General features: G+C 44.8%; 1 protein-coding gene across 3 annotated transcripts; it reads right to left on the bottom strand.

The window, feature by feature from the left end:
- Nucleotides 1-41411: 41411 nt before the first annotated feature.
- EXOG (exo/endonuclease G) lies at nucleotides 41412-71664 on the bottom strand. 3 transcript variants are annotated; one of them, XM_054815834.1, is made up of 8 exons: nucleotides 71480-71664; nucleotides 70111-70260; nucleotides 66449-66588; nucleotides 64612-64688; nucleotides 61577-61691; nucleotides 47425-49632; nucleotides 45163-47316; nucleotides 41412-44656 (listed from the first exon to the last, which is right to left on the bottom strand). In XM_054815834.1, exons 1-6 carry the CDS (start codon nucleotides 71625-71627, stop codon nucleotides 49171-49173), a joined length of 1092 nt encoding a protein of 363 aa, XP_054671809.1. In that variant the 5' UTR covers nucleotides 71628-71664; the 3' UTR covers nucleotides 41412-44656; nucleotides 45163-47316; nucleotides 47425-49170. The 3 variants fall into 3 exon arrangements, with proteins under 3 accessions (XP_054671809.1, XP_054671810.1, XP_054671808.1); XM_054815835.1 differs by having other exon boundaries at nucleotides 41412-42789; XM_054815833.1 differs by having other exon boundaries at nucleotides 41412-47316.
- Nucleotides 71665-72089: the final 425 nt, after the last annotated feature.

The following is a 72089-nucleotide window of genomic DNA, read 5'->3' as shown; positions in this document are numbered from 1 at the left end:
GGTCACACTTCTGCATCTTCAGGGCTGTTTAATGTCCTCAAAAGCCAGGGCTTGGTCCACATCCCCTGTGCTGGTTGTTCTGGCATAGAACTATTTAATGGATTAACCGGTAATTCCTCTCTTGCTTTTGGCCAAAACTTTCCACAGGAAATTTTCATTTAGCTGACTTTTTTTTTTTTTTTTTTTTTTTTTTTACAAAATGCTGGAAAACACAGTTTTTGAAAACTGGAAAAAAATGGTGCCTTTGTAGTGGGGGAGATTGGCTGGGGGAGGTTGGGAGAAGGACAAATCTACTTTTTTGTTTAGCTGTCAATAAAAGTTAACCAAGCAGTTTAATTCACAAATTCCATCAAAAGCAATGATATTTTAACATTTTTCGTCATTTTTTCCTTCACTGTCCTCTTGCTTACAGCCCTGCACTCCATAGAGGAATGAGCGTCTGTGTAGGACACGTAAAGAAACCTGTTGCAAGGTGGAGGGGAGAGGCGGAAAGGCAGAACAAGCTTACTTTTTTTGCTCTACACTTTACACTGCAGTGAAGAACATCCTAGACTTTGATCACTACCTCCGCATTGGGTCAAAGTAAAAAAATGACCTTAGAAATAGTGTAACTTGAGATTGCAAGGCTTTGGTTCAGGGGTTTTTACCTTTTGTGTTTCCATTGCACTCCTGTTTAACACTCTTCCTTCTGCAGGTGAACTTTTCACGCATGCTTTCAAACCATTATTTGCTGGTGTTAAGCACTTACAAAGCAAGAGCTGCCGGTGCTGGTCTAGATGACACGTTGCAAGGATCCAGCTGAAGGGAGAAGGAAGGAGGGAGCACATAAGTATGTGAGTTAGAGCTGTCTCAAGTCTCACCACAGACCATAAGTTTGGACAGCTAGAAAGGGGTGACCAGAGCCAAAAACCAGTGAGAGTTATAGCTTAAATAGACAAATAAATAAAACAACTTTTCTGACCTGTTGTCCTGTTTTCCCTTGCCAGATCTCATTGCTCATTGAAAACAGTCAGTAATGTTAAGTATTTGCTATATGTCCGTCAATTTATGAGCCTTCCTCCACCCAGGCTGCTGTGCCAGATATGTTTTTAAAACTTTTGCTTACAGGGGAAATTTGTCCTGCAAGGTAATTTGTGAGCTGCTCAACAGATGCTCTAGGACTGACCTCCCATAACTTGGTTGCCATATTATTGCAGGAGTATAATGCAATAATGCAACTCCTCTTCTGCCAATGCAAAAAAAATAGTGCAATATTGTGCTGGCACAAGAGGAGGTCAGACTGTCCTCATCTGGCTCCCTGCTTCGGCAAAGAAGTCTGGCTCAGCCCTGTAGCAAGCATGGAAGATGACTCAAGTTATTCCAGTCTGTTCTTTAGGGACCTACCACATCTCGACACTCTCTCTACCCACTCTTCTTCTAATTCAGCAAGACGAAAGAAATAATCCCCCAGGAGCAGAGGTTTGGCTTGAGCACAAACAGTGTGATCTTTTTGTCAATACAGTCCTGTGTAATTTGGGGGGGAAAAAAAAAAAAGTTGCATCTGGCAAGCCAAGGGGTGTGCACTAGCCCTGTTCCTGCAATTAGTACTCTTCTTTTACCATATTTGCCCTTTTCAATGATTATGCTGAGCCCCACAATGCTGCTTTAAGCAGTCTCTAGTTCAGTTGTGGGTCATGTGTGGGTCAACACAGATGGCCCCGAGCCTCAGCCATGCATCCTGCGTCAGAGGTAAAATTGGGGGAAGGTGGGCACCAACTGGAATTGTCATTATTGTAACCGAGTGAGCAGGCACAGCCCTCTGAAGAGATTGGAAAGCATTGATTTTTACCTGAATTATTGTTATTTATGCACATGCCTAGCCTGTCTCCCAGAAATGGATGCACAGGCTTCAGCTGATCTACTCATGTGAGTAAAGTTAAGTACTTCAGAGCTTGCAGGCTTTGGGCCTAAATCCGTAAAAGCAAAGCATTTTTCTGCATTCCCTGAATTTATCCAGACCAGAAACCCTTATTTCAGCTTGAAGCTTCCCAGACCCTCTGCCTGTGCTTTCATAAGAGGATGACCTTAAACCCTCGACATATTCTGTTGAAATGTGATTTAAATTTCTGGCAGAAAGGCAAAACTTTTTTTTTTTTCCCAAAGAAAACCACAATAAACAAACATAAGCTGCTGCCTTTCTCTGGCTCTTCACTTCTTCTAGTAGATGGATTCCTCGGGCAGACAGGTAAGACACAATTGAATTTGTGAGCCTAATGCCTATCAGTTCATGCACCCTAGACTAGCTCCCAAAACTGCACATCGCACCATCTGTCATGCATAGGTGGAGGGTAAATGGTAAAAAAAATCTGCTTTGGTACACAGAAGAAAATCATTAGCACTGGAAAGGGTGCCTGAAAAAAAGGCAAAAATGTGCCTCAGGGAATGAAAGCTCATTAGAGCGCTAGTCTCTGTTTCCTTTATTGTTAACCATCCTGGGTAAACATAAGCCAAAATGTCTATTTAAAGGATTGCAATGCTCAGTCACACATCATTTTCAAGCACTTTATAGATGTCTCTTCTTGCCAAGAGCTGTTCTTTCTTTCCTTCGCAACATTTGGGCTTTCCCTCTATATTTCTCTACATCTCAACCTATGGAACTCTGTAACAACGTCTTTATCTTTCCTACTTCAGTTCTCAGTCCGCCTCCTCAGAAACCATCACCAAAAGCCATCAGCTTCCTCCCAGAGCCGGTGTCCACTGTGGTGCAGCCGGACCCTGCGCTGCCGATGCAGTGCAAGGAACAGCCCAGGCTTTACCAAGCAGATTTTGGGGCAGTCGATATTACTGCAGGTCCAAATTATGCCAGTCATGCATTTATTAGAGATCACCATATTCCACAGTATTTCCACTAATTCCAGGTTGATTCAAACAATTGTGTGATGCATTGTGCATCCAGATATTCAGTGAGGTTTGGACTACACTCCTTCCATACGGGAGAGGGGTGCTGCCGTACCAAAATCTCCAGCTGCTTTCCGAATGAGACATCTCCAGTGGGGATTACGTGTTTTGCATTTTGTTTTCACTCATCAGACCAGAGGACGACAGCATCTCCTTTTCATTTAAATTATTTATTTACGAATTTCTCCAGCACTCGCCTTGTAATGAATGCACTGATCAGAAATACTTGAGAACTTGCTAGTCCTAGATATAATTGAATCTTTGTTCTATAACTTGAAACTGCTATCAATACTTATTGAAGCACAGAACATACACTTGTCCAGTGAGTGCTTAAAAGTGACTTAGGTTATTATGTTGTGGTTGATTTACAACAAAACCGTCTGAATTATGAACTCTGTGAAGAAGAGGCAATTAAATTTGAGACGTTAAGACTGACAGTGCTTCAGATTTTGATAAATGCAAAGTCAAAAATGTCTTTCCCAGGGACGCTCGCATCAAGAGATACTCAGCTGCTCCATGGGCATATGCTTTATAGAGGGACAAGTCTTTTATTGGCAAAATTGTCACCGAGGGGAGCAGCTCTGGTGGTGGCACAATCTGCAACGCAGCACTCTAGCATGGTGCACAGAGGGGGGTTCCTCAGGGGGGGACCTCATGGGGAGCTGAGAGACGCCAGGAGCCCACAGCTCGGTGTGACATTGGCTGACGAGACCTGGGCAGGGCCAGGAGCAATGGCAGCCAAGCCCCCCAACATATAAAAGAAGCCCGTAGGGAGTGCGAGCGACCAGGAGCACCACCGACAGGGCGGACAAACGGGGCGTGATGCATCACCAAGGGCGTGACGCATCACCAAGGGCATGACACAGCAGTTTGCATGGCAGTTCATGTGGAGCAGACTAGAGCTACCCCATAGCTACTCCTCTCTTCTGTAAAGTATCAACTTTATGTCCTCAGCACCAACTGTTTCATTCTACAGGTCTGCTCCTATTGTGCTGCAGCACTTGCTAATGGAAACACGGCTTACGTTATCCTGCTCAGGAACCAGTCGTTGCTTCGAAGTTGCATTGCTGTGAGACCGGGAGGGATACTAACTGCAACTACAGGCTTTACGATTCAGAAAGCGGAAGGGTGGAAATAGCGGGTGCTAAAAATCCGATTGTTGCGTGATGTCTGTTTGCCCTGTCAAGGGGTCACTGTTGAGCTCATGCGGAAGGACGTGCAGGAAGGGTGCTGTAACTCCACCGGCTTGGCCAGGGAGCGATGGTATCCACCCAGCAGAAACCACGGCCTCTCTAAGCTCTGCACCCACCACTGATGCAGCTTCCCGGACAGAGCTCCGGTGGGAGCACACAGCCACCCACGTGCCAGGCTGCAGGCTGTGCCCCGCTCTTACGGCGGGACGGGTGGCAGCAGGGAGCACACCCGTGGGACGTGTGCCCACGTGGGGAGCTGGTCCGCTCAGTGGCAGAGCTCTGGGAGGAGGTGAGCAGGTTGAGGAGTATCAGGGACTGCGAGAGAGAGATGGACGGATGGAATGGCACCCGGCCTTCCCTGGGACAGGCCCGACAGACAGGACACATGACATGCAGGATTCCCTCTCCTCTCTCTGCCTAGCTGAACACAGTGATTTAAGGGACAGGGGGCAATGGTGACAAGTTCCTGCCCGGAGGAGCAGACACATCTGCCCTGTGACTACCCCACCTTCCCAGGTGCCCTGGCATTACAGGTATGAGGCTCTGCAAGTGGAACCAAACAACAGCAAGGACAACGGTTCATCTAGCTTGGAGGTGTCACCGAGCTTAAGTCAGCCTACATCCTGTGTCAAAACTGCCTCTGTAAAGAAGCAAGGCCCTACAGACTGCCGTCTCGGTGGAGGTAGGGGACGGAGATCCACGCAGCAGCAAAGACACAAAAATTATTGATCTATTAGAAACCACGGAAGCACCTGAGAATGGTCATGTAGGATTTAGGGCTTCCTCCCCAGAAAAAGAGGGTGGGGTCCAACTGAATTTCATCTACACCAACGCACGCAGCATGTGCAACAAAAAGGAGGAGTTGGAAGCCATTGTGCAGTGGGAAAACTATGATATAGTTGCCATCATGGAAACATGGTGGGATGACTCACACAAGTGGAATGCTGCAATGGCTATACGTTCATCAGGAGGGATAAGCAAGCAAGGAAGGAGAGGCAGTGAGATAGCTCTATGTGTTAGGGAGTGCTTTGATTGTCTAAGCTTGATGGTGCATATAGGCTTGAGTGTTTATGGGTAAGAATCAGAGGGGAGGCCAACAAGGCAGATATCATGGTGGGACTCTGTTATAGACCACCCAACCAGGATGAAGAGGCAGACAAAATGTCCTAGAAGCAGCCGGGAGAAGTCTCACAATCGCTAGCCTTTGTTCTCGTGGAGGACTTCACCTTACCAGACATCTGCTGGAAATACAGTACAGCAGAGAGGAAACAGTCAAAGCCTTAGATGACAAGTGGTCCTTTGTAGCAATTTTGCTGCCATTGTTACTGCTCAGCAAAGGCTAAACTTTCAAACTACATTATTAATTGAACCTAATAAAGGAAAGGGATAAATTCCTCTAGTCTGATTCATCCCACTTATCTGAGATACCTAATTTAAGAGGGGATGAATTGTCCTTTGTGAGGCACCTGTCTCATCACAGATTGCAAATGGACCTTTTAGCACCTAACTTCACGAGAAATAATTTTAAAGGAAATCCCACCTGGAAAGACTAACTGAGACAAGAGATAACCTCTTGTTCAGTTTGTGTGACTGGTCTTTGCTCCTGTCTTCCATGCTGTACACGTCTATTTTTCTCCTAGTGATAAGACCTGGGTGTATATTGTCTGGTCCATCAATACAGATAGCAGAAAAGATACAGAGGCACATGATGTGCAAGATTAATATCCTTCCAGCTTCAGACATTTGTGATGCAGGCTCCTGCATCTCAGCTGGCACAGCTCTCATTATGCTCAGTGCAGAGAAATACGTACTTTGAGGACACGATTCATCTGACCGGCTTTAGAGGACAAGGTGAATTGTGCCTCCAAAACCATGGATTCTTCCAACTCCTAAACACCATGGTCTATAAGAAAAGCAGATGAATAGTTCAGAAATGGGTGTTTTCAGTGGTGTAAGATGTTTAATCAGGTGTAACCCACTTTTATAGTCATTGCGAATGGTGACTAGGATAGATCCAAATCACAGACCAGAGCAGGAAAGCTTTGGGCTGCTACTCCTTGAGCAAGAGAGCTATTGAAATATCCAGAATGAGGTTGCTTTGGAATCAGTACACTTCAGTCCCTTCTCGAACAGATGATGGATGAGATATTTTCTTTCACTCATTTTTTGTGTGCCTCTTACTCTAAAAACAAGACAGCTTTTAGGGGCACGGGAACAAGCGTGCAGCTGTAATGATTATTATCCTAGGGAGGGGAGGCTTTTGCTCTGATTCTGGCTCCCAGAAGCTCCCAGAAGCCCTATGCTTGGGAAAGATGAATTTTCAAGGTTTCTTTCAGCTCCAGTTTTTTATGAATAGTTGATTTCTAATTTCTATGAAAAGGCACATTTGTCATGCACTGTCATGCACAGTTGTCAAGATTACAAGATCTGTTCCTACTGCGTTTGGTCTTAGCAAAAATAATTCGTAACTCCAGAGGAGTCATTGTTATTTGTGGACAGCTTTAAAGGATGCTTTTTTATTTCTTCCTGAATTAAAAGCTGAAGATGTGGAAGCACAGCAAAATTTGAGTCCTTAAAAAAACTTACTTCTGCAAATACATAAACCAGATGTTCTTGTGATTTCTAAGCTGACATATATTCACTTCAGCGGAGTTAAAGGGATTTCCTGGATGGATAAGGATTTAAGCCATTAACCCTGGTCATTCCCTCCTTCCAGCTTCCCACAGTATCAGTTGTCCTCAATGCCTGTCTCCTCAAACCCCTCTGTGTTGCATCCTCTTCACCTCTGATCTAGCAATCAATTTTTCCAGCTAGATATTTTGATGACTCTTACCGTAATACTTGTGCAGATGACAAAATATATCATAAATAATTTATTCTCCAAGAATGCCATCATAAGAGTATTATCGTGTGCCTGGGGATGGGTTCATCATGCAGTGTTTCTGCCTTGCCTAGCAATAAAAAAAAAAAAAAACCACAAAAAAACCAACCAACAAACAAACTACTGAGCTTGCTGTACACGGGATGACAGATGCTTTTTTCTTTTGAAACACCAATACTACACTTCTGACTCAGGATCCCCTTTGACTGTGAACCAATTCAGGAGCATGTGCCCACATCTGCAGCCTTAATTTTCTAGCTTAAAATGCATTTGTACTCTTTGGATACTCCTACAAACTCAATCTCCCCCTTCTTCTCCCTCCGCAAGTTGCTAGCTCCTGTCTAAATCAACTGCACAAATGGAGGTTTCTCTCTACTGTGCGCCCATGTGCAGCTTGGAGCCAAGTTTTGCAATAAGGCTGACAGGAGAGTAGACCTCTATTAAGAGAGGTGGCAGCAAAGAACAACACAGTGATTAAATGCAAAATTGAAATCATAATGAAAATTGGGGCACTGAAAAGAAATTTTAATTAAGTAAGCAACTGCAAATCAAACAAATGTATTCATTATTTAATCAACTAGTGAGTGCAAAAATCTCAACTAATCAGGAAAGTCTCAGGGAGCAGATAAAGAAACAAATCAAGGAACCAATTTAAAAGCCATAAGAAAATAGCACACATCCGCACTATAAAAGAGCGTTTGTCTGAGAAACAGAAGGTGAGCTTCTTTTTTTTCCACAGACATCATGTTTCTCATCTTTGCAAGGCTGTGTGTTTTTTTCACAAAAACAAAATAAATAAATTTATGCTGGGATTTGGGATGTTGTGTCTTCTTGCATATTTGCTTTTAATCTGTTCAGTCGTAGGAAGAGTGACTGCAAAGTGATGTTTTTCTTTGCCTACTTCCACCCGTTTTTCGCCTGCTACACAGACCCCCTTGAGGTATCACGATAACCAATTTGTTTTATAAGGAGATAAAACTTTTTGTGCTCCCAACTACTGCTCAGCTCCGTGTACGACATGGCACATCGGCAGTGCAGAGCGTTTGGGAGAGGTGGCTGAATCCACCTGGGCCCTCTCACGCACACGAGTAGGGCCAGCAGCGGAATATGATTGATTATTAACTAGAGCTTTGCCACAAATCTGCCAACCTGCTGCTGCTTGCAGGAAAGAAGGGATACCGAGCGCCTCATCTGTATGATGAAGAACTGCATAAGACTGTGCCCTTAGGCATGTTTTCACCTCAAATCTTTTCTGCCCGACACGCGTGAGTACGGGAGCGAGTATGCACCGTTCACTTCAATGAACTCCTTGCAAAGTCAGCAAACAGCTCAGCCCTTTCAAGCCTCTGAGCTACTTCAGGGTAACCAAATGAGTCACAAGCAGCCCAGTAATTACTTTTCCAGGCTTTCTTACTTATGACTTTGGATCTGTGTACAAAAGCATGAATCCAGAGAGAATTGGCCGTCATACCTTGCGAGCGTAGACTTGTTTGCACTCGAAGCAGCTGGAGAGGGGCAGGAGATAAGTTAAAGAATAGTACAAACAAGTCATTTACTGCACAGTCTTGTAAGTATAGCCTGTCTAGAGCCTAATAAAACTCACATATTTAATTAGTGGCTTCATTCAGCATTGTGTGAACAGTGATTCACTATGCCAAGCAAGAGGAGATGTGTAGCAAATAGACTTTGTACAAGGTATGGGAGGAAAAAGAGATACTTTATGCAAGGAGTAAAGATAAGCTGCATAACAGACCTGTGTGAAAACATGGTGGTGTTTTAAAATGCAAGTGTAGCAAACTCTTCTGTAGAACCAGTGGAAACTGAGTACATCTCTGCACCACAGGGAAAGAAGTCTGATTATATATCCGGAGTAGAGAACTGGGACACCAGATATCTGGTTTCTTATTCATTCTCTGCCACTGGAACACGGCGCAAACACTTTTCCTTTTCTGTTTCTGCTTGTCTGTTATTTGGTTGCTCCTACTGCCACAGCGGCCAAGAGCTTCATGCCCTTAGCACTTTTCACCTCATCACACCTGTTTTGCAGATGGAAATGCACAGCCCTGCCGCCACACAGGGGCCCCGATTGCCTGAACGCTGCTTGGAGCTCCGAGGTGAAAACCTCTTGTTCTGCAGAGGGGCAGGGCTCAAGAGGCCCTTGAAGTTCAGAGCTGCTAATGTCTTTTTACATCAATGTTTCCAGGTAGTTAAAGGTCTGGCACTTCCCAACGTGCACCAGTCTTTGGAGGACCAAGGATCCCAGCACCAACTCATTCCTCACTCAGCCCTGTTGCACTGCACAAATTAGGAGCTCCCTGGTGGGGTGTGGGCTGCAAACATACTCCGAGCATGCTTGCAAGACCAGGCTTTGCCTCCTCCAAAATTAGACAGTTCCCTGCTCTTCTCCTCTAGGTCCACAGCTGAGGAAGCTGGTTCACTTACAGAAGACTAAAATATGGTTCTGTCTCCAACAATGGGAGTTGAACCCATTTTCTGGGTGCAATGACTAGAAAATCATAGGTGATGGTAAAGCGGTGATGTGTGCTTTGTTCCCTGATGTTGGTCTCTTGAAATAATTAAATTATAATTGGGCTGGGCTGGGAAGCAGAGAGAAGTGCAATTCTATAGCTTCATGATTAGGGTGCTCCCCTAGGAGGAAGAGTAGCTGGCTTCCAGTCCACTTAGTATTTTGCTGCTCCATATTAAAGAAAAGGCTTTCCTCTGTGCTATTCCCCGAGTGCCTCCAGAGATACTCAGATCTGCCACCTCAACCCTTTTGTCCAACTTTGCTGTCAGTTTGGTGTTCCAGCGTGGAAGAGCAGAAGTGGTGTAAGCCCAGCTGGGTGCAGACTTGCACAGTGCCAACCCTTCCCGTCTCTGGGGGGTGCATGGAGGCATCTGCCCATCACCACTCCCTGGGCAGCCCCAGGGAAGCTCAGCTCAAGTTTCACCAGTTATTTTGCTGAATCAGGGTTTTGTCTTAAACTGCGGAAACTGCAACTCAAAGGTAAGTTTAGATGGGCATCCTGCTGCTGACTACTGCTGCTCAAAGCAGGCTCAACGTAGGATATTTTATGCTTCAATGATCCAATTCAAACATTGTTCCAATTTCGCAATCAGGACATAGCATCCCTCTGCCTTGCAAGTAGCAATTGCCCCCAAAGCTCACGTGCTCTGGTGCTGGCTTCACTACCACCAGCCAACATCCCAGAACATCTCCTGCTCCCTCCTAACCACATTAGCGGGAGATAATGATGTTGTTCAGATCGAAAGGAAACAGTAAATTCGATTGCGACTTACTAGCAGGATTGGCGTGCTGTCAGCAAGCACACGCACACGTATACATGCGAAGCCCACAGAGTGACCTATCCTTACATACGCACCAGGGTTTGTCTCTGGAAACCCACTTTCTATTAATCAGCAGAGATCAGAAACAAGCCTCTTAGTCTACTATGGGAGATAATGTCATTCTAGGCTACGAATAAATCTATCAGCTGGAAACTGGATGAATAAGACTGATTTTAAGGAGGATGAGGTCATTTTTAGATTACATCATGCAGCCATGTTGCATCCCAATTTATATACTATGAGAACATATAGCAATTTCAGCTTTGCTACAAGAGCATGTTTGAGTAAGCAATCTCAAGAAAGAGGCTAGGAAAAAAAAAAAAAGCTGCTTTATGATCTTCTCCATCCTATAGCGAAGGAAGCATTATTATCTCCAGAAAATCCATCTCCCCAAAATCCCTGGTTATATCTGGAGCTGGAGGTCAGAATTGTGCTTGCTAAAGGAAAATCCCATTCAGTGCACATCTAATTATTTTTCTGTATTCCAGATCCTGATAAAAGGATAGACAGGGAAGATGAATCAGTTGCAGTCCAGTTTATGATTTTACATTATTAAGCCATTAGGGACTGCCAGACAATCTGAGAGCTTAGTGAACTGAACTCTCTAAGACCTGTTAAGTACTCAGGAGGCACTATGCAAACCCACAAAATAGGAGCATTAATCGTCAGGCAGACTTGTCAGGATACTCAATACATGAGTGACAGATGAGAACGGAGTGGAAAAGAGAATAGGGAAGTGCGGAAAATAAGAATTAGGAGGTTTCCACAAACCTCTTCTCGAAGTCTTACAATCAATCTTCAAAACTTTTTTCTTTTTTTTTTTTTTTTTTGAGTGAGACTTAGCTTTTCATTTCATAGGGGCAAATCCACGCTTTAGCACTGATTTCACTGGAATTACTCCAGATTTACTGCAGTGTAGCTGTACAGCATTGGCTTTTTATAATAATATGCCTCATTAGTGGCTACTTACAGTGTAACTGAATTATAGGACGTCTAGTTCTGGGCAGTTGCTGCAAAATGAAGCACTGACGTGACACCTAATAAAGTACTTGTAAATGCCTTCTGGGAGCTATAATGCTATATTATTTATGAAGTGCCATTGTGTTTTAAAGACAGAAGACCAGATGTTAAAAATCTGTTTTATTTACACAATATCACCGAGGATTAAATCTATTGTCTTTACCGAGCATATCCCAATATATACAATGCGCATGTTGGCATGGAGCATCCCTGGAGGCATGGAGGTCAGATACACCAGGGCACACCAACACCATCTATGGAGACGGACTGTTTCAAAGTGGACGTGTCCTGGTTTGAGCACCGAGCCAGATGTTAAAAACTTGTGCAAAAATAAGTAGGGAATGATATTCTTCCGAGAACTTCCCACGAAGCTAGAATAGGTAGGCTTGTTTGTGATTACTTATGCAGCACTTCTGCTAGGTGAAGAGTGCTCAGGGAGAGTGGGACACCTCCTAAACAAACAATAACCCCCCATTGTGACTTTTGGGAACAAGCGGGTTCCTACCAGGAGTTTTTCCTAAGAAGCAAATCTTTGTACACTAGCTCTGAATGTGTAGTAAAGACACTTCTGATGTAAGAAAAGAAATGCAGCGTAAACTTGAACCCCTACAGCAGTAACATGCCATGACCTCACTTGCTGCGTTTGCTGTTCGGTGCCTGAGGGCAGCATGCTGCCCGAGTCCTGGAGCACGTAGGCAGAGGTGTCTCCTGCCACGTAGGAAATTTAGTTTGGTCCTACCCTGAGGCGCTGCCACCAGGCGACTGCAGCTCCAAACCGTCTGTCACATCAGAAGTGTTCACTGGGGTCGGTGTGCTGCTTTGCAGCGCTGCAAAGACCTCTCTCTGTCCAGCGTCCCATGAAGGAGAGCCATGCGGAGCTTACTTCAGAGCCCTGGCAGTGGAGCAGAAGCCTCTCTTGGGGAAAAAAAATAAAATAAAATTTTAAAAAAAAGGAGTTTTGGGAGCTTTGAGGACATTATCCTCCTTGAACCAGAGAGGAACCAGCTCATCTCTGAAACCCACGCATTGCCTAACCAACTCTCTTGCCAGGCTGATGCCCAAAGTGCTGCTGAGGCATTGCTGGGCAGGCAGCTCTTGCAGGCTCCCACGCACTCAGCAGCAACGGGTGCATTACTCCCTTGGGCTTCTCTCCAGCTCTGAATATCAGATCAGGTGAAGTCATTCTAGTGAAGATCTTTTCCCTTTTTTTCACTTACAGATAGGAGCAAAAAACATCTTACCCCCTAAAACGATACGTTTCTCAAAGCACTTCCCTTAGGTGATTTGAGCGTTCATGGTACCCTCCCAATGGGTATGTCCAGTTGTTGCAAACACGGTGAGATGCTGTAAGCAAGCATGGCAGCCCCAGCACCACTGACACTACGCAAGGATGTCGTATTACAAAGCTTAGGGCTTCAGTCCCCTGGATTACCCTGTCTGAAGCTTTACTGAAATTTTGAAGAACACCTAAAAGGAAAAGTATGACTGACCACAAATGTCGACCTACTTTAAGCAAGCACGTCTCTAGGGAGATAAACTGCTTGTTTTGGGCATATCTGAGGAGTCTGGCATGAGTGGTCTTGTTCTTTGTTTGCTTCCTGCCTGGATGGTCCTCTACTGGCTTCAAGGGACAGGAAAGGGGTGTAAGGCAGCATGGGCAGCCCTGTTCACCACCATCATCTTCTGTCCTCTTCTACTTCTTTTTGGGGGGACCTATAATGCCATTGGAGAGGGACCAATAAGTCCCTGTCTGCTCTCAACTCTCCCAAAGCCTCAAAGATCTCCAATCTCCATTCCCACCTCCCTTCTTCCCACACCAATCTCACACCTCCCACTGGTGTGGTGCTTTCCCAAATTCTGCTTTTGCCCCATGAAAATACCACTGATCCCTTCACCAACCTGCTGCAAAGCCCTCCAATGCTCCCTGCCATGACCGCTCTCTGAAATCCCTCTGAGGTCTCCAGGGATTTTAAAAGCTAGAAGTTTTGCTAAAATAATTCTATAGGTGGAAGATTTTAGTTCATTTTCTATAGGGAGCTAGTTTAAATTGTGAAATGTTTAAAACCCAAGACTGCTTTTGCTTCCACAATCCTGGAAGAAGGAAAAATAGAAATCCTAAGGTGGATGAACTGCCAGTGCTGCCTGAGAAAGTTAATTTCTGTACAGGGGTTGCATGGTTCAGGTCTGCCTTCCAAGTTATCCCTACAGATCACCCAAAGAGGTGTGAAGGGGACAGGGTTTTGGACAGGATTTCACAGTGGAAACCTCCCAAACTGAGAATACAATTATGATAGCAAAGGCTGGGGCAGGTGTGAGGGCAATGAGGTTCCTCTCCAACAAAAAGGCCGGAGCTCCAGGCAACCATCACCCCGCAGGATGCAGCAGTGGGCTTGTGCAGAGACTTCCTGGGATGGACATGGAGCTCTGAGGAGCTTTGGATAGGACTAAAATCAGTCTGTGTTGTCAAAATATCCCAACAGAAACACACTATAAAAATAATTGCTTTTCTATGATTTTTTAAATCTTTAACAAAACAAATCCCATCTGGAGTGTATCTAAGAGTGCATTGCCCTCCCACCAGGGACCCGCCTGGGAGTTTAACAGGTCTGGGACCTGGTCCCAACTCTGTGCCATGTAGGTGGTATGGTCATTCATTTTTCAGGATAGATGGAGGTGGCAAATAAGCTTTTTGCAATGAAAATAGCCAAAGTTGCAAGGCTGATCAGAAGAACATTTGAGGCTGATCAGAATTAAACTGTGTAAGAAGAGTCTGGCTTTGGGACTGAATGCCAGAGCAGAAACCTGTGCACTGGTGCTGGCAGAGTGCTCTGTGTGTGTGTTTGGATAGATGTTGGCTGGCAGAAAAGGAGCAAGCAGAGCAAGAAAACATTTACAGGATGTCCCTTAGAAAAAATAATAGAGAAAGGTTGAGTTGCTGACTGAAAGAGAGAGCCTGGAAGAGGAAATATGTGCTCTTGTTGGTTCCTGCAGCACTGAGGGACTGAACATGTGCATCTGAGAGTGCATTGAAGAAATACCTGATTATAATCAGTTCCCATCCCTACTGGAAACAACCTGGGGATCCCTCAGCATTCAATAGCTGCTTGGCTCAAAATGGGGAACAGTAATTCCCACGCTTCAATGGGAGCAGCGTCTCTGATGGGTAAGAAATTCTATCTCAGAGCTAACTTTGCATTTTTCAGGCATACGGTTTAACAACTAGTTAGACATGGCTGTGTTATAATCTCTTTAAATACCACCTGTTGCAGCAGTCTCCTTCTAGAGCCTGCTCAGGTCAGAGCCGGGACTTTCAAATAGCTGTTTGGGTGTACTGCTGGCACGTAGCGTATTTCTTTTCTGCCATAAACTCATGAGGACCTCGTAAACTATGTGGGACAAATTAATCCTTGACTCAGCTCCAGTGGCACAACGAAGCTAACGTAAGGATTAATTTAATCATGGGACGGTTAGTATCAAGTGGCAGAAGAATCTCCCTTCTCCATCTTTACCATGATGTGAAATGCAGCTGCTGCTGGAGAGGGGAAGCTGCCTCTTGCAATGCAGGTTGCAGGTGACATCAAAGAGATGCTAAGGAAAATGTTATGTGCTCCTCGTTCAAATGGATGCAAACAATGGGCCCCATAGGCACACGCTGACTGTTTCTGCGGGAACAGGGCTTCAGAGCTGCGACATTTTTCCCCTGAGGGTACTGGCAGGAAAGTGTGAAATTTAATAGTTTTCTAAAGCAGCCCCATTTGTAAGCGCAAACCGAGTTTGGCTTGGAAAAAGTTTTTGTTCCATTTTTCAATGTGTTTACCTTTAGAGACTGTTTTGCCATGGGGGGCATCCGGATGAGGCAGATCTTTTCCGAGCTGAGCTATGACCCTGGGAAAGCTCATCCCTGGAGGGGACAGCAGGAGCAGGGGGGCACGGGAAGGGGAGCGGGTATTGATTTCAGACTTCTGCCAAAGGGTCGGCTCCAAGGCTGCGAGCGCCCTGTGTCGTGCTATTAGCCGGTGTCATTTCCCAGAAGCGAGACTCCCCGTAGTCTCCCCTTGCTAATCCGCGAGGCACGTTGCAGCGCTGTAGGTTTGTTTTGAGGTGGTGCGGGGGGAGAGGGAGGAGATCGAAATGGCCTCCTAAGCATGTACACAGGGAAGAGGTGCACATGGGCACAGTGCCTCTCTCCTGCCCATCAGGGAGGGGTGTAAGACCAGCCCCCCCCATACAGCTCATATAAGAGAGCCATAGTACGTGCAACGAGCAGGATAGGGTAGTGGGCACCTTCTCCCTCTCTCCAGACCCATGGGAGCCCCAGGGACAGGACCAAAGAGATGAACCTGAGAGTAGCTGCCTCCTGTGAAGCCTATAACATTTGTGACCTGGCTTCTGACCTTGCTTGGTGCAGGGCAATTCCTCCGGCTCGCGAGAAAACCCATGGGGGGGTCCCTGCCGCAGGTGTCCCCCCAGGGAGGGGCTGTGCTCCCCCTCTCTCAAGGGGCTTGCACGGGGACCTGTGGCGGTTTTTCAGAAGAGGGGAGCACCACAACCACACCCACGAGGTTCTCCAAATGTATCTGAGCCCAAACGCTTCCAGGCATAAATCTGTCTCTCATCTCGCCAAAACTCAGTGGGCACTGCCATCACCCCAAAGGGGACAGCAGGGAGAACATCGGGGACAAGCTTGACCCGTTTGCGCTCATAATTACCATGTGTGTGCAAACACTGCCCTCTGCCTCCTGCAGAAAGGCTTTGTTGGGGATCTGTTGGGGGTTTTATTTTCCTCTCCTATGAAGCAGGATGATAAAATAGCATTCTCCAGCCTGGCCACACACCAGCACACAAGGTGCTGAGAGCGAAACGCTGGCACACCTGGCATGGCACTGGTAGTGCCAACCCAAATATTCACAGCCGTGGCGTGACTGGGCTGTAAAAGTCTTCAGCCCTACAATAAGTAAAACTTGAGGATTTTGTCTTATGAAAGGGAGGAGTTTGGGCTTGTTTTGCCCTGTAGGCTCACGTTTTTAAGCGTTTTTCTCTCAGGGTAAAGGTTAGGAATATTTTTGTTGTTTTTAACCATGTTGAATCTCTCAAGGGAAGGGGAAGATAGAATGACATCAGACTTTATACCCAACATGCAACACCTGGCCAGGCTACTTCGGCAGGGCTGATTCCCAGCATGTCCCTGGAGGGCTGGCAGTACGGATATGCAGAGCAAAGCCAGAGGTGAGCGCGGAGATGTAGGAGCAGAGCAATGAAATGACCTTTCCCAAAGTGACAGCCAGCCCGGGGCATGGCCAGAAGTAAAAGCTGTGCCTCTGCCCAGCCAGGACAGCAGGATGATGTCCCAAAGCCTGCTTGCCTTGCAGGTGGGGTCTCCCCAGCTCATCCCCAGGCAGGTACACCTGAGGTGTGCCCAATTGCCAGTGCCCCTGGGCAACTGTCTTGCAGGGTGTCCATCACCCAAACGCCAGCGCTTCCCTTTGCCCCACGACTCCCGAAGGGCAGCACCGACACCGGCTCCCAGGGACTTTCAACAGGAGGGAGGTGCCGAGCTCCTGTTCACACCTCAGAAAATCCCCTTGGCCTTTTATCTGCATCAGGCCGTACATGGTCCCCGATGGCTGCAGTGTCAGGGTGGAAGAGGCACGGAGGGCAGGGAGGCAGCGGGACGAATTGCGGGATGAGAAGAAAAGGCATGAAGGTTGCATGCAAACTGCAAACGAGCCCATAGGAGCGAGCTGTGTCTCCCAAGCATGGCCTGCCCTTCTCTAGACATTGTTTTCCCCACTGAGGTGGCAGCTCTGCTCCTGTTTCATGCTGTTTTGGCATGGGGGATATCATGGGAAACACTGTATTCTTAAGAAATGCATCCTTTTTTTTCCCCCTTTCTGGTCAATAAAGCTGCAGTTTGACTTTAGGGTGAAGATTTGGATCAATTCTCATTTTCTACAAAATGATTCTCTCTTATACACCAAGGAACAGAATTGAAAATGTAATCTATCTTGTTGAGAGGTAAAGTCAGGGTCATGAAAATTAACTCCCAAGTGCCATTTAGTGTGCTTTCCACATGCCAGCAAATAGCAGGGAACATCTTTGGATTTCTAAACAGTAATTTAGAAAAAAATAAAATCAGTTTTGTCCAAGCATCTGAAGGGATCCTGCCACCAAGTCACTTTTTCTCTGCAATGTAAAATAATCGAGAACAATCATTTTCAGCAATGATTACCTAGCAAATACTGTTGCCAGATGAAAATTGGGATCTGGGTTACTTTGTCCCATAGCTTTATATTTTAATATTTGGCTATATAGATTGAAGCAGAACTGGGCTCCTTTATATTAAACAAGGTAAAAAAGAAGGAGGAATAAAATGTAATGAGCTCTCTCATGTAAGGTCAGGAAAATGTGACATTTAAAATGACCTGAACTGATGAAGAGAACAATCAAGTGTAACTGGCTGAACGCAGAAAGCTTTGTGGAGGTACTACTCAGATATTGCCTTTTTACTCATACTTTAGACTCCATACTGCAAGCAGGGGCACTGGAAGCAGACCTTTAATCCAGCATGCCACTTGTACAGTTGTTACTGGTGATCACCAGAGAAGATGCTTATAAAGGAGGCCCAGGCTGGATAAATGTGCATGGTGATCCACCAAGGTCTGTGAGAACCATTGTGGTTTGTGGGTCTTTCGTCTAAAACTCATGGGAGCTAAAGGAGATGCTGGGAGGAGAGCGCAGTGGGTGACATGGAAGGAGCACCAAAAAACCCAGTGTGAGGAAAGAGGCTGTTGAAACGGGTCAGAGACCCAGGAAGACCTCCTCCTGGTGCAAAGGGTTCATGTCAGTGGTAGGAATCACCGGTGGAACAGTTCTGCAAAGAGCAGCTTGAATATTGCCTGTGAGTCAGGCTGATCAAGTGCCTTCTGTCAAATTTATTCAGCAACTGAGTGTTGGGGTTTTGACCAAGCACTTCTCTTTTTTTAACCAAAGAAGGTCTGCTTTCCATTGCTATATCCTTTCCATTTTGACTATTTAAAGTAAGGAAAAAATTGTCATTCAGAAGTTTTCTGGTGGTGGATGGCTGGATTTGATACCTTGTGAATTGGGCGCAGTCGCATCTTGACATATTGGTTCCAGGATCTGCTTTTGTTCTGCATGACAACATAGGGAGAGGGAAAACTGTGATGCAGCATGGAGGCATTTTGGGGCGCGTTTTTGGTTAAAAATTCAAGGCTTCAACTCTTTGCCAAAATAAAAAAAAATCTTAAAAAAAATAAAAATAATTTAAAAAAAAGAAAATAAGTACTTCATTAATGGAAGGAAATTTCACAGTGGCACTGCAAACAAACTAGCCAAGCTGACAAAGAACAGAGCCTTCAGAATTCATTCAACTGATGCATAATACAAAAAATTTTGAAAGCAACTCAGCTGATTTTTATCCTCAGGACACTAGACAGAAGTGATCAGCTCTAAATTACTATTCTTTTATTTGTCGCCTGAGTTCCTACAGCACTTGAGAGACTCCAGGATATCTTTGTTCTGGGGACTGTAAAAATGCCAAATAAAAAGCCCTCCTAAGAATTTCCAACCTAAAGAAAAGACAACATTTAATAACAGGTGCAATAGATTACAGGGAAATGATGAAGAGGTATCTGTCAGCATGACGGCCGTGATACTCGTCCATCAGCGACTTAATCACTACCGAGGGCTCTCTTGCAGCAAAGGCAAGTTCAAAGGCGGGCAACGAGCACACTTTGCAGATAGGTTCTAGGTGCCCGCAGGAAAACACAAACGTGTTTGTTCAAAAATCGTATGAGTGAGAAGCAGAGGCTGATGTGGGCAGGTTAGAGCTGGGAATTAGAGGCAGCAAGCGAAGGGCCACAGAGGCCTTGAAAATACAGTCAGATTTCTGTGACTGACGCAAAGGGCAAGGTGAACCAGTGGAAAGATAAAGGCAGAGGTGTGCCAGCCAGAGCAGAGGGGTGGGGAAATGCTGTGAACGGGGACGTGCCCAGTAGGACTGTGCTTGCCAAGGCTAGGGAAAAGGTTGCTGCAAATTCGGGTAATGTAAACTTGGAGAAAACTTTTGGCTTTTAGCTCTGTGGGAGCATAGGAAAGATTGTATCTTGTGGATGGTAGGAAGAATAAATCAGATAGAACAATAAATAACCTGTGTGGGGAGAGGTTGGAGGGGTAGAAGATGACTCTCGTTAAGGGCATTGATAGGAACCCAGTTCATGTTGTCCACAGACACTCGCCGGGGATGGAGTCAGCAGCTCAGTTTGGATACCCAAAATGCCAATGAGATATCTAAGCCTCACGAAACAGAGGAACGCATTTGAACACCTACCTGCCTTTTGCTGCCATCCTCACACTCAGCCAGTGCATCTCTGCTAGAGCAAAAGCTGTCGGAGCCATAAACGCACCCAGGGCAGAGGCGCACGTGGATGGGAGATGCATGCACAAAGCCACCCGCCGAAAGCCACAGCTCTGACACCCATGGGTGACAAGGAGAGATGCCATTCAGCACAAACACGTCATCCTCCCCACGTCCCCGGTGGCCATTTCCCAAAGCAGCGTTGGTGTCAGCTTTTCCGCTCTCTCAACAGCCACTAAAGTGCTGCTCTAGTACTTCAAAAGGGTCTGTTAAAGTATTGCTACGGCTGTCACCAAACAAGACATTGCTATCTATCTTCAGGGATAAGATAAGACATCAAAGTGATTGATTCCCGGCTCTCCACGTCAGAGCCAAATGTGGAGGCCGGCGGCAGCCAACGCATCCCCCCATCCCGCAGGAGTGTGGCTGCATGTGGGAAGGACTGTCAGATTCCCAGCGGCTTTTTTTTTCCTTCAGTCAACTTCATCTCCTTCCTGTTGGCAACCAAGCTTAATTTGTGCTTTTGAAATTATTTACTTACCTTTAAATAACAATAAGAAACACCCACAGAAAAATGTCTTGGAGCCCTGACAGGCAGATTTACAATGGGAAATGGTGACCACCCAGCAGCAAAAAATGATAATTATAGGCACATAATCCATTCTATAAGTCCACCAATAACCACAGCATGAAATGACCCCATTAATACCCCCAAGACCTAATCATTCACCTTCCTCCAATGCCCTGTCAAATAAACAGCTCATGCAAATGCTTGTTATTTTGTTGGATGCAAAGCCTGCCTGCTAGCCAGTGGAAAAATGAGGAAAAGTTGTAAATGAGAATTCTTCCCTGGTTTATTTTAAATTTGCTAGCAGATAGTTGCCGATAGTCTACTTGAGAAGCAGCTGTCAAGCTGTTTTGCCCTCCTTCTCCACTCTCCTCATTGCCTAATACACATGATATCATCCCTCGTCAGCAGGACTGGGAGGAATACATATGTCACACTGCAAACCCAAAGAAAATAAGAACATCTCTTATCTGAGCTGAGCTGCCCTGAGAAGGTGCTGGCTGATGGCAGATAGGCAGAGGCTTGCTTGAGGGACCTCTGAGAGCTCCTTACGGCCCGTTGTGAGGTATCCAGATATGGGCTGCAACAGGATGATCCAAGGGCTAGCTTAACATATGACTTGCAGAGTTTGTAGCAGCAGAAGGAAAGGTAACTGCGTTGTCTCTGCTTCCCTCTCAGAGTGTGTCCTGGGCTGCCACAAGGGCCCAGACTGATGGTTCTCCTGGTTGATGGTTACTCCCACCAGGGAGGACCCGGCTTGGTGTGTTCATACAGTATTTTGAGGGAATCTTGCAGTTTGCGCTGCTTGTGTGAAGCTCCCCAGCCAACATTTCTTTCATATCCTTTCATTTTGAAGCCCTCGCTTCTGATGCCCACCCATAGACACAGAGGAAACCATGTGATCAGGAGACAACTTTGGTAAATGCAAGTCTTTGTGCAAAGCAGAGGACAGAGGTGACTGGTGCTGGCCTGGAAAGCCAGAGCTGCATAAAACTCACTTGTTTTTCATTGAAGAAAGACATTGTGCTGCACAACAGCAACCAAATAGAAGTGAGAAATAGAGTCCCAAGGCTGATGGACTGGCAGAGCGGGGGGGAAAAAAAAAAAGAAAGAGATGTTACAATCAATTAAGCATCAGAATTATTTTCCAAGGAGGCAGTCAATAAGGCAGAAACACCGGCGATACAAATAGTCCGGAGGAACACGCTGGCGGCTTTAGTGCAGCCGGCTCTTTTCCATTAGCGGAGAGGGATTGCTTAGCCGGACACGCGGGGTCACTTTCCGCTTCAGTTCCTCCCAATCAACAGCTAAACTAACAGGTGCAACCTGGTGGTTAAATTTGAATATGGATAATGGAGAGCTGCCAGCACAGCGATGAGAAAAACGGCGTGTCGGATGCTGATTGAGATGAAAGTGGGGATACTGGCACAGGGGCTCCGGGGCTGAGCGGCGAGGAGGAGAGGTTCAGCCCATCCCCAGCGCCACGGCTGTGGATATCCTGTGTAACCCGAGCGGGGAATCTGAACACAATTACAAGAGGTCAAGTGTCCACATCAGAAAGCTATGAAAATCACGGGAAGCGATTATTAATAGCCATAGCAGAGAGGCTGAGGACTTAGCAGGTGGTCCTTTCATAAGAGGGACGTACCTGTTTTGTAGGGGAAGGCAAGCTCTCACCCCTTGGTGCTGTCAGTCAGACCCTTTCTCTCCAGTAGCAAAAGTCTCAGTCACAGGAAAAATACGACGGGAGTGGGTAAGAATGGTAAGCTGGACAGGTTTCTTGCTCTGCCCCAGCCTTCCTGTGTAATCGCGGGCAAAGCCACCCCACACCCTACTATTTCCCATCCCCGATAAGCACGTAATGATTGCGTCTCCTTATCTGGTGGCCAAGCGTTGGTCTGGGGAGGCATGTGGGAATCGTGAGTTCAGATGGTTATCGAGGACCCCAGGAGCACTGGGTCATGCTTAATGCGCTGTGTCATGACTTGTCAGCTGTGTGGACAAAATTCAATTTTCTTACCCCCAAAAATGAAGGGCTGGAACCTGCTATGGGGTAGAGTTGGTCTGCTCTGAAGAACCGGACTTCACTGTCCCCAGCAAACATGAGATCCAGCAGCAGCTCCTAATTTGGACTCGGTCTCCAATATCACAGGAGTTACCAGGCCATAAGCCAGCATTTTGGTCACTAGTATCAGCAAGTTTCAGAGCTTTTGCCCAGACAAAGTGTGCAGGAACACGGTGATTTTCTCTCTCCTGGTAGGTGGCTGCCCTGTGCAACAGCCTTGTTTCTGCAAATCCTGTCCTTGGTTTGCTCCCCTGACTTGGACTCTTGTATTTAACCTAGAATCCAGATACCTAAAATACTCCATTTTACCATAACTAACTCTCCTGGAAGCCAATAGAATGTAATAAAGACTTGAGCACAGTCCTTCTCAGTAAAACCCAACTAATTTTCAAAACGGTTTAGCTTTTTAGGGAAAGAGGACATGGGGCCAGACTCCGTTCAGGAGCAACTTCAGGGATGATGCCAGATTTGGGGCAGGTTGGTTCTCCGGTTAGAAAAATTCTCTCTCTTTGGGTGGAAGAGGGAGAAGATGTGGTATGTGCTTTTTTGAGAGGTTTGGATGGCAGATGCAATCGCTGATGCTTTTTTGAAATAACTCTTGCTCCTTTGTGGAAGAAGAGCTCACAATACTTGCATTTCCAGTGCACCTTATTTCTCTTGTAATCTGCAGCCCATAACCACTAACTTTGTGCAAAATAAAATACATAGATGTATAATGGTCAAAAAATTCCCCATTTCCTAAGCAACAAGTATGATCCGTGCTTCTTTGTTCACTCTCAGAGTCTGTAAAAAGAGGCCTAAAATTTTGAAAATGTAGATTACTAGCAAACCTTAAAGGTCATCTTGACACATAAGGCATTTAATGAATTCCTGGATTGATCTTTGTCTTAGTTCTTCTGGAATTGGATTATAATGATCATATTTGCACAGTCTCAATTTTTTGGAAATAAAGTGTTTGGTTTCATTAAATAAACTCGGGACTTTGCTTCAGAAAGAGTGACTTGCTTTATGAAACTAGCTTAACTACAACTAAAATATGGGCATATGTGCTGCACTAATCATCCAGCTCCATGATTGTTTCAGTAATTCAAATAGTCTGACATACAAGAAAGGAAAGTAAATTTAGCTTCAAATTGAAGGCTACGTATGGTTGGCATATTTGACTTCATGGGATATTTATAAGCAGATTATTCTTGGGGAACTTCAGCAGGTATGACTAGGACTGCATTTTTTGAAGAGATTCTGTACAGGCACCAACATAAATGGTCAGTGCTTATGATAATCCAGCCTGGAGATCCTCTGATACCATGGGTCCAAACACTTGAACAAAGTCTGATCCAGGGCTTCCTTACGCAGAAGGCATGACATTTTTATAAATGGTTAAATCTACACAAGAATTGCCACTAGTTCCAACTTCAGAGAGCTACACTGAAAATGCGGTTATTAAAAACTGCTACTCAGCAGTTCTTTAATTATATTTTACAAAGTCTGAGCGTGCAGGAACGCACGCTGGAAGACCTGTGATTCTTGGCAAAGGGCAGAACTGAAGACACGGCGCTTTTTTCTGCACTCCCTCCGAGCCAGCCTAGGGAGCTCTCTGCCCATCAGCTTTCTTGGTTCCTCACTAAGGCATCAAACCTCTCCAGTCTCTGCGTGCAGCTCCCTAGTGCCCGGCTCAAGGCTGCGGGGTCCATGAGATGTCAGGGAAATAAAGAGTCAGGCTGAATATTGTAGAGTTTAATCCAGGTAAACCAGATTTCCAGGAGGATTTATGTCCTAGCACAAACTTCAGCAGTTAGTCCTGTAACACGTGTGAAGCTTCTGAAGCCTTATCTTCTCTTTATCAGTCGAATAATACAGGCTCCTGCTTAGCCAGACTAAATGGGATTTTAATTGAATGTTTCCTTTAAAAAATCAATGGCAGGAAAACAACGGGGTCAATATTGCACGAGCACATGCTCAATCCCCCCAAATGATGATACACACCCCCCCCAAGCACATCCATGTAGGCAATACAGCTCTAGTGTGATAATGGTAATTATAGTATTATTCTTCTGAAATCTGCTTTCAGCTCTTGTTTCCTTGGGCTATGGGTAGACACGCACTTGGGGAGGGGGACACATGATTATAAAAGTTGGTGGGGGTGCCCACCACCTCACCCCAAAATCCTGGGATGGCTGCAGGAATCGCTGGGCACATTCTCATGACTTTCCTTCACTGTGCAGAAAGGCGAATCAGATGATTGCCGTGGTTTCTTCTTGTCCCTGTCCTTGCTAAAATAAAAGTCACCCCACTCCTCACCCTGCAATTGGTTCCCGAAGGCAAGTCCCTGCTCTCACGTGGCATCTTAAAAAGCCCATGCATCGCAGTTCGGATGCGGGCTTTTGCCTGTCCTGATCTGATTGCAGGAGACAGTCGTCTGTGGAGCTGCGTGGGGTAGGGCTGGCCTGGTCTTTGGTCTAAACAGAGAAAAAACATCCCTCAGAATGAGTCTGAAGGGATGGGAGTCATTGTGAGCCCTTGGCTGATTTGGTGCAAGCTTCACCCATGCGCACACACAACTGTGCCTCAGTCTTGGCTTTGGGCATCCTTTCTCTGCCAGTGACAGCCCTCCCCTAACAGGAGAGCATTACTTATGGGGACCTGGACAGCAGTTTCATGACAGTGTACTCCTGGGACAACTCAGGTGACCCACCAGAATTACTTCTGCTCCATCTTCTCTCCGTGGATGCGATGAGTATTTCCAGCTCAGCTTCTGCAGGTGCTTCACAGGAGGCATCTGCAGCCACGTGTCTCTGCTGCAGCATCTTCGGGCCCCCTCTCGTGCCCACGTCCCCACCCACCCCTCTCAGTAATCCCCTGCGTGCTGCCTCGGGCCACGGGGCTGATTCTGAGCCCACTGATGCTCACCAAGAGCTGAGCTCAGAAAAACACGCTGCGTGCTGTAATTCCTGCTGGTTTCCTTCCTGTGCCCCAAAAGGCGTACGTCATGCGCGGCACCCCCAGGCACACAGAATTTGCTTTGCCATGTGTGCTCTTAGCCCTTCACCGGGTTTCCTTGTGTCTCCGCTGTGTACTCTTGTTTCTGTAAACCTGTCCCCTCCCCTACATGTCCCCTCTGCATTCCCCTCATCATTCCCTTCACTGTGTCCCGTTTTAACCAGGTTTTCAAGATCTGGCTCAAGCGGGGACATTTTATAGCTGTACGATCCCTCTAGAGTCAAATCCCTCTGCAGACTTTTCTTTCTTTTCTTTTCTTTCTTTTTTTAACCCAAAATAAGGATGCCTTTTTCTGGTTTAGCTTATACTGCTTGCAGCCTGCTTTGCTCCCGGCTACATCTGAGCCACTTCTCAGCAGTAACAGAGAGAGAAGTATGCTGAGTGGCATGAGCAGAAGAGACAGAGGCTGCTGCGCACCATCATCTGCTTCTGGGACCTCTTGTCCATGTCTCTCTTGTCCCTTCTCACCTGAGCGGAGCTGTGCATGGATGACTGAGAGCAAAAAAAGATGGGTGCCCAGTACAGCCTGCACAGCAGGAATCTAACCCTGTGCTTGTGGAGTTGGAAAGCTAAAGAATCTATGCTAAAATCAAGATGCAGTTTTCCCTTTCAGATTTACTGCCAATTCAGTGAGGATAAATATCAGTCATCTTCCAGGTCATTAGCAGCGTTCTCCAAGCATTGCTTTCCAAACTTTGCTTTCCCAGCCCGAAGCCCTAGGTATTTTCAAAACATTGCAGCAAGGCAGATGCAACTTCTGGGACGCAGATCCCAGTTTTAACCTATGTAAAGAAAAAAACCCTTTAAAAAGTCAGTGTTTTGGTTGAAAACTCTGCTTTTCCTTTTAAAAGAGGAGTAACTATTAAAATCAGATATTCCGTAGCCCTCTTTGCTCTAGGACGGGCTATTATTGCCATAGCCATGTTACAACGCATCGACGTCAGCAGCATCAGGGCATAATCTCTCCCTTTCACCCCCAGGTTTATTTTACTCATGAGCAGATGGAAGGAAATGCAAAAGCTGGTGTTTGACTTTGGGGTGAGCTTTTTGGGGGACCGTGCGTTAGCTGCTTTGCCACTGAGCAAGGCAAAACTGCCGCCCTGCATCCTCTCAGGTGTATTTGTCTGACTTGATACCCGTGATAAACTCATCAGCTGCCCAGGCTTCTTCAAACGGCGCCTTGGCTGCAGCATCCATCCCCTCAGCTCCCCAGGGGAAAGGGCTATTAGAGAGAACACGCTTCCCTTCAACTTTCCGGCTTGCTCAGGCTTGGAAAGTCTCCATTCACAGCTGGTTGCAGCAAAGGTCGGGGTTTTCTGTCGGGCTTTTTTCTTCCCTCTCTCTGGCCTGGAAGAAAGCAGCAGAACCACAGGTGATGCAATTCGATTAGAAGCTCCCGAGGCTTAAATTAAACAGAATTATTTATCAAATCTCTGGGCCATTAGCCCTGTCTCTAACAACAGCCGTGCCATAACCTCCCCCTTGCTCCTCCCACATACATTTCCCTTCTCTTACAAAGGCTCAGCGAGATCCAATAAAATAAAATAAATTTTAAAAATCCCCTTCAGTTAAAGAGAAGAAAGTGGCAACGACAATAACAAACAAACGGCCGTGGCGCTGGGCGCCGGATGCTTTGCGTGTTGCTACGCGACTCGGGCTGTGCTGCATCCCTGGGGATGCTGCTGGCAGGGTCCCCCCCACGTGTGGGCTGTCTGGGTGTTGTGAGGACAGCGGTGCTGCCTGCTGCCGTTGACCTTTCCCTCATCCTCAGCCTGCGCGAGCTAAATCTTCATCTGGGTAAATAAATTGGAGTCCCGGGGGCGGGGGGGGGGGATGACACACACCCGCTGCTGGATAAATTTGGGATGATGCATACTGCACCTAGCACTCCTGCATCTCCCTGATCCTCTTCCTGGGGCTGATGCTCCCAACCTCCTCACCAACCCACCTCTCCAAACGTCACCAAGGAGGATCCTGAAGAACCAAGATCTCATTGCTGAGACTGCATGCGCTTCTTTTTTTCCTTTTCTAATTTATTTTCAGTTCTTTGTTTCCTAGTTGATGATTATTTAGGTTTCAGGAGAGCTGGACTTTCTCATACTTTGACTGAGGAGGCTGGGCTTTATTTGGGGTGAAACTTCGTAATGAAAGCCAAACTCTGCACCGTCTTGTCTCTGGTCCTGGGATCACCAGTTATTGTGCAATGTGCAGTAAATCTGTAGTAGCTGACAATGTGGCAAATGAGCTACGTGTTCCTGAAATGAAATCAATAAACTGGTTGAGCCTGAAAAATTTTACTCCTCTGGTTTTGATATTTTATCCCATAGGTTCTGTTTGTTTATTCTTTTTTTCCTGTGGACAACATCAGCCTGACAAACATGAAATCTCTGTTTACACTGAGTAACTTTGTTCCTTCCTGTTTTCCTGCTTAAGCAAATTAGACATTTTAAATTTTAGTTATCTCCAGCCTGCCTGCCCTGCAGGAATGTTACTGGTGCTATTTGCAGAGAGATGATGCTGAATACACGTTAAAAGAGCAGAACTTGTCCCTTGGTATTTTACACTTCCCCTACCCTTGGCTGATTATCAAAGATTTCAGTTCTATCTTAGTACTCCCAATTTTGTCCAAATTATTTGTCTTGAACATTTCTTGGCTTGAAAGTATGTCAAGTTCAATCTCTCCCATGGGAATCTCAGGACTTCTACTCCAGCTAGAAAATACTGCGAGAGCAGCCCGCCCCGGAGCAAATAAATCAGCTTCCACAAGGAAAACACGGAAGAGAGGCTCCAGAAATATTGTTCACCTCCTGGGCCAAAGGTTAGAACTGCTTGTGTTTAACCTGCACCAGTTTATCACTTCCCAAATGACATAATAACACGGTTAGATATCGTCCAGATCAGTCAGAAAAGGTAGAAAATGAGGAGGTAAGAACACTATAGAGCTTTGATGAAGCCCTCTATTATTATTATTTATATGTATAAAGATAAACTTCCATGGATAAAGAAGATATGGTTTTATCATCTTTAAGGCAGCTGGGTTGTGTTTCATTTAATATTTAATTACAAATGTCACCCATTAAAGTCCTTCTAAACTCTTGTTTACTAGCTGGAGGCCTATCACCATGCCCAGAAATGGTATTCAAAGTGAACCAGTGTTGAAATAGATAAAGTAACACACATGATTAAGGAAAGCATAGCAATTGCCTAGTTAGGTGTACAAGTAATAGAATAAATCTTATTTGAAAGTATTTTCTGACTGCTTCCTGAGCTGTGAGACAGCTAGAAAAATAAAAAAAAGAATGAAAAATCCACCCAAAACATAGCAGGCCAGAACTTTCCTTTTGACAAAGGGCAAACAAAGCTCCCAAGGTTTAGCGGTCACTTCTAAAGATAGAAAGAATCCAGGCTTTCCAAGTGGACTCTACTTTTGACAAAGCAAGTCATCCTATTTCTGCATTAAATCATAATCTGAAAATAAAGGGCATTTCAAATGCCACTTGATGTAGCGCTCTGACATGGCTATATTTTGGTAGGAAACCTATCTTTAGCTGGATTTCTCTTATAAGTTTGTACAGGACTCAGCATCCATTTGACATTCTGCTGCAAGCACCACAGAGACAACCTTAATTCTGGCATTTCCACACTTGTGGGAGCTTGGCTGCACAACCTTAAGACCTTTGTTTGTACGTGGCAAATACAGATCTTATTTTTCCTTTTCCTTACATTTGCTCTAGTCATTCACGTCCATGCAAAGCAGGTGCAAAACGTCATGACTGTGCTCACGCAAACAACGCAAAGGTCGGTCAATGCCAGAAATGATGCCTCAAAGTTAATTACCCCCTACTTTGAGTAGGGGGGAGGGTGAAATTATGAATAGAATCCTGAATTTAACAAACATAAAAGAGCATTTAATTATTCTAGTTACATTGTTATCCCCAGACACTTTCTCCTTTTCGACAGGATCTGCTCCTCTAGGGCAGGAGGTAATTGCTTATTTCCTTGCACACTTCAGTGATCGTTCTGGAGTAGTTAATGATTTATTAGGAGAGCTGGAAGTGTTCAGTGGCTCTGCAAGTCAGCCGGCAGCGCTGTGTCCAGCACCTTTGCTGCTGATAACGAAAAATTCAACAGCCCTGAATCGGGGCCGCTAATCAGGAGTGCTGCCAGGCGGTGACACGGTGATGATACAGGCTCTTTGCAGAGATTCCCCTCCTGAGAGATACCTGCGATGAGTCAGACACTGGGAAGAAAAGATAATTTCAGCATAGCGACGTCTCTCCCAGCCCGTGTTTACCTGCTGCAAAACCTCCTCCAGGCCAGCGGAAGCACAGCTGCATTAGCACAAAGCCTGTGGTCTGGCTGGAACTCTCTCCAGACTTTCAGGTTGTCAAATTAACATTTGCATCAATTTAATTTTCACATGACTCATCATTAAGTGATTCATTCTCTCTCTGAACAGCCTTCAAATAGAACTGACCTTTCTTTCAAAGCTTGACCTCAGGTGGGGATTTAGAGGAGGAACAGGAGAGTGATTCAAATGCAGATGCCAGGGTCAGGCAGCTTCAGCTTTTCAGGGTGTAGATCACAAAGGAAGAGAGCTGTCACTGCCCAGGAGACGCTCGTGATGCATGTTTCCCTGCCACCTTGTATCAGTTTGCAAAAAGGACAGCGTGCATGGAGATAGGGCAGGAAAGCAACTGCAAGACAGCAAAAAGCATGTACGTAGGACCCTAATGCTGAGATTGACGTGTATCTTCGAGGTAAGACCTACGAGTTGTATGAGACTCACCCAAGTCTTGTACAGTCTCTTCGTGCTGGGGTGTCTTTTTTGCCTGGAGCAAGCTGAGACCCACTAGTATTAAATATCATTAGATGGAACTACGGATAATTATTTGTGGGGGACACACTTTTCTGAAAACATAAAGGCCTATCCCTTTTCAACCTGTCTGTTAGCTTCTGCAGCTACAGGTTTTTGCCCCCAGACATCTCTCTAGTGCATGTAAACAGTGATTTCACAATCGCCCAGCAGTCAGGCAGATGAGTTTGAAGACTGGGTCCTGTTAATGTTGCTTGTAAAAGCGTTGTGTGCCCACCATTCCTCAGGAAGCACGAGGGGCTGCAGTGCATGGTTTGATGAGGAATGCAGAAGCCAAACATGGTGCTTTCATAGAGAGGGAAGGCAAAACTCTGAAGGGAGACAAGCTCCAGAGCAAGAATCTGCCTTCACCTGGGTAAGAAGTGCCAAGCCAGCCCTCTGGAGGCACCTACTGCTCTTCTAAAACTTGGAAGAGAGCAAACATCTAAAGTAGATGGTTGGTCTGAACTCCCTCCATTCTCAACACCTGTCCCAAAGTGCCTAAGTTTGTCTGGACAAGGCTGAACTCAGCCCAGCAGTTACCTCTTGAGCGCAGCGTGTCAGACTTACCCCATCAGCATCAGCTAATGTGCCACCAAACGGCAGCTTCTTAAGGATCACCTGGCAAAAGACCTGGGTACAGGTCTACATTCAAGGTAGCCCATAGTGATCATCGTCCCCATTTCCCTTCCTTCTTCTTGTCATATATTCTATATCTACAAATGTGCAGTATGAATGGTTGCTCCTAAGCACCTACTTCTTTATACCATCCCTACAGGTTCAGAGGAAAACTCAGGTAGGAAGGGACCTCAGGAGGTCATCTGCTCCAGTCCTCCTCTGCTCTCCCTCTCTGCTTCTTGGAGGGCTTGCAAGGAATAAGGAGGACCTGCTGATTTTAGGAAGCTCCCAGAAAAAACAACTACCTTGGGCCCACCTCATCAAGCAAAGTGGGGTCTCCTTTGGTCCAAAGGTGGGGTGTCAGTCCCCATTCTCAACACAGCACTTTCTTCCCCTTCTTTTTGTGTAGCCCCACTCTTCAGCATCTCCTCTCACCAAGAAATATCGCTTGCCTGTCTTTTGCATCACCCAAAACACTTGTTCATCTCAGGTCTATGGCTTACAACAGTTTTGGGAGCCACCAGCAGCTGACCAAGCTCCATGCCCTGTTACAGTCAAGACGGGCACAAGCCTTATGTGGAACGTCCAGGCTTCTCCTGAAGGCTTGCTTTTTCAGTAACTCTCCATTTTCAGAGTTTATTGGCTTGTTCTTATCATGAAAGCTGCCCCTGGCAATACTCGTCTTTCCTTTGTGAGAAAAACATCCCGGGCCTGAAGTTATTTAAGTGTCACATGGGTTTAAGGCATTTTTTCCCCACTCACTCATAAGTGTCAGCTAGAGTTTCTTATCCACAGGCTGGGAGTCCAGGAGCAGTTTGTGTCTCTTTGGCTCCCGTATCTCATCACAGGGCACTTTTCACTTCAGAAATCTCTCTTCCCTTCTCAGGCTACTCCTCAAGTCAGGAGAAAGACTGTCAGCTGATGTCTGAAGGGGGGGTCAGCCCAGCAAGTGGCTTGTTTTGTCTCTCTCCACAAAGCTGGAAGTTCGGGGGGATTTATAAGATGGAAAGACACAGGCCACTGACCCTTTCATCTCACATTTCATTGTGAGGGATTTGAACCGTTAATTTTCCAGTGCACCATCAAGAGGGCTGCCAAGAAAAGTCCCAACTGCTAAAAACCTCATAGCAAGCTGCGAGAGTCCCCTTGCTTGTAAAAACGACAGAACTGTATTCAAAAGCATATAAATAGGCATGAAAAATGTTGGGAAAAAGGAAAAGTGGGAGAAAGAAAAAGAGTACCAGGCTGCCTCCACGCTAGAGCGTAGACCCAGCCATCAGCAGCACACGCAGACCCAAGCTGGAAAAGCCCAGCGAGTCTTTGTCCTTCTCTCTGTTGTCGGCACATTGCTCCAAACACATTGCCAGAATTTCCTGGAGGCCATGGCCAAAGCCACGGGTAACAGCAGATAAAGATGTTCCCTCTCTCCTCCAGACGTGTCCCCTGCACCAAAATCAAGGATATCTGCTTTGGTCTGGACCGGAGCCATGCGAGACTCTCACAGAGCTGGAGGAAACCTCTCCATCCCAACGGCTTCCCCTGGATAGCTTTTGGGAAGAGACCGCAGTGAAGTGTCCATGGCTGGAGCCCTGACTACTTCAAGCTTTCCGAATCTCTGCTAATGTATTATCTTCCTCCATTAGCAGCTCTTGATTTATAACATGAATGTTGAAATTGCTCTGCTTCACTGCTTGCCTGAACACATCAGATCCTACAGCCTTAAGATCTCTAAAGCAGACACCGTATGAGGGACTTAATCAGTTAGCTTGCTGCTAAGATCTCTTTTTTTAATAATCCATCAATGTTGAAAATCCTTAAATTGGTCATAAATGAAACTTAGGCCTAGAAACAAGAAAAGGGGTGTAAAGTCGTGTTGGTTCTCCACAACAAGCACAGGACAACTACGAGCAAGGGTTGGGCTCAAATTTATCACAAATTGTACAAAAAAAAATAAGATGGGAAGATGTTCTCCCATTTTTTCCTGATCAGAAATAATTCAATTTATAATGGTTGCAAGCAAGATGCTTCTGGAGGGAAGAACAGTATTTGGATTAACGTCTCTCGTACCTCTAAAATTTGTCTCGCTGATCTATAAACTGTTCCCATGACTCAGCCACAAATTCCAGCTATGGTTTAATGTAGCTCTCTTCCTCATGTTACATGTGCCTGATTCATCTCTTTTCCACCCATAAAATTCAGCTAAATACATGCAATATCACAGAAACAGAGAGCTGAGGTTTGTGCACTTGTTCCCACTATCTCTGACATATTTATGCTGTAGGGTTGGCAGAAAAGTTTTGTACCTTAAATAAGAGTCCCAGCAAGGACACTGTGATGTTAATCGTAGAATCATAGAATCATAGAATGGTTTGGGTTGGAAGGGACCTCAAAGACCATCTAGTTCCAACCCCCCTGCCATGGGCAGGGACACCCTCCACTAGACCAGATTGCCCAAAGCCCCATCCAACCTGGCCTTGAACACTTCCAGGGATGGGGCCTCCACAGCTTCTCTGGGCAACCTCTTCCAGTGCCTCACCACCCTCACAGGGAAGAATTTCTTCCTTATATCTAATCTACATCTCCCCTCCTTCAGCTTAAACCCATTACCCCTTGTGCTGTCACTACACTCCCTGACAAACAGTCCCTCTCCAGCTTTCCTGTAGGCCCCTTCAGGTACTGGAAGGCCGCAATTAGATCTCCCCGGAGCTGCCTTTTCTCCAGGCTGAATAATCCCAACTCTCTCAGCCTGTCCTCATAGCAGAGGTGCTCCATCACTCCGATCATCTTCGTGGCCTCCTCTGGACTCTAAATGCACTGAATACTTACAGCAGGGTGTAATGCATTACCTGGGTTTAGCTGAAAGAAATTTGGGGTTTTCTTCTGATTCTTGGATCTTTTACAACAGCTTTACAGCCGACTACCAGGCTCTTTTGATGTGAACTGTCACTGATCAGCACTGATAATACAGCAAAAGAGGGACTTGTTGGGTTTCTTCACAGCTCAATCATCCATATGTTAATGCAGACATTTCCAGATCAATTGTGTTGCTGTGCATGAAACCATCTAAAATACAATGTTTTGCTATACAAACATTTGAGTTTTTTTAATTGGCTAGAGCAATGTATCTTGTCCAATATAAACTCAAAGAGAGGGGATAAATGTAGACCAAAAGAAACTTAGACCCTTGAGGCACCTATGGATTTGACAGCAACTGAATTATGGCTTTGAGAACTTTGGCTATGTTGAAATTTGTGTCTTTAAAGTTTTGCTTTTAGGTTTGTGGTTAAAGTTTCAAGAGATTGAAATTCCCAATTCATTTTATTTCTCTAGATGTTCATGGATCATTAATATGTGCAGTTTATTAAGCAGGCAATAATAGCATTACAACAGGAAAAGAAGGGAAAAAATCAGTGCAGTAATTTAATCAAGTGGCTAAGCCTGCACAATAGGGCCAGGACTTCTGGGTTTCATTGACTCCACGTTTGACCTTGAGACAGTCGTGTCTATCTGTTCATGTGCCTTCAAAATTTAACTCGCGTTACAGGTGTGCTGCAAACTTGCAGAACTGCCTAGGGAGTCACAAAGAGCATCTGATGAGTGGTACCTCCCTGCACATCACAGAGTTTGTAGCATTGCTTACAGGGAAATCTTGCCACCAGAGAGAGTGGAGTATAAAATTCCACTCATTCCACCCTAAAATGGATGTGTAAAGGACAAGGGCTGGAGCACCTCTGCTATGAGGACAGGCTGAGAGTGTTGGGGTGGTTCAGCCTGGAGAAGAGAAGGCTCCAGGCAGACCTTATAGCACCTTCCACTACCTAAAGGGGCCTACAGGAAAGCTGGAGAGGGACTGTTTGCAAGGGCATGTGGTGATAGGACAAGGGGGAATGGCTTTAAAATAAAAGAGGGTAGATTCTAGTGGACGGTGTCCCTGCCTGCAGCAGGGGGGTTGGAACTAGATGATCTTTAAGGTCCTTTCCAACCCAAACCATTCTATGATTCTATGGTTTAGATTAGTTATTAGAAAGAAATTCCTCACTATGAGGGTAGTGAGGCACTGGAAGAGGCTGCCCAGAGAGGCTGTGGATGTCCCATCCCTGGAAGTGTTCAAGGCCAGGTTGGATGGGGCTTTGGGCAACCTGGGCTAGTGCAGGGTGTCCCTGCCCATGGCAGGGGGGTTGGAACTAGATGGTCTTTGAGGTCCCTTCCAACCCAAACCATTCTATGATTCTATGATCTCTCCATTCATTATAAATTGAGTTCAGTGTGGCTCGCTCAGCAGAGGTCAGGGTTTCTTCCTGAAGAACTTGCAGGGGATCCAGGCTAGATAGCCTACCAGGACATCCTCACGCTGCGATATGCAGTCCCGCTTTCTCCCACATGGTCCCTGCACCCAGCAGGTTCAGGTGAGGCAGCTCCACAGCAGAGGAGGGGTAAGCAGGTAACCAGAGAGCTAAGCTTGAGCTTTGATTTTCTCTCCCACAGTGCTTCATTAGCACACAGTGATGCCTGTTAAACCCAGCGAGCACCCGTTTCAGACCCCGCTGTTCCTTCATTCCCATTTTTTTTAGTAAACTTGTATCATCACCATCGATCATTCTATTAATATGGGGCAGTAGCTGACCAGCACTTGATCAATTACCTGACCAGGCATCACGCTCCATCACCTACCTAATTTCATCCCTGAAAGAAATGGTAGTGAGCCCTGTAACCCTCTACTTAAAAGTAATACAGTTACTCTGGAAAGCTGTTAAATGGTGCTGTGCCGCATTTCGAAACAGCACAGCTGTTAAAAACTCATTCGGGAGGAAGACACTGATGTTAGGTATTGAAGGGAGAAATGATGTAGATCCTCTGTTTGCTGTTCTAATTGTTTAATGCATTAAAATGAGCAAACACTTGATGATTATGTCTTTGTTTTAAAGACAGAGCCAATAATGCTGAGGGAAGACACGGGAAGACGGGGCTGAGTGCCGCTGGCCTGGGCTGGTACGGTCCCGATGGGGTCACCACAGTTTTGGCAGCTTCTACATTAGCAGCAAGTCTGGCTCTACAATTATACCTCTTCTGAGGAGATAATTGCATGTTTCATAGCAGGCCCTGACTCTCCAGAGCAGTCTTTGGTGCCGATTCCTAAACAAAAATGTATCTCGGAAGAGTTTGACTCAGGAGGCTGCAAGCACAATTTGGATGATCCGCTTAGGTGATTAACACATGCACGGTGACAGCAAAAATACTACGTGTCTTGCTATGCTAGGATGATCCAGACTGCCTAAATTGGGGACGTCCCTGTGCCTTCAGCCAGAGGAGCTGTACCTCTGAAGGGTGAAGCCAGAAAGCTGGGGGGAGCCAGCAGGAGTCATGACCTGGTGTAGGAGGCACCGGGCAGAGATGTGTACCCCAATTCCTACCTCTCCTGGAGCTTGGATCTCACATTGGACACCTTCAGACACTTTGCATTTTCTTGTGTCATCAAAGTAGAGCTCCTGCTCTCTCTCCAAAACACCACCAGTAAGCCACCATTCAGTCTGTGCAGGATGAGTATATTTTGGCACTGGGTACCCTGGGGGGTTGACAGATGGGAGATTTGAGTTTCTAAGCAACAAGGAAAGGGTCCAACCAACAGCTCCTCTATTCCAGCACTCCTACAAGTTGTGGGTATGCCAAGAGTCAGACTTTCTCTGTGTTCAGCTCTGGAGTTGGAGCTAGGATGCCCAAGATGCACCACACCTAGGCCAGAGAGATGGAAAGTGAGACCATCACGCTGTAGTGCTGGCCACACACAGGAGGACAGGCCCGCGCACTGGTCTCTCCTCTCAGGACTGAGTTTTTCAGTCAACGACTGTCTCCTGTAAAGGGAATAAGCCATGCTTGAAGCAGGGATTGACACCCAGGAAGGCCATAAGAGAAGACTCAGCAGCATCGCGGGGTCTCCTGGGCCAAAGGATCTCCCATCACTTCATAGCTAGGATAGCTTTCCCTGAAGCCTAACTTTGATTTTCTTTGATGGCAAAATACGGCAATTTCTTCCTGCTCTTCCCCCACAGACATTCCCCACCCTCCCAGATTAGAAATTCATAGCGCACACAATAGGACCATGATTGCTATTTTCCACATTCTGCTCATCATTTTCTTTAGTCACACCTCTGTGATGTTTAATAAGTCCTTATTGAATTTGACAGCAGTCGTATGCCAGAAGCACAGACATAGCATTAGTCATATTTCCTCTACTCCAGAGTAATCCAATAATGGCTAGGTAATTAAAGCCTGCTCCTTACTAACACGTTGGGCTTCATGCTTTTTCTTTTGTACATTCAAAATCTAGTCGTTTTTCCCTGCAGATCAGCCCTGTCTGAACTGGACAAAACCTTGTGAGCTGCATGGCAAAGGCAGTGCCAGAACACTGAGGAACAAGGGAAGAACAAGTGAAATGAGAGCAAAAGAGGAAAACGTACATGAAAAACTGTAAGGTGGAGGGAAAAGTGGGAGGGGGACTACCTGCAAGCCACAAGCATCTTGGGCCTTGTTTGAGACCTGTGCAAAGTCACCCCAAAGTGAAATGGCAACACGCTGCCCCACGGTCCGAGGAAACATGCAGTAGGACACACAGAACACATGCAGTAGGACACACAGAACACATGTAGTGGGACACACAGAACACATGTAGTGGGACACATGGAGACGTGTCAGGTAACGTGGAGTAACGGTGATTTAGAGAAGAGCAACGGCTGCTGCTGGGTCCCAGTGGGTTGGTGTTGGCCAGCACTGCAAGGGTGACAGCAGCTCCTTTGCGGAACCGAGCACCCTGAAGCCACCTCTCTCCTGTGCCCCAGCTTAAAAACAAGATCACGCTTCCCTTTACAAGCCCACTCCTTCTTTCAGGTTCCCAGGGATCTCTGAAAGGTCATGAAAGCTGCAATAACAGTCTTTACTAACAGTAAAATGTTTCAAGTATTTTTGTTATGTGTTGGACGTTGCTTACTAAAACATTCACCTGGAGGGAATGAAAACCCCCCCTCAGACACACACACATACATCCCACGGATAAAAGCTCCTTCTAATTGCAGCAGGAAATGTGACATTTCAAACTGGACGGACGAAGGCACTAATCATCCCCGGCGAGGAACGATCCTGCGGGGACCAGGAGAGGGAGTGGGCAACCGAGCTGCTCCTTTCCAGTCTCAGTGCCAATATGCTGTGAAACATATTTTTCTTAATTTAATAAACAGCCCTTCCCTCCCCCACACTGCCCACTTCTCATGGAGAAAAGACGAAGCGGAGGGAGCCTGTGCCGCAGCAAATGTGGGCAGTTGGGGTCGACTGGGACAAAGATTCTCCACGTGTTTGCACCATGTGCAAATTTTCTTCTCCTTCCAGGGTTGTTAAAGAGTGAGGTGGTTCTTTGCCATCGACAGACTTCTAGTAAGCTTTTAATTTTTTTTTCTCAAAAGGGAGGAAATCAGTTTTACATTTATTTAAACGCAACCATACATCTTAAATATAGCATACATAAAGCTGGTTTACTGCCTGCTGTTGTCATCCACTCCCCCAGGCTGTCATAGTCCCTCCAGGAAAACAAAAAAGAGGATGATAAATTCAGACCTTCAGCTCAGTGTATGACCACCTGTAAGCAATGCCATACCACTTGTAGAAAGACATTTTAAATGACACATTGACACGTGAGTCCACGGTCAATAGATTATCCAGCTCTAATTAAAAAATTCCCATCTCCTTTTTCCCCACCACTCCCTCCTTCTGAGGCACACACTTGCTGCAGCATGTGCACAGAATTTATTTTTTTGTTTGTAATTCTGGTCTTATTCAACATATTAATCAACGACCTGGACGAAGGGTCAGAGTGTACCCTCAGCAAATTCGCTGATGATACAAAACTGGGAGGAGTGGCCGACACACCAGAAGGCTGCACTGCCATTCAGTGGGACCTGGACAGACTAGAGAATTGGGCAGAGAGGAACCAAATGAAATTCAGTAAGGGCAAGTGTGGGGTCCTGCACCTAGGGAGGAATAACCCCAGGCACCGGTACAGGTTAGGGGTTGACCTGCTGGGAAGCAGCACTGCGGAGAAGGACCCAGGAGTCCTGGTGGACAGCAAGCTCTCCATGACCAGCAGTGTGCCCTCGTGGCCAAGAAGGCCAATGGTGTTCTAGGGTGCATTAAGGAGAGCATGGCCAGCAGGTCAAGGGAGGTTCTCCTCCCCCTGCACTCTGCCCTGGTGAGGCCACATCTGGAGTTCTGGGTCCAGTTCTGGGCTCCCCAGTTCAAGACAGACAGGGAACTACTGGAGAGAGTCCAGAGGAGGGCTACGAAGATGATGAGGGGACTGGAACATCTCTCATATGAGGAAAGGCTGAGAGAGCTGGGGCTGTTTAGTCTGGAGAAGAGAAGACTGAGAGGGGATCTCATCAACGCTTATAAATATCTAAGGGGTGGATGCCTAGAGGAAGGGCCCAGACTCTTCTTAATGGTGCCCAGTGACAGGACAAGGGGCAATGGGCACAAACTGGAACACAGAAGTTCCATCTGAACATAAGGGAAAACTTCTTTACTCTGGGGATGACCGAGCACTGGAATAGGCTGCCCAGAGAGGCTGTGGAGTCTCCTTCTCTGGAGAGATTCAAAACCCAACTGGACACGATTCTGTGCAACCTACTGTAGGTGATCCTGCTCTAGTAGGGGAGTTGGACTAGATGATCTCCAGAGGTGCCTTCCAACCTCTACCAATCCATGAATCTGTGAATCTGTGTAATTCCTTATCCTACCTCCTTACACAAACACAGCTCCCTGCCATTGGGCAGGAGCTGCTTGGAGCGAGGTTCAGTCCAGATGTGCCCACTGCTGGGTGACCAACGCCTGGAGACCCAGCCCAGCACCCAGTGCACAGCATGAGCACCCATTAGGTGGGCACAAGGTCCACAAAAGGCCATCAGTAAGGGCTGATTGCTGCGTGCTTAAATCTCACTCCTCCTCAAGGCTTGAACTTGCTGAAACTGGGACAGTATTGCCATCACTGGAGTCACAACCAAAGACACCTTCCTTCAGGCAGATGCTTAAGACCTTGTTTTAGAAATTCTGCAGGGTGGTGCACCTCCTGACCCTCCTTTGGGCAACCCAAGTGTCCTGGTTTCAGCTGAGATAGAGTTAATTTCCTTCACAGTAGCTAGAATGGGGCTGTGGTTTGGATTTGTGCTGCAACCAGTGTTGATGACCCAGGGATGTTTTCGTCACTGCTGAGCAGTGCTGACACAGAGCCAAGGCCTTCTCTGCTTCTCACCCCACCCCACCAGCCAGTAGCTGGGGGTGCACAAGGAGTTGGGAGGGGACACAGCCGGGACAGCTGACCCCAATGACCACAGGGATATTCCATACCATATGAAGTCATGCTCAGCTTATAAGGGATTTGGGAAGGAGAAAGGTGGTGGCATCTGGAGTGATGGCGTTTGTCTTCCCAAGTCACTGTTATGCGTGATGAAGCCCTGCTTTCCTGGAGATGGCTGAACACCTGCCTGCCATGGGAAGTGGGGAATGAATTCCTTGTTTTGCTTTGCTTGTGTGTGCGGCTTTTGCTTTACCTGTTGAAATGTCTTTATCTCAACCCACGAGTTTTCTCACTTTCACTCTTCTGATTCTCTCCCCCATCTCACCAGGGGAGAGTGAGCGAGTGGCTGTGTGATGCTCAGCTGCCGGCTGGGGTAAAACCACCACACCAAGAAACGGGAGATTCATCCTGGACTTGTCTTGGAAGATGCATCTTTCCCTGCCAAGCCCTCGCCGCAGGATGGAGGGAAGTGGGCAGCTCTTCCTGTGCAGAAGAGCATCAGCAGCATTTTGGATGAGTGAGCTAGCACGGGATCAGGCGTTAGGGACAGATGGGTCTCCAAGTGTCATCGGGATGCTCATGTGGAAAACAGGAGACCCTGTTCCATGGATTGAGGAAAACCTGTGCATTTCCTTCAGTGACCATTCAACCATGAAGTGGTTTTAACACCCAGGACTAGAAAACACTGCATGGCTGGCACTGGTGGGCATGTAGCACCAGGGCTTTTGTTGCCCCAGAGGCATCGGTGGCCATTGGAGCAGAGGTGAGGGTCGCGGGAGGGACACACGCTCTCCTCTGCCCACCCATCTCCCCAAGTGGTTTGGTGACAGGCACAGACAAGGCATATCGGGAAGGGGACATCCCAGGTGGGTGGTGGTACCGGGATACTTGCCCACAGGAGATGCTCCTCACCCCCTGTCAGGGGTCTGACTCGGTGGGAATAGGGATCTGGGTGTTAAGTGGGCAGTATCACCGTGGGAGTGGGCGCCAGGCTTTGGGCTCGTGGGAGATGCACATCTGTGCACCGGGGATGGCCCGTGGCAGGGTGTCACCACTGCCGGGTGCTCCCCTGACCCCCCTCCGTCTTCGCATCGCTGGCATCTTGCTTTTCTTGAGCTTCTTGTTTCAGTGTCCAGCTGCACTTGAGGTAAAAATTTGTTGTCTTGGGGGAAAAAAAAAAAGTAATTTACTGCAAAGCACTGGCTGAAAATCATTTTCTGAACCACTGCACAATTTTAATCAGACGACCATACTGTATCCAATCAAGGGAGGATTTGTGAGGGGGGTAGGGGGGCGTTTCGCTGTGGCCTTCCCCAGAGGACAGTAAATCCAAGCTCTGCTCAGGAAGACGAGATGTCTCAGGCTTCACAGCCTGCCCAAACCTAATTTGCACTAGAATTACATGGCCATTACTAATGTATACAGTGACTCAAATTGATTACTTTGCTATTAGTAAGAGCAACGCGCTCGCTTTGGTGATGGCAGCTTCCGACGGAGGAGGAGTACAAAGGGGCGAGAACAAAGCAAAGTTGCGGCTTCGAAAGAGTCCGTGGGGGTGAGGAGGGCCATGGGGATAAGGAGGACCATGGGGGTGAGGAAGGCCATGCTCAGGGGAGAGTTCAGCATGCAGAAGAGTGTGGGAATGGCTGGAAATTTTTACACGTATTTTATGTGCCTAGCACATCTTGCATTAAAAAAAGTATCAGCTGGCTCAATCTTCGAGTGCCTGGACTCTTATCACACGCTACAGGAGCGTCTCTGGTTTGGATCCAGGACTCACGCGGCCATGGGAAACCCCAGCCCTCCCTGGGGGCTCCCTCCCGTCCACGCTCACAGTCCCAGGGGTGCTGCCCTGTGGGACCCCCACACACGCTCCTGCACAGTCTCACCCCCTTCTTCAGGGCACTCCCAGCATCCGCGGGGCAGAGCCTCGCACCACCGATGAGCTCTGCAGTGAGGATTACGTCCTCCCTCACCGGCCCGACAGCCAAAGTTTCTGAGCAATTTAGAGACAGTAGAAACGCTTTAGCAGAATTCACGTCCCATTTCTTCCAACACCCCCATGGCGAGCGTGTGGCCCCTGGCAGTGGGGACCTGGAGTTCAAATCCCCAGTGCAAATCGGGTGCAGGGGTGTTTGAACGTTGGCCTCCAGCGTCTCCAATACGTGTCTCTGCTTTTTATATACGGGTTTTTTTGGAAGAAGGACGTGGCCTGCCTTGGACACCTAACCCCTGGCAAGGGCTCAGGACAGGCAAGCCCGGAGATGGTGAGGGAGCTGCTCTGCTACCCAAGGGACTTATCCTGATGGGAGGAACATCGATTCATTTCCTGAAATCTCCTACTCGCTGCAGCACAAACCTGATGTAATGAAAACATAACCCTGGAGCCACAACTCCTCTCTCACAGCCACACACCGATCCTAACTCACGTGAACATACAATTTGCATTCCCACCCACGGGAATCTCCCCACACATTAAAACACCTGAAGACTGGAGCTGGGACAAGGGAGGACGGGGAAATTTCACCGCAACCTTCCGCTGCTCCTGCACAGCTTCTCCCCGTTACACTTGCTTGACATTACAGGATGTCTGTGATGAAGAGAAAAAGGAAAGGTTAAGACGTTGCCACCCAGGCTGAGACACACTAAGCAATCACTCTCTATTTGTTCTTTAATCCTGGCAGGTATCTGCAGGGCTCCAAAGTCCCCCGGGGCAGAGGTGGCACTGGGGAAGGCAGCCCCATCGCCAGCCCATCTCTTGCTGTGAGGTCCTGAGCTCTCAGTGCGCACGGCTGGGTCTGCTGACTACACTTCCCTCGACTGGAAAAGGCAGTCGGTCTGATATACTAATACTATAACAATACAGTTAGTAATAGGGTAGCAATAGTAATGCAGTTGTCTCCAAGGTGCAGCTAAATCAAGTTAGATGAATCTCAGCACCTTTTCCTGGAGCTCCAGCCGCTGCACAGCACAGCTTGAGGTGCAACGCTACGTCCCAAGGAAATAAGCAGGACAGTGGTTACGTTCTCCTGCCTTCCCTCCTCCAGAGGAACGGGAGAGGAGTGGTGTCTCCTTGCAGGTGATGAAATTCAGGTTGTGGAGGTGTAGGCAAAGATAAAACAGACAAAGGCTGTTTAAGGAGACTGAAAAATGAAGTCACATGTGACAAATCATATCATTCTATGATATGATTCTATGAAAGGAAATGGACCGTTGTGTATCACAGATGCAGTGCTTGTAGCAAGCCTTGTTTCTTGCCCGGTTCCTTTTGGGACCAGCATACGCGTATACACGCACACGCATGGGGTGATTACCTGTCCACCTCACAGCATGGTATCACAGGGTAGATGTTCTGCAGAAGGTCCTTCAGCTCCCACTGAAGCAGCTCAGGTTCAACCCAAGGGACCCGCTGATGGCTGAGGGACCCGATTTGGCATCCTCCCCTCTAGCACCGCCATGGGTTAGGTCAGCTTTCTCACCTTGCTTTCACCCTTTAGTTTCAGCTTACCTTGCCTCTTTAAACACTCTGTCATCAAATCCAAGCTCAAGGTCACTTTTACAGCTAGGCTAAGGTTTCATTTCACTAGGCTTTGTGTCCCATTGTGGCTCCCCAGGGGCTCAGGCACGGCCACCCCGCTTTTGGAGGCACTGCAGCACCAAAGAGCAGCGGCTGGGTCACAACACACCTGCGCGGGGAGGAACACGCATTTTTTGTAATGCATGGGAGTAAAAGGAGGCTGGCAGGGAGACGGGCTGGTCTTCCTCCAGACGGACGCGTCCGTGCGAAGATGAGTCGGGACTTAAGGCTGCTGAGCACCGGATTTCCTCGCTGGGTGCCGAGCCCTGCCCCATCGGCTGCCGAGGGCTGCTAGGGAAAGCTTGCAAGGGTCTTTATTTGTTGTCTTGGGAAATATTTATTCTTCATACAAACCAACTTTACTTCTGTCATCTGCCAAACACCTCCGCTCTGTTTCTTAAGCAGAGTTGGAAGCACTGCTGTTCCAGAGCTCTTTTCTGCATCTCTCCCCACCCACCGAACGCGCCGGCGGGGAAGCCGGGATGCCAGCCATCGTACTTCTCAAACCAACATCAAAAGCCTCGCGTTCAGCTCTTGGAAGCGAGTATTTGGGGAATATTATGTTGCCACAGCTGTTAATTTTTCACACGGCAGGTGGGAAACCTGTTTGAAGGGCACTACGGAAAAGGCCAGTTGCTCTGTAATATTTTACACCACGGAAAAGTGGGGGTTGTTCGTAGCCAGCACTGAGTATCCACCCCGGAGCATCCAGACAGACACTACAGATATTTTAAGCAAATACTCAAAGCTCTTGTTCGGTCTTTTCCTCCAAGCTATGGCAAAAGCAGACAAGCCATTAATTGCACAGGCAGATGGCTATTAGGAAGCGTGTGAGAACTGGCTATACCGCCACTGTGTAGGTGGAGCTGATTAGATGGACCTGAATAACAACACAAAAAAAGGAAAAAGGAACATTTCCTACATTTCCTTTGCTGCATGGTGAGAAAAGCTTTTCCCATGTGACTGCAGGAGAAGACAATTCAAAAATAACAGCAAAATTGCTCCTCGCTTCCCCACTGAGCCAGGTTACTAGCAAGAGCACTTTGGGGTTTATATATAATTCCTCCACAGCTTCACTGCCGGGCAACGCACACATGGGACCAGGATGGGCAGAGGAGGGTTTGGGGTTTTCTTCACACAGGCTGGCATGGGTTAAACACGTAAAGAGACCCAGGCATTGCAGTACCAGAGGTCCCCACTTCTCTGCAAGCTGCTGCCAAAAAAATCCCTTCCTGTTCCTCTGCTGTCCCATCTTTAAGCAGCTCTGGTTTATCCACCTGACTGGCCCTACCTGGAACGCGCCTTTGGAGCTCCTTCACTATGGAGACCTCCCACCAAAGACCTCCAAAGCAAGGCTGCTGGATTTCAGCAACCCATTCCACCCACCGGCACAGATGACGAGGGTGCCTGGCAGGCAGGAGACCTTCTTCAAATCCTCCAGGGCTGATGTGGCTGCTTCTCTGGTGAGCAGCATGGGGACACCATGGCCCTAGCCGGCCAGTTTGGTACGGTTTCACTAGAAAGATCAGTGGCTTCGAGTTCATGAACTGAATCAGAGCAGGCTGTGAGAGCACGTCTGCTTGGACATCTCACTAAACCAGGTGGTGTAGCGGCAGAAGTATCTCTATTTCATGGTTTTCCATGACAGAGGCTTAGCTTGTCTAGCCAGTTCCAAGATGGATGTCAATTCCATGACTGAAAACCCTCAGAGAAACCCAGTGCCCATCTCCAGCAATCACTGCTGGCCCGATTAGCCGGCTTCTGCAAATTCTGGGGCTTCTTACCCACTTGCCTCCATTTACTTTACAGGACACCCGAGCGTCTCTGTCAGGGAGGTGATTCCAGTGACAGAAAGGACACTCGAAGTTGGGTGTTGCAGCAGCTCCGAAGCCCTTTGATGAAAGGAATCCTCACGTTTCTGGATGTGTAGCTTCTCCCCTTCCAGTTGTTGCCTGCTGTATCTAATACATGTTACTTTCTCAGGACAGGGGCTGTTTCTCCACAGGTTAGTGCAAGCACTTAGCACAACCAGCTAATGAGATCCACCTTTACTACTACAGGACAAATTGAAAATTGCAAAACGGTGCTCTGAGTGAACCAACCACACAAAAATAAAAAGCAGAACTCTAAATTCCACCCCCACCTCACGTTGTGCTTATAGATGCAAAACAACAGCATTGCAAGACATCAGCACAGGGTTAAATCCTCACCTAGAATGAGATTCATGAAGAAGCTGGTGTCAAAATTGTCTTTGGAGCAGATACACAACTTGGGTGGTCAATCTAAAGGTACTCTCAAGCATTATTGTCAAAACTCTTATCTAGGAAAAATCATTAGCTTCATACTGCACTGCTGTCGATAGAATGCTCAAAACAACAATTCATTTTAAACGAGTATCTTTGTATCACGAGCAGAAAGACAGTTATTCCAGGCCGGAGACATTTGATTCATATCCCCCATCACTGTTGGCCATGGAGGCAGACACTGCGGAAACAGCCTGCCCTCAAAAGGCCAAACACCAAAGTGCACCCCGCGGGCTGCAGCCTGAGCCTTGAGCGCAGTGGCAGCTCTCCCCTGCGTTCCCTTCCCGTCCGCCTCCTGTTTACCATCGCTTTCACCCCGACCCAAGACCAGCAGTAGCAATCAAGAGTAGGCAGTCAAGGGAATATCAGAAAATCAGTGTGTCAGGCTGCGGGCAGCCTAGTCATCAACTTGCCTCGCGATTCGGTTACTTAGCTCTAAAAACAAACATATTGAAACAGTGGAGGAATAACGGACAGACTTCGCAGTTTCCGGGACTCCTGCTGCTTAGCTGCATCACAGAGGTTCGCACTGCCACTACAGATGCACGCAGGGAAGCGATTAATTGTGCAACAGGAATGACAGATGGACACGGACACAGGCACGGTTCTCATGAAGGATCTTGAAGCAACTACTTAGAGAGGTGCCTCAAGCAAGTGTGTAAAGCCTCACCCCCAAGGAAATACTTGTCTTGTATTTCCTATTGTATGAAAGCACATTTTTTGGCTATATACTACATTCCACAGTTACTTCAGATGAGGAAACCAGCAGAAGCCGAGCAGGTGAATGCACTCTTTGGCACAGACCAGCGCTGGAAGCGGTTTCACCGTTCACCACCTGCTGCCACCCTCCAAGGGGAGAGCTGAGGAACACCGACCATGCTCAAACAGAGCTGAAAATTACATAGGCGGTCTAGTCTATGCGGTAAGCCACGAGGCACGAAGATTCTGGTAACTGGGGCTTGCAGAAATGCAAGGGGGCACGTAAGGCCCGAGGAGGTACTGAGTAGGGAGCAGCTGGTCTCCGTAGCAGGCCTCCAGAGGAGTCACACTCGGCACTTCTGCTGCTGTCGTAATGGCAAGGTGTCAGCAGAAAGGGAAGACGCAGTTGCTCGCATACAAGCGGTGCCGTCCCAGCACAGGGTTTTTGCTAGACAGATACATATCTGTAGCACTGAGATCTGTTTCAGCTGTCCGTAGGTGTACGTGAGCACTGCAGGGGAGATCTGTAACCTCTCGGCTGCAAGGATTAAGAGGGAAAGGAAGGTGGAAGGCTGAATTAAAACCCATAAATCATTCTAATAACGGGGAAAAGAGAAAGACAATGCAAAGAGCAATGACCATGTACCTTTTCCAAAGGGTGACACCATGGCAGTGCTAGAAGGCTGCTCAGATTCTAGCAAAGCACGCACAAGACCATCCAGAGGCACATGAAGTAACTGGCACTTTGTTATTCCAGGCAACACACACGGACTTCTCCCATGTTCTGCAAAGGGAGAGGTAGCTTGTTGTTTCACGATAAACCGTTTTTGTTCCGTCTGATAGGATTAACAACCAAAATTCTGGGTTAAAATTGAAATGAGCAAACGTTTTGTCAGGATTTCACCCAATTTCTCTCTAATTTATGTGGGCAGTAAGCTTTTATGATGTCCTTAGCTAGTCACATTTCTCCGGTTTTAAATGTCTGGATTTTGTAAATGTGTTCTTGGCAAACGCAAAAGTGTCGCGGGAACCATAACTGCTTTATAAAGTGATCTACTTTTGGATGCTGCAACTGAACTGAGATGAAGGAAACTAGACAGTTTTTAGAACATCCAGCCGATGACTCTCAACATCCAAATAATACTCCTGATACATCCTTCATGAAAACAGCCCAAGTCAGCCTGGCACCACATGACCCTTCTCAGAAACTATTAACTCACACGTTAAAACAACTGAAAGTGTTTTTGTGGCACAACTCCAAATTTATATAGATTCTTACCATTAAAAAAAAAATAAATCTAAGTATTTCCAGTTTTTACTCTTTCCTTCCAGATGAAAAATCTCCAAGGATACAAGTTACACTAATTTATGCCTGATGTATAGACAAGTATGTCTGAAATTCAAGATGTATACACAAATAATGTCATTAAATCTCCCAAGCAGAGGCAAATCCGAGCAACTTCAGTTGCTGTTGAAACAGAACTGGAAATGCATTTTTAGTCACTCTTCTGCTTTCACGTAGAAGTTTTGTTGCAAAGTTTATAGACCAAAGACTGATGCTGGGAAAAAAGCCAGTGAGTGACTACCACAGAAAGAAAGCAGTGCTCATCTCTCAAATCAAACATGCAAAAAAGCACTTTTATCCAAACTTAGTGGTGAAAATGAAATATTAAGCTTACATTAATTTATGAAGACCCAATCTACACTGGTAGCAACTTGTGTAAACTCTGTTTCTGTTGTGTTTTGGTCTTTTTAAATTACGGAATTATACACAAATGGAAGAAGTCCGCTGCAAATGACAACAGTTGACAGCTACTGACATGCTAAACTATCCAAAGCACACAAGGTCAGGGGAGGTAAAAGACAATCTGGTTTGTTTAACACAACTAAGTAAAGACTGTAAGGGATTCAGATTATGCCTTACAGATCTTAATAAAAGAGTGTTAAATGAAATATTTCTAAATTAATTTAATTTTTAAAAAATCCCAGAAAGTACCATTGCTTCTACAGCATCATAATGAAAGACATTTGCAGGCGGAATTACATTTAAACATGTTCTAGTTATACTCCCAAGGTGTCTACTGCCTATTTTTATAATATTCCTAGAAGGGATTCCATACAAACCCCAAGTCTGACGTCTCACTTGGAAAATAGCACAAAGCCTTTTCTGGAGGTCCAGTAATCTATTAATGCCAGAAAGGGGTCATTTTCATTTCCCACATGCATCACGTTACACAAGAATGAATGTTATTCCAAACCAATCAGCTTCCAAATGTTTCTTTATTGTTTTCACAATTCAAAAAAGGGATAATTCAGAGAGCCCTTGTCTTTGTGTTTGCCTTCAGCTCCCCTTTCAAAGTACAAAACCCCAAACATCTTCCTCAACAAGTACTCAGCCAGCTTTCCCCTCTCGAGCTGCTACTTGTTTTTCCTGCAGTAGTTCTTCTTCCTTTTTCTTGTGAAGCTTTAGAAGATATTCATCAGGCTCAATTCCTGCCTCCCTTAACTCTGACATGGCTTTCTCCAAGCGGTGCAATGTACGGGCACTCTGCACTTTTCGAGCAGTGATGTACAACGTAAATTCCTTGAAGCCCATCAGTTTACAGGTATCCACCTCACAGATATTTTTAACATCTTTGGTTTTGTCCACCTGGGGGAAGAAAACTAAACCTGACATTTTTTCCAGATCTTCAATATTTACTTGGAACTCAGTCAGCTGGTGACTGAAGCCTATGGGATCGTTTGGCACCACAAAAGCCCCCAGTACCAAGGGCTCTGTAGACGTCCTGCTCCGCCTGGCAAGGATCACCTTGTATAGGTGGGATGGCACAGCTACATCGTCCTTTCCAATTACCTGTCAAAAGGAAAGTTATGTTACAGATACAGATCTTACCAGTTGAGGGGGCAGAGGAGATGATGCGAGACTAATTCCACTACCTCTAAAAAGGAGTCACAGCATGTAACTACACATCAAAATCACGTGCAATGTTATCAGACTAGAAGCTGAGCTGGAAAGCACCATCTAATTGCAGCTCCTTATATAGTTGGTCTGGAATGAGCTAGTTATTTGATGCCTGAACCTCTTTCAGACAGGAAAAGCGAGGCAAAGAACACCTCACTGCAGGGTGGTTTGGCCACTGTTGGTAGGAGGCTTTCCCAGAAGGTTCTCTGCCTTTCTCATACCACCACTGACTTTGTATTATACTGTTAAGAAGAATGATGCAGACAAAAGGCCAGAAGATTAGTCAGTAATTGCCTAAATATTTGTAAAGATCTGAGACAAGGAGCTCTGGTAGAAAAATGCACTTAAATCTCCCAAGCAGACACAACTTCAGTTATGGCTGAAACTGGACTGGAACCAAATCTGGAAAACATGTTCGGAAACAGGAGGTCAGCCAAGAGCCCAGCTCCCTAATCTTGGTGCAGATCTCTAAGTGCAGCTGACTGGAAGGGATGGTAGAGCTCCATTCTCATACTGCATCACATTGTTGATGCCTGGAAGGCTGGTTTCAATAACAGTGGCTCTATGCTAAATTCCAGACCTGACAGTTCCAAATCATGTGGGTTTTAATATGTATTTCAAACCAACTCTAACTTACCTTCTGTCAGTTATTTTTTGTATCTCTGTTACCCATAGACAGGCTGTATTTAACAGCTATGTTACTTAAGCAAGTGTTTTTTTGAGGGGACCTGGATATAAAGAAGTACACTCAGTGACTCAGTATCCTGGAAGAAAAGTCTATCCAAGAAAATGCACCTATTTCTTCCATAAATTCACTATGACTCAACTTAAGAGCTTGTACATGTTGGGTTTCCTGCTGTGTCACTCAGACCAGGATCCAGGAATTTAACTGAAGCATCAGGAGGGGAGAATCAGGACTCTGAATTCACGTGAAATCTGTTAAAAGCTCACACACATATGTATACAGTAGACACCCGACCCTGTGTCAGGAGTAAGTCCAAGGGAATATACCTATTGCTGACAAAAGTAATCTCTCCAGTATTCAAAAAGTAATGCTTATGCTTGCACTGTATTAGGCTTTTTTTTTTTTCCCTTCAATATTGCTGAACTGAATCTGCCATGCCGACAAAGTATAATAAGCTCACATATGGAAAATCTGAGTTTTGCATAACCCTTCTGTATAACTACCCTTCTAAAATTCGTACTTTTATTCCAACGACAACAGAAAAAAAGATGCAGATGCCTTACAAAAACTACAAAGGCATCTTGTTTTATACATAGAATCCAGTAATTTGGTACTAATTCCAGTATTTGCAACACCTGCAACAGCAAAGACTGCTTGTTTTGATTTTTTGACAGCTTTTGTTAGATACACTTAAAATACAATTTCAGAGAAAGCAGGTATTTATTTCACTGCCACAACCGATCACATTAATTGAAAGTATTTTACAAACTAATCCAGTATATCAGTTCAGACACGCTTTGTCCATTCATATATTTGGTATAACTCAATCACAAAAGAAACACTTCCTGTGTATGCTTTATTCTGAGAGTATTCAGTACTTCTGCAAACAAAAATACGTTTTTAAAACTAAATTTTGCCTGTGGCTACTGAACCAAGATTCACATCAGTCTATTCCAACAGTTAACTAATTTCCGTTATGAATTCCTTCTGTGCTTCAAGTGTGTCTTCTGCTTCTGTTGCCAGTTTTTTAAGTGACTGGTCTTTAAGTCTTCCTGGTTAGACCAAAACCAGAGAAAGTAAGTTCAGGAGAAAGGGAAATCTCTGATAAAAAAAGCTTTCTCATGTTTTGTACAATAATGTAGTAGTAACATTACTACTGCCTCTGGCAAATATGTGCTCTTAGATTTCTTCATTCTGTTACAGAGTATTTTCCTCCCCTTCCCTAAACTAGGCTATTTAATGGCTTTGTTATAAACTTTTTTGTTGTGTTTTGGTGGGGGGTTTTTTCCAAAAATCATCTTGCTTATGCCACCAGCCTTCTCCTAAATAAAGCTCTGCCTAGACATCTAACAGTCACTGAAACTGGTAAGCAATAAATTGCTTATGCCAAATCTACTTTCCCTTTCAATGACGACAGATGTCTTGATAGGGAAATTAGAGCTCCTGAGTGTCAAAGCACTTTGCATTTAGCATTCAGTGTGGGTGAAACCAGAGTTACAGCTCCTCAGGATCAACTGCATACATAATCAAAACTGACTGATGCACAGGTAATTTTAGAATATACTAAAAACTACGCATCAACACACTGTTATATCTGGTGGGTTAAAACTGAATTACAAAATGAATGGTGTTGGGAGTTTAACCTATTTGAAATAGGTGGCACCCACACTGGGGAGTATATGCAACGTATTGAGAGGGAGGGAGCCAAGAAGCATGAAAAGCCCTGAGGGGGAGAGGAGGGAATTCCTATTTCCACATTCACCCAAGCACAGGCAGTGACTGACACTGTTGAAGGCCAAATGCTGGTGTTCCTTTTCTCCCCCTGCAGCAGTGAGCTTGCAGAGCCGGCACCCCACCGGTGGCAATCCCACCTCCTGCACACTCCAAGGGCAGGGTGGAAGAGAAGCAGGACGCTGTGCACAGCTGCGCTGTGCCCTGAAGCTGCTGTAGCCTCCCAAGAGAAGGCACTAGTGAGACTAAACCCAGTTCCCCAGATTCTCCCTGGGCCAACCATCTCCTGACCTGCAGCACTCCTGTGCAGTATGGTCTTCACTGCCTTTTCCAGGCCTCTTCACATACTTTCTCCCACTATAAATACATCTATATGTACTAGGTCCTCCTTAGCTCGGCTCCCTGCCCTTCTCAACACCTCCCACACACACACACATACCAGCATCCTCTGTCTGTTGTATAAAAGACTAAAGGAAGGGTGAACACGCAGATGGAGCTGCTACAAGTATCTCCAATTAGGGGGTATATGGCATATGTAAAACAAACAGGTGAAAGCGCGTTGAGTGAGTTAGCAGAGGGAACAGGGGATTGAGTCTGAGGACTGAGTGGGTGGATAGAAAGGCTGGGGAATGAATAGAGCTGCACATAGAATAGTTAGGTATGAAATGGAAATGCTGAATGCCTGACGTGGGTGTTAAGGGAAAACAGACCCTGTGCTTATGTAATATGCAAATATATATATGTATTCTATGCAAAATAAGCCACATTTATGCATAGTATATGCCCCTATGAAGGAAGGAAGGAAGGAAAGAAGGAAAGAGAGGACTAGTTCAAAATGAAGGAAGGGTTGGCCTTTTGAGAAATGTAGTTCTAAATACAACTCAACTCCATACAGGCAATGGCCATACATGTAATTTATGTAGCACTTCGGTTCCACATAAGCTCTCTTTTGAGGATTTAAATAAAATTTAAGTAGTGCACAGGCTTTATACTAGTCCTCTGAACAGCAGTAAACTACTTCTGTAATTACTTCACTGAGTTCTAATACTGTTAAAGTAATTAAAACAAACTCCAGCCTGCCAAACGGCCAGAGTCCACAACAGTCCTTTCCTTACACAAAACACGGCATAAAAAGGTCTACCCCCAGGTCATTCTGCTGGAGCAGAATACCATCAAAGGAGGGTGCCTGATTCTCTGACAGAGTAAATATGCATGACAAACAATATATATGGGTTTTTCCGCAGTTTAACACTTCTGTGAACCATGCATAGGATGCACCACCAACAATGTATGCAGGCAGTGTGACCCAGTGATTTCTGTTAAAAAGGAAATGCAGCTCTGGAGCATGCCATATTTCCATCATTATGCTCTGCAATACACCATAATTTGCTTTTTTATGGTAGTAGATACAGAAGCTGCAGATGAATGTTTCCACAGAGTTGCCTCCCTGCCCCCCCCCCCCCCCCAGGTCAACAGCCATGGAAAGAAGCAAAGTGTGATTCCACAGAAGTGAAGTTTGCAACAGAAGCAATAGGTAGGAAAACCAAACTCAACAATTCATTTCCTATTGCCACCTAGAGGATTCTCCTGCCCAACTACAGCAGTTGAATCATTATTCTGATCTGCACCATCCCATTTATCTCAATGCATGCTTAGCAAAGGCAGATAGCATATGCTCCTATTGTAAAAGAATAGAAAATGGGTTAAGATTATCCATGCGCAGATGCTGACTTTGATTTGTGCTAGTCTATCCACAGGCAGCAGATGATCTTTCAGCAATCAATGTCTGAAACAGCTATCTGTCCCAGCTTGAGAAGAGCAACAGTTTTTAATAGTATCTGTGATTCAAAAAAAAAAAAAATCTCATGCACTAATACAAGCAAGAAAATACAGCAATGGCCTGTTGAAAATCCCTGCTGTCCCACATGCTTTCACATCGTGCTGATAACAGGCCACAAGGTAAATTTTTGTGTAATCCTTTGAAAATTTCCATTTTGCTCTTCCTATAAAATTTTTCTTAATCTCTCAGATTTTCGACAGCCTCATAACAGAAAAAACAACACTCAAGCTAAAAGCCTTCTTTTTATAGCATTAAATATATTCCTGTCCCATCATCATGTGAAATTTCAGACACTATTCTCTTTGCTGTCCAGTTAAATATAAAAATGTTCATTGCCCTAACTTTTTGCAGCTGCTTATTCCTTTCACTTTTGCTTTGCTTGTTTTCTTTAGTGATCTGGTGCTGGCTGAAGCCCTAGGACTGAACCAGTGTCTTCTAATAATGCAACATCATGATAATGTCATTTTCAGCATAGTGTTTATTCTTTTTTGTTATTATTGACATTGTTATTGACATTCCACAAGTGTGTATAAATTTGTTATACTCCTCCATGCCCAATTAAATGTGGACAGCTGTCATGAGGACAGGCCATTAAAATGTATGCAACTCCTGACATTTAAGATGTTTACATATTGCTAAAACAACAAACGTGTTGGTAAGCAGTTATACAAACTTAAAGAGCTCATGGGGACAGATGAAGATAAGGGCAGAAGTAACATGATTTCCTAAACCAGAGAGAACTCAGTGAGCTTTGATAAATTTGGTCTCACAGCTAAGTCACTAGATGGGGATTTGTCTTAAGCTTGGCTTTCCTCATGATTTTCACCAAATCATTAAACTGTTCTTGGTCATAGTTTTTAATATTGGAGGAAGGACAAATTTCATAATATCTGTGGAGTGCTTAAGTACCACAATAAATAATGAGGACATTTGCTAATGGCATCTAGGGTAAGTTTAAGAATATGGCATTAACAAATTTCACCTTCATGGTGGTAGTCAGATAAATACAGGGCAAAGCAGCCCCAAAAAATGACAGTTTGGAGTTTGTGAGAAAGAAAATTCCATTCTTACATAAACAGGAAAAAAGGAATACATAAGGTGTAATGGCAGAACACTTGAGAGTATATTAGAAGAAAACAGAATGTTACTAGGAATTTTAAAACATACACAAATGTTATCATATTTTCATTTCATACTGGACTTGTTACAGCTTCCCACAGTAGTAAGAAAGTTATCTTCTTCTGAACGGGTAGGAGTAATTTTTAAAAGAAAGGACTCATGAATCCCAAAGTAGTATTTTGCCACCTAGTGACTAGAAAATGAAAATCAACCGTGAAGAGAATCAGCAGAAGACACTAGCCTTTCATCAGCGAGAGCCAGCTCTGGATTGCAAATTATCTGAGATTCTCTTAGAACCGGGTAAACAGAAATCACATTCAATCATGCCTTAACTGCCAGTATATACTGAAGAGTCCTTGCATCAGACGGTACTATCATCAAATACATTAAAATGATAGCTCCAGAAATTCCCTCTGCACTCCAGTAACCGTTACTTCACTCTCTGTATAACGAGAGTTTAGAACTAAGCCATACTGCGGGCCAGGACTGACTGAAAACAAGCATGCATACATGCAATTCTCTACATAACAGAACTTCCATCTGCATCTGGCAATAACAAAATTAAGACTTCTGTCACATTTCTTGATGGACAGAAATCAAGGACATCATTCCTGCCACCCAAAATAAGACTGTAGCTTTCTCTGAATAGGCATTTGTTTTGTTTTAGCTGTAACCTGAGGCATGATACTGACCAGGCCCATCAGATGTTTTCCGTAGATAATATCATTCCTGCTGACATGACCCCAGGTTTGACAATCCAGAGCTTTCTTATAATTTGATACTAAATTCTGTATAGAAATAGACTTTCTGGCAGTATAAAAAAATTCCCTTTGCTATCAGTATAATTTTATTTACTTGATCATTGTGACACCATTAACTACCTTCACTTCAGTTCCTTTTGGATTTGTGTGAGCACTGATTCTGTTGCTAGTGTTTTTCCCCCAATATTTGAGAGAACTCTGTCAGATGGCATTGAGAAGAACTGAGGGGTGTGAAGGAAGACCTAGCAATACAGAAAATAAAAAATACTACAGATAAAAATCCCAGTAACAGTCTGCAACAACACTGCACAGCCAAGCCCTCCAAAATGCAAATGTATGTACTTCAGGAAAATTTAATTTGTTATGGCTGGTCTGATTGCTTTGCCAAACCATTAGATAATCCTAAAAAAGAAAGAAAGAAGAAAAAAAGTAAAAAAGAAGAGATGGTACAAAAAAAAAAGAAAAGAGAGCTGTGCCTAAATACAGTTATAGCATTAAAAGACAGACACCCCAATCCCCCCCTTTTTTAAATAAAGAGAGTGCGTATAAGCACGATGATACTGTATTTACATGATGACAGACTACTACTTCCACAGAATTCATTCAGGTTACTTAACACTGAATCCACTACAGGCCCTATCACTACTCTTCCTGTAATAAAAGGACCTTTGGGATGGGTACCATGCTAAATAAACACAACCGTATAAATTTATCCTGCACCTTTGGTGTCTCTTCTCCTCCAATCTTAACCCAGTGTCTATTATTTTCATTTGTACATCATGTCTAAATTTAGGGCTGACAGAGCTCTAGTCATTTACACCAGCTGATCTAAGATCTAGACCTTCGAATGCAAGTTTTATGAGGCAAGTATAACAGACCTAGATCCGCTAGTTGGCTGCGTAGCGTTGAGCCCATTTGCAGCAGCCAACAAATAGTAACAGTCCCCAGGTTTATTTCCTCCTTCAACAAGAATTCTTTTCCCTGTAGTATCTTGGCTAGGAGAAAACCTCTACTACTTCCGAAAGTTGACGTGGGAAAACCATAAAGTACCATCTTATATTTGAGAGGTGCAATTTGTTTCCACAAAACTAGATGACAAGTAAACATATCTTCTGGTACAATTATCATGCATCTCTGGCCCAGCCTAGTCATTCAATTTTGAAAATTAAACAACAGACATGCTACCAGTATGAACACTAAATTTTCACTAAAAAGTACAGAAAAATGTCATCTTCAAACAATAAACAAAACGTTATCTAAACTGTACTTTCATTCACCAACCATAGCCAATTCTTCTTAAATTAGTATTTACAATGATGGCATTGGGAATAAGAAGGGTGGAGCATTAAGCATGATGCAGTAGAATTATTGCAAAATTTGTATTTCAAACTCCAAATCTGCTGACAGAGGAAAATCACTAAAGCAACAGTCACTGGAGAACAGTAACGTATAAACCAAGACAATGTCATTTTGATTTGATCTAGACAAAGATGAAAAACCTGCACCTGCCTCTGCAATGACACACAACAGATTTTTCCTGTTGGCATTCTATTTTACATATATTCTCAGAATATGTTTTTCAGACACCAAGCACGGTCATCAATCTACTCTTTGCAATAAAAGCCTCCGCTGGAGACAGATGAAATGACAGAACATATCTGAGGATACAGCAAGTTCAGCCAATAGATAGAACAACGCTGGCATCTAAAGAGTTCAAGGTTAATTCCCTTTCTGGAATTAAACAGCAAATGGTACCAGAGTCCAAGCAGGAACTGGGAACAATGCCATGACCGATGCTCTGTTTTTCTTCTATAGTGATCTAAAAATAACCTTTTTGGATGTCTGATGAGAAAAACACCAGCCTGTAACGCTATGGATACATATTTCACCGTTCCTTTAGCCAAAACCAAGGAAACTAAGATTGAAGAGAGGGTCTGAAACAAATCAATGCAGACACACTCACTGTAGCACTTTGGTGTTTTCTTTCTTCCACAGTTCTAGTTTCAGAGGAGAAGAAAAACATTAGAAAAGAGCTCAGCCTTAACAGTCACATTGCCAGATTATAGGTTGTGAGTTTCAGCGCTGTTGTGTATACTACAGCACTTCTTAAACAGCACATAAAAAGAAAAAGGACACCTTCTCACATCAGCTTCATAAGCCCAAACAATGAGGACTTAAAGCCTTTCATTTCTAAGTCACTTGTCTGAACCTAGCAGACAGACAGCGAAGCGGTACCTTCCCCTCTCCTTCAGCTGCCAACTCTTAGTGTTCTTGGTTTAGGGGCAGAATCCCAGACTGCCAAAATCAACGACAATGACTGCAATTACATGCAAGGTATTGGTTTGAAAAGAGCTTCTCTCCAGTGATTTGACAGGTTGTGTTCCCTCTCCGAAGTGTATGTGTTGATGTAAGAAGGAAAAAAAAAAAACCAACACACTACTCTGAAGTCTCTGTCCCCAAAGGAGAACTTCAATGGCAAGCACAAGAACTTATGCCATGAAGAGATTTCAAAATAACAAAACATTTCTCAGCCTGTATTTATTTACACTTAGGAGTGTAGACAAAGACGACCTAAATCAAATAATTTAATATTTAAAACAAAACAAAAACCCCCAGATCAACATTTTACTTTTCCCACCTGTAGACAGCATTGTCTGTACTTAAATACAGCTCAAATACAAATCAATTTACACAATGAATCTCACCGTAGGAAGCTGAGTAAAGGATTTATGAATGTGGCCAAATGGTGAAATGAAAACATGAATACTATCAATCCACTGTTTTCAATCTCACACTGAACTTCACTTCATAGTTTATATTAAGACCAAAACTGATAAAACACACGTAAAAGACCAGAGTTGTCATCAAACCCAAAGATGATGAAGACATCTTGGCAACAGGCAAGAACAGAATGATATGATAACCAAAGCAGCATGGACATTTTGTGCCACTATTATTCCATCACCGTATCCTGGCATCAAGTTACTCTGAACAAAAGCAGTTAAGATGCAGCGCTTGCTCGTATTTTTACCTGTGGAATACTAAAGTTTACATTTCAAAACCAAAATGGAGAGCCACAATCATCTTTCTGTAATCTTTCTCTTCTAAATAAACACTTTCTCCAGAGAAAAACTAGAAAAAGATGACCAGTTTTGGGCCCCTCAGTACAAGAAGGACATTGAGGTGCTGGAGCGTGTCCAGAGAAGGGCAACAAAGCTGGTGAAGGGTCCGGAGCACAAGTCTGATGAGGAGCGGCTGAAGGAACTGGGGTTGTTCAGCCTGGAGGAGACTGAGGGGAGACCTGACCGCTCTCTACAACTGCCTCAAAGGAGGCTGTAGCCAGGTGGGTGTTGGTCTCTTCTCCCAAGTAACTAGTGAAAGGACAAGTGGAAATGGCCTCAAGTTGCGTCAGGGGAGATTTAGATAGGATATTAGGAAAAATTTCTTCACTGAAAGAGTGGCCAGACATTGGAACAGGCTGCCCAGAAAGGTGGTGGAGTCACCATCCCTGGAGGTGTTCAAAAAACACGTAGACGGGGCACTTTGGGACGTGGTTTAGTAGACATGGTGGTGTTGAGTTGACGGTTGGACTTGATGATCTTAGAGGTCTTTTCCAACCTTAAGATTCTATGATTCTAGGATTGAAGTGAAGCAGTTGATAGATGATTCAACTGCTTCCTGGAAAATAATTTCCAGTTATAAAATGTTCAAGTCAGCTCAGGATTTTTAATTCTTTCCTATGTAAGACAAATATGTATTTTTAGGGATAAAAAGTAAATGTAATATCCTGACAGTACAAGGAAGTAAATTCCAGCAAGCTACGTGCAAGCCTAGAGAACTCTTACAGTACCATTTTGCATGACAGTAATCCAAATGCTCAGCTCGAGACTGTTGAGAAGGAACATCTCCCTCCTGCTCCCAGCTATGTGCTTTTGGACATACCTCGTGCTGTCATCAGTAAGTGCTGGACTTCTCTATGTGCCGCTCTATCTTTCTACGGCAGCAGAAAACAAGCCCAGTAAGCAAATAAAGAATCCAGCATGAATGGTTTTCTATTGTATTGGGTAATTAAGCATCTTGTGGAAGTATCTGACAGTCATCAGCATTGGCAGACAAGGGAAAGGACGGGAAAGTGTAACGGGCAATAGCAAGGTCAGCACTATCCCTTTGGGTGGCAAGGAACCATGGCCAGTCTAAAGCTGGCTTTGCCATTAATTTATCATGTGGCATTGGTCATATCCCTTAACCACAGCTTATTTATCCACTTGAAAAGGAGCACAGTTGTCACCTTCCTCACAAAGATGTGGTGGGAGCTGGAGTTTGGAACTGCCACTGAATGTGAAAAAGATAAATTATTATTACTGCATTTTCATATGCATGACATATAACTTGGAAAAAAAATAACAACAAACCCAAACCCAAAGTTGTGATTTCATCACAGTCAAGGTTCTAGACATGTGTGGGTGGGGACATAAGGGACAGTTTTTAAAGTAAAAAGGTAAAAACGAACAGGAAAAATTACATTCTACTATGACTGAGTTCCAAGTTCAATCAAATGGAAATCAGCTGTGTATTTATAATGGAGAAATAATGCCTAAATCTTACCACTAAACAAGCCAGTGTTGAAAGCTGAACAACGCTCTTTTGTGTGTCTCATATCCCTCCGAAACAGGGGCTTGTTATAGCAAGCTCATTCATTGCTCCTCAGAGAACTAGTTGGACAGCTGAATCACGAGCTGAAGCTGCAGTTAATCCAAGTACTTACTTTCAAGGAAAAGTGTTTTTTCAAGAGGCGCAAAATACAGCATTTATTTGCATTATGCTAGCTTTCATCTAGCAACTGAAAACAGCAACAATATCTCATTACAGTAGGGGCAGAAAGCTAATACACCCTCCCCTGAATACCTTACTACACTCAGATCCTACAAATGTCTGAACACATGCTTACAAAGAGTAAGTCAGGATAAGCAATAATAAATTCACCTCTCAACTTGATAGCCTTTCCTGTATATCAGTGACAGTTTCTAGAGACTGGGCATGATTAATCTTAAAATCTTCAGAGTATTTTAAGCAGGTAATAAAAATGGGGGACTAAAAGAAGAAGGGGGGTATCAGTGCCATGGACCAGTGATTACACTGCATTCACCTAAAACCTACTGAACTCAAATGAAGTCTTTCAGTTGACTTTGGTATGCTCAGAACTTCAGTTGCAAGGCCTCATCTGAGTGATGCATATGGGATATCAGGAAGCAACTGCTTTTGAAATTAATGGAGCATAGGCATTCCAATATATTCCCTATATAGTTTTGCGAAACCCACGCTACCTCTGTATTGTGCTATTTCTAAAACACATAAATAAATGATTGAATACATGCCTACACATCAGTAAAACCCACTAACTCTCTGCTTAGATACTGTCATGTATTATAGAAGTCAGAAAACAGTTTTACTGCAGGCTGTGAACAGATATTTAATAGGTCTCGCTTTGTAAATAAAACAAATTATTTTAAAATTATACTTTTTCATGTGTAGGCAAGATATAACATCTCTATTGAACTTGTTCCAACTAGCATTGGACATTTCATATATTTTGCATGTACTAGGATGTTTAACTTTGGTTTATCAAGCGACAGCATCAGTTTTAAATAAATACATAAAGTAATACCACTGCACCATTTACCCAGCAATATATATACATACCTGATAAGTAACACTCTTCTTTCCATCATCATTTATTTGAGGCAAGGTCAGAGGGCCAGAAACTACCCAAACATCCTCAAATCTCTCAGTCAATTCCCGACAATACATTTCCATTCTGGAACATATTTGTCAGATAGGGTAAAGTCAGCTGGGAAAACTTAACACAAAAATCTTTGAAACAATACTGTGAAGGGCAACATGAATTACTAACAATTTGGGAGACTTTTTCCAAACTCATGTGACTGACTCGCAAGCCAAAGAAGGTAAAACACAGGCCCAAGTCATACCTCCCACTTGCCCCAGGTTCACTTATTTACAGATAGGCATGTGTTATCACACACATTTGAAAATGGTTTCTGTAGCCTTACCACCTGTCCTGAAAATCTGAGTTCTCTACTTACTCCCACACTTGACATTACAAAGATACTGTTGATGGTCACTTGGGATTAGTAAAATACTTGTTTTAAACAGCAGGTTGTGGCGTTCTTACTTCAAAAGGTTTTATCACATTACTGGATTTGCATGTTCCTCTCTGAGGAACAGACAGCTCTTTCCGTAGCTCAAAGTACTTACAAAAGTTTCTGTGTGCCATTCCCACTAAGTCTACTTAATGTTTTTTTTATATAAAACTGTTTAAAAATAAAGTAGTCACTCCAGAAATACGAACATTATTTTTGCTTCTTATACTAATTGATTCTGTTTACAGTATAAAATATTTCTCCAAATAAGAATGTTTCTGGATCATACCTATTTTACATTAAAAAAAAGATTATAGCCTGTCTTTGATCTAACAGCCTGTTATAGAAATCACAAACATTGAGAACCCCTCGCTCCTTTAATAGAGACAGAGTTGTACTTCACTCAAACAGACAAACAGATCAGAACATGAGACAGATGAGCCCAGTTATTCTGGCTGCCTCTGAAAGGGGGAGGTTTCATCCCCTTCTCTATCTCATCCCTGTTCCTCATACCTCTCCCTTGGGCCACCTTTAGCACAAAAAGTCTTTTTTTTTTTTTTTTTTGTGCTGGGTCAGTGAGTTAAATCAGCTCACACAAACCAGAATTAGCAGGAATGAGCCCTTTCTTCTTTGGTAACAGTGAGCTGCCATGTGACACGCCAAAGCATCGACCGCAAGCTAATTTTTTTTCCTGCTATCATCAGCTTTGCTTCCAAGCAGCTCAGCTCCTCAGGCTGTCCCACAGGATGGCAATACAAACACCACCTGGCACAAGGAAAGAATGGGAATAAATGCAGCTTGGGAGCAAACTGCTTTTGGTGGCAGCAGGGACAGAGATCAGATTACAGTGACCATGAAATCCCACTCAAAACAAGACAGAAAACGACAGTTAAACATCAGGAAAGAAAGAAGCATGCACATTGGTGGGAAGAGAATGAGGAACAAATACTAGGGTGCAGTTAGAGCATACCACTGAACCAATCTAATAGCTTACTATCTAACAGCTTGCTGAATGATGCAGTCCTGCTCTCCCCTTTCCTACTGCTCCCCTTGTCTGCCCCAGCTGAACAGTCCTACTCCATCTTCTGTGTTGGCTCTGGCACTCATCTCACCAGTTGATCCAATTTTCTAATCTGGCAGAAACATAACCAAGCAAAACAAAATGTGAATCAGTTTAACTGGGTTAGCAAATGGAACTGACTTGCTGCAGTCAGGCTAGTACCAGAGCTGGAACTGGGAAAGCAGCAAAAACACATGGCTGGAGGGCGAACACCACTTTAGAGACCAACAGATTGTTAAACTGACTAAGCTGTATTGTCTACCTGCACCTCAGAAGACAATTCAAGAAGTAAGCAATCAAAAAAAGAGAACGGAAGAGAATTCTGAAGCCAGGAAGGAATACAACACATGTGAAATATGGTATCCTCAAAAATATTTATCATTAAACAAGTGACTGACAAAACAAGTGGCACAAATACCTTGTTCATGTATTTAACTGTGGGGATAGGGTGCTGGAGTTGGGAGAAAGTGATACAGCTGCTTAAATTGTGGGGCTGATAGTGCCAGGGGAAATAAGGCTTCCAACCTTGAATTAGTACAAATGCCTAGCTTTGGTATAAGGAAATTTTATGCTCAAATACTTGAGATATTAAAACGATACAAAAAAAATTCTCTTAAAATGTTATAGCATTTTATTTGTCTATAAAACAGTATAACCTTATTGAATGCCTCGTATGATTTTATACGCATTCTTGTAAAACTGGAAAGCAGTGTGTAGTTGAATGATGATGCATTTTTGACAGACTTAGTACAATACTGTACATAATTTTACTAACCTTTCCTTGAGCGAACCTTGTGAAATTCACCATTTTCCCCTCCTGTTTCTGAGTCTGAACATTCTGTAAGTCCTATGCAAGTAGCACTGGATGAATGCTACTTTTATTAATGTTTTTCTCTGCTCAAAGGAAGGAAAGAATAAAAATCCTACGTGAAGAAAGTTTAAATTTATCAACCGCTCACTTCACCTCAAAGCCGATCCAGCTGGCGTTCACAAGTGACAGAGAACCTGCCTGACAGCTACTTGGAAGCCAGCACTCGAAGAAACACCTAAGACCTGAAGTAGTCACGACTCAGTGGGGAGCACTCAGTTCTCCAATTCAAAGTGAACCAATGTCCACATACAGAGATGTGAATACTCTCATGCTGGAAGCGCTTTTTTGAGGAGATGTTAAAGCAAGATCTAAACCCTTTCCTTGCTTCTACTGAATTTTCATTAAGGACACAGATGTTAAGTCTGGTACCTTGAGCCACACCAGCCAAAAGAAGTAATTTTATCTATTCTAAATAAATGTCCTCTACGGTTTAATTGAATAAAGAACTAAAGTAGTTGTTACGCTGTTCTTGCACTGCGAGGACCGAACTGCCTTTCATTTCAGAGAAAGTTGCTATGATCTCTACAGATAGCCTATAAAGTGCTCCAGAATACTTTGATGTGAAGAAGCTTTATAAATACAGCATTTTTTATTTATGCCACTGCCTGATATTTTTCACTTAGTTTATTTATAAGTAATTTCTCACCTGTTCCAAAATCCAGCATTATTTTCATAATTCTGAGGCACAATGTTAGACAGATAAAACGTTTCAGCCATAGCTCTCTGCATACAGAAAAAAAAAAAGAATATAATTTCATTGAAACATTTATGACCTGAAAAGATATTTTAGAAGTTTTTGGATCAGAATCCATTTCTAGTTTACTCTTAACATTATCAACATAAAAGGTCAGATAAAACCTAAGTCAGAACATCTACAAAATTATTTTGGATTAAAAGGTACGTAACTGAGGTGTAAACCTTGCAAAATGTATCTACCTTTATTTTTTTTTGACAGAAACATAGCACAAGAACGTCCAATTCTAGAGGCACAGGAATTCCTATGTTACTCAGTTTTGTAATGCTTTTGGAAGCAACTAGCTACTCCTCTTTTTGAATGGGAAGGGTGCTTCCACCCATGTTTTTCATTTATTTGACTGCCTAATGGCCAGCTTTTTCTTTCCGTGACAAGAAAAGGTTTTATTAAAAATATTCATCAATATTTTAGAAATACATAACATGCAGGTGATGAAATTATTTATGAGACCATAATGGTCAAACATCTACATATCTGCTTAATTTTATCTTTAAAAAGTGTCACAAACCTCTGAACTGAAGCTCACGCATCTCCAAATGCGAAGGACCTGGCGCTAAAAAACTATGCATATGCAGGGAAATACAGGAGAAAAAAATTTCCAAGATCTTAACCCAGAATGTTCATAGGTCCTGTACTTGCCAATGTTTTTCACATAATACTTCTTCAAAGTGAATGAGCTGGCAGAACTCCTTAGGATAATGAGCAAACAGTACCTGCACTACTTAAACTGTGAAATTAAATTATTACAGTCCCATATTTGAAAGATTATATCATCGCAATGCATTTCAAGCCAGGTCCAGGATCTCTCTGCACAGGTAGCTCACCAGCAAAACTCCCCAGATATAACAAATAAATAACCACAAAGACAGTTCCAGCAGAAATAAAATGACTGGTTCTTTCATCCACCACATGCCACTGTGCTGTCCTTCTGCCCCACTGCATACTATTCCGCCTGGCAGAAATACAAATTCAAACTGCTTCTTAATTGACAAATTGCTGCATTAGGCACATTTCACAAGAGGATCCAATAAATCCAAGGCTGCTTTGTTAGTCAGCCAAGGCATTAGGGCATGCTTTTCCTACAGCTCAAATAAATGGCAGGTGAAGACATTTTATAGACTGAAAGAACTATGGCAAAAGAAGGTTCTAATTTACCTCATACACACTGCCAGAAAGGAAAAAGCCTTCTAAATCATCCAGGCAATCCCCTTGCCAATACAGAAGAGTACTTAACAGCATCTTTGCTTTGCCCAATCTAGCCTTAAACATCTCAGCACCCGTTGGCCAGAATGAAGTCATTGTTCCCTATCTCCCTTTAACTGAGCTTCAGAAGACTTTCGAGGTTTGTTTGGTGAAGGTTATCATCTTCATTTTACAGGCAGGCAATGTGATGTACAAGAGGTTGCAAAGACTTGCTTAACACTACGCACTACAAGATATACTCACACCATCTCTGCCAAACAAGTTAATATAGGTGTGATTTAATGAAGAGAGGTGTGTCACCAAAGGATGCATTTGATTTAGACGCCTGAAGCAGACTGTGAGAGCATCCTACAGCGCACAGTCAGGAATAGACCTTGTAACTCCCAGTCCAGGTCTGTGCGTCAATAATGAGACCACGTTCCATCTCAAAACAAACTGCAAAAGGAACATTACACATTATTTTTAAGGGTCTTTTGACCATTTCCAACTGATAAACAAAAATGAAAAAGAAAGAAAAAAATCCTACTGTTGAAAATTTGTTATCTCCCGCTGGTGCCATGTGTCCTCGTGACCACCCGCTCCCAAGGTAGTCTTCATTGACAGCACTAAACATTAGAGGGATGTTAGGATCTGGTCTGAATTTACAGTGCCTTCGGTCTGCATTGCCTGAGGAATAACACACTAAATTGTTAGGTTATCATTAAACCATCATAACAAGATGAAAAAAATTGGTTCTGTCACATCTTGCCAAATGACCCATGCTTAAGGATTCAACACATTAATCTAAATTGGGTATTCTTCTCCTCAACCATGAAAAAAGAATAATTCTGCTTAAATATCTGTGCTCCAGTTCTAAATTCTTCCCCACTACGCACTAGACATTCTAACATGCTTACTGTTTTATAGAGAAGAAACAAAACCAAAATACTTTTGCCTTATCATAAATGCAGATTAATATTAAAGGCAAGATCACTAAACATACAAACCAGTATAGATTCACTTTTTAGGACAGTGAAGATAAACAAATCCTCACCAGCTGCAATTCCATTTTTACATTTGAGCCACAAGTATTTCTTCTTTTTCCAGTTCTAGCCTGGAAGTAGAATGCGTGTATCTTGATAAAGTTACACTTGCTAAAATAATAAACCCCTTCAAGAGAAAGTCTTAAGTCATTTGTTCTTCATGGGCACAGAAATAAGTGTAGAGCTTTCCTGTTCCCTTCCAGGATCCCTGCCTGTCCAGATATTTGGAAACTGTGCACAAAAAATGTCTAGGCCTAAAACTTCTGGAAGACAAAACACTTTTTTGGGGGGAGGCTTGTGGGGGGAGCTAACTTAACTGTTGCAGAGATGGCAGCCCATTCTAAGCTGCTATCTTTGCTAGGAAGCCTGTCACTTCTTCCCGGGTTTACTGGCCATACACATATATTTATGTCCTTGCACTGTGTAAAGTCCCAGTCAACTACTTGGAAAATAAATTACTCTGAGTGGAATACAACTTTGAGACCACTTCATCCCAAACACTGACTGCTTCCTTGGAAAAGTGATGGTCAGAAGAGAATTACATAAATTATTCTGGCACTGACAACCTCCAGTAAGACACCATCTTTCTTAGGGAATGGCCTGGGACGAAGAACATCCATAGCAAGGAAGGTGCTCCAGAGAAGCAGTGGAGGCACGCGCAAGAGCTAACTCAGCCAGGCCTGTGCAATGGCTCCACACAGGCAGCGGCACAGCGTGCAGCTGGAAAATAACTGGCTTAGAGCACCATCACTGTTGTCCACAATTCTTCTTCCCATAGAATTCAAAGTATCTACAGCACACTGATTTTTTTCTTTATAAAATTCAGGGTGTCATCTTAGGCATAATTTCACAGATGTAATACACAGGACCACTACGAACTCTCTTTTCATTTAAGCATGAATCAGGGCCTGTACACACCGGAGAGTTTTCCTCAAACATGGCACTTTATAAAGCATCTCCTGTTGCAATACAGCGTGAGAGGCAATTTTCAATAGTGATCACTGCTAGTTGTTAAAATTATTCTTTCTTCTATAGCTGACTGTGCATACACAGAGAAACTGCATGCACTCTGGCTTTTTTGTCATGTCAATGTTATCGCTGAGCGCATAAGCACCCTACGCTTCCTTATGCTCCGTGCTGAGAACAAAGTGTGGTACACGCTCTCCGCTGGGCAGCTCTCTGAAGAACCCCAGAATATGCAAGGAGGAAAAAGAAGAAAGGAGGGGGTGGAAAATGAGCATGCATATGGATAATGCATCTCTTGGAAACCCCAGTGCCTGTAAGCAATTTTCTCTTCTTTGCTGACCATCTGTGCATATGTCCACGGAGGTGATGTCAAAACAGAGAGGTGGTCACAGCATCTTTGTGCAGTGCAGGTAAAAGGAAGGAGCTTCACTTTTCTTTTTTGGTAAAGCATGTGACATGATACATTAGCACAGGATTGATGCTTAGGAACAACACAATATTATCAGTGTGCAAAACAACAGAATTCTTATTTTTAAAAAATCATATTTAATCTCAGTATTTAAGACAAAGTGTAATTTATCAATTAAATTTGAAAAATGGAAAATGTATCTTCATTTATTCTGTTCACTGCTTTGATAAAAAAATGATAATTTCTTCTGTAATCAGATTTGTACATCTCATTTACATGTAACGTTAATTTCTTTCCACCATGTTTTTTAAACATTTAAGTTCTTATCATTAATTTTTTTTTTTGCATCAAAACTCCAGTTTCAAAACTCCAGTACATGAAAGGTTTTTGTGACCTTCCCTGAACACAATTTTGCCTTAAATCTCAATTAGAGTAGCTATCAGACATAAATCAGAGCTGAATGCCTCAAGATGCTTAATTTCAACTTGCAGGTTAGTTGTAGCTGATCATTTGGAAAACATTCTAACAATTTGGCTGTTAAGGCCCACTTGAAAGTAAACCTGGAATTACTGCTTTCTTCTCAGAAAGAAGTGGAATCAATGATGCTACTTAGGGGTTGGTTATAAATATTTTCAGGATCATGCTTTTAATTTTGAATGGTAATTTGAAGACAGTGATTAAGATATATTTAGAGGGCTACTGCGTTCATAAAACACTTTACAATTATACAGTTACCTCCATTACTAATAATTTGCCTTATAAAAACTGAACTAATGCTATAAACTTAATTTACAATGACTGTATACCACTTATACTTCATTCACCACTGACAGGAAAAAAATCACTGAGCCTCTGTCTCGTATAAAGAACAGGGGAGAGAATATTAGATTATGCACATCGGAAAATACAACAGAACTGCATCAAAGTAAATGATGGCTGCTGTGAGTAGGTATGCCCTGTCTAGCTTTGAACAATTACAACTGTCAATGCCCTTTGCTCCATTTTCATCTCAGAAACGGACATTCATCTTTTCTCCCCATTCTGAGGAAATCTCTTTAAGATCTGTAGACAAAACAGTCTGGTCACTAAAGGCACTGACTCCACAAGCATTCACACATGTGGGGCAGTACCTAACGACATAAATCAGCCCACAGAACTAACTACACAAGCTAAGGAAGCAAGAGCAATTTTTATGCGCTTGAACAATAACATTGAACTTTGCAGGTCTCAATCAGGTCAAGAAAAGTTTAATTTCCAGTTTTTCATGTCCTCTCCATTCATGTTTAAAAGAGGTAAGTTAAACTTCCCTCCTGCAACATGACATACAGTGTTTACACGGACACAGCCGTATCGATCTGGTGCTTTACAGACTGTTTCATAAACTCATAACTGAAACATCTCATGGAAGGTAGCTCTCGTTCTTCTTCATTCCTCCCTTTCATAGTCAGCCCTTGGGTCAAGTGTGTCTTGCAGGCTTCAGGACATCATACATTCAATACCAATGTTCTTTCTATTGTTGGGACTAGTCTGAAAAGGCCTGCGTTGGTTGCTGCAGGCTGCTGCAGTGACAGATCACTTTTAAATCACTGGCAACATCAGCCTTAACGCTGTCATGAAGCTGACATCCACTCAGAGGCCTGCTGCCTCCAGCTGGATTGTGAATGGGTTGAAAAATCCATACCTAGAGATTACTATAGGATTTTTCTCCCTGTCTGCTCCTGGGTCCACCTTCTGTGAACTGCAAAGCCCATTCTAGGTGCCATAAATGTAAGAAAATAAACATCTACATACCCAGTGTCTTCTGTTTTGAAATGTGTTCAATCACCCATCTAGGCACCCGTTTTGCCTGGTCATAAGACAGTGCATGATTTGTGTAACATCTGGTCTCTGTTCCAGCTTCAGGGAATCCATATTTTTCCAGCAGAGACTCTTCTACTGGTTCTAAGAAGAAAAATAAACAGAAAGCCATCCAAAGATGAATGTGATCAGAAACAAGACAGTAAGAAAAACATCTCAGTGGATGTAAATATTGTATAGGGAATTACTTGAGGTTACTCCCACAATTAAGACCTAAAAATATACTAAGAGAGCTATCCAGTGAAACTCCCTTCTACCAAAAAAGCTGTGCTTTTCATTGTGTCCTTACATGACGTTCTCAGCTCCAGGGCTCACTCATCTACTCTAATGCTTACACACATCTACCTAGCAATCACTCTGGGCTGGCCTTCAGAAGAAAAGCTCTCAGATATTTAGGGACGTATCAGGCAACAAGGAGTTACGGACACACACATTTCACTCTTCAGAGCTGGAAATCGCACTCCTCCTCACAAACGGAGATGTAAGAGTTGAGCACAGGTGCGAGTCCTGCCCTCACTGGGAATGCATACACTCTGATGAATGAATGAAAGCTTCACTTTGAGATTATTCTTTTTTTTTTTTTGCAAGTAACATTTTTCTCTCATGGAGGAATATTTACACCCATCTTACTGATTTCCTCATCCTCCAGCCATCTGTTCGACAGCAACTCAGGTTTTTAGAGCCCCTCTTCCTGTGCTTTCCAATGCTCAGATACTTTTAAAGCCTTTGGGCTGCAGAGAACACCATTCATTCCCACCAGGCCTTGGTGCCCCCCCCGACAGCCCCTTCCCCACACCTCGCACAGCAAGTGGCCACCTCCTGTGCTGGCCTCGCATCCCTGGGGAAGCAATAGCTCAAATTTAGTTATGGCCTGACCTGAACTGTGTGTTTAAAAGTACACGTACGCGTGTTTATATTACACAGACATCACCAGATCATGCAGGGCAACTGTTCTCCACTCCCACTACGACACGGGAGCCCACAGGAGACCACTTTCCTCGCGTATCACCAACATTTCGGTGTGAGCAGGTGCAGCAAGGGGAAGCTGTGTTTTTAATGCAAGTTACGGCCCAGCATCCTCAAATAACCTCCTCCCCCCCTCAGCCCGGCCCAGATACCCGGTGAACTCCCGGCCCCCTTTGAGCAGGCCTCAGGATGGAGGGAGCTGCTCGGAGGGCAGGGAGCGGTCTTAGGGGCTGGGGAGGTCTGTGAGGGATCGGGGCCGCGCTGAGGCGCCGCCGCTCCCGCCGCACGGAGCCACGCGGCCGCCGCGCCCGGCCTCCCCTCTACCCGCGGCTCTTACCCTCCGGCAGGGCTCGCTCAGGCACCAGCTCCGCCTGGCTCTGGCTACGGAGGAGCCGCCACGCAGCCCAACACGATGCAACAGCCCCCGCCCCGGCCCCACAGAGGAAGCCGCCCAGAAAGCGGCGGTGCCGGGCGAAGGCCGCCATGGCGGCGGGCGGGCGGGCGGGCTGGGGGGGGGGGCTGGTGGCGGCACCGTGCTGTCCCGCAGCGCCCCCTGCCGGCCCGCCCGCGGCGGCGCGGGGACTTGGCCGCCATGGCGGCATCGCCTCAGCGCAGTTAGCCGCGGGGAAACGGCACTCGAGGAACGAGCGAAGCGGGATTTTCCCGAGAGCGGTGACAAAGGGAGAGCGAAGGCTGTGGGGCTCGGCCTCACGGGGACTGCAGGGGCCGCCTGGAGAGGGGTGGCTAAACTAGTCCCCAGCCAGTGAGGCCGGGGGTGATGGCCCCGGGCTCCAGCCCCAGAGGAAGGTGTTTAGTCACCAGTTGGTGGTTTGACATCAGGCTTTTTGTCTGGAAAACCCCCAGCCCGATTATCACTATTTTTCCCTCACAAGTGCCTGTTAATGTTCATATTTGCCTCATGTGGGCCCAAGCGAGAGGCATTTTTT

The sequence above is a fragment of the Grus americana genome, chromosome 2 (genome assembly GCF_028858705.1).
Source record: "Grus americana isolate bGruAme1 chromosome 2, bGruAme1.mat, whole genome shotgun sequence".
In the NCBI taxonomy this organism is placed as follows: Eukaryota; Metazoa; Chordata; class Aves; order Gruiformes; family Gruidae; genus Grus; species Grus americana.
Note: the sequence above shows the minus strand (reverse complement) of the source record. Positions and strands in the feature narration are given on the sequence as shown.

Coding starts and splice junctions, on each gene's coding strand:
- EXOG (XM_054815833.1), bottom strand. CDS start 71,627: ATGGCGGCCTTCGCCCGGCACCGCCGCTTTCTGGGCGGCTTCCTCTGT. Junction 64,689..66,448: donor GAGATAACAAATTTTCAACA/GTAGGATTTTTT, acceptor TTCTGTATGCAG/AGAGCTATGGCTGAAACGTT. Junction 49,633..61,576: donor AGAAGAGTGTTACTTATCAG/GTATGTATATAT, acceptor TCCTTTTGACAG/GTAATTGGAAAGGACGATGT.